Source organism: Pithys albifrons, chromosome 5, assembly GCF_047495875.1.
Source record: "Pithys albifrons albifrons isolate INPA30051 chromosome 5, PitAlb_v1, whole genome shotgun sequence".
NCBI lineage: Eukaryota > Metazoa > Chordata > Aves > Passeriformes > Thamnophilidae > Pithys > Pithys albifrons.
The window spans coordinates 65,630,985-65,703,073 of NC_092462.1; the positions used below are offsets into that span (position 1 = coordinate 65,630,985).

At 43.1% G+C, this 72,089-nt stretch overlaps 2 protein-coding genes across 2 annotated transcripts; both read right to left on the bottom strand.

The window, feature by feature from the left end:
* Nucleotides 1-31,862: 31,862 nt before the first annotated feature.
* On the bottom strand, nucleotides 31,863-33,166 carry LOC139671937 (homeobox protein HMX2-like). Its single transcript, XM_071555236.1, has 2 exons — nucleotides 32,944-33,166; nucleotides 31,863-32,440 (listed from the first exon to the last, which is right to left on the bottom strand). Exons 1-2 carry the CDS (start codon nucleotides 33,164-33,166, stop codon nucleotides 31,863-31,865), a joined length of 801 nt encoding a protein of 266 aa, XP_071411337.1.
* Nucleotides 33,167-41,372: 8,206 nt separating this feature from the next.
* On the bottom strand, nucleotides 41,373-43,984 carry HMX1 (H6 family homeobox 1). Its single transcript, XM_071555237.1, has 2 exons — nucleotides 43,616-43,984; nucleotides 41,373-41,947 (listed from the first exon to the last, which is right to left on the bottom strand). The coding sequence occupies exons 1-2, from the start codon at nucleotides 43,875-43,877 to the stop codon at nucleotides 41,373-41,375; spliced, it is 837 nt and encodes a 278-aa protein (XP_071411338.1). The 5' UTR covers nucleotides 43,878-43,984.
* Nucleotides 43,985-72,089: the final 28,105 nt, after the last annotated feature.

A 72,089-nucleotide genomic window follows, 5' to 3' on the forward strand; every position in this document is an offset into this window, starting at 1 on the left:
AACAACTTACTAACCAAAATTTCTGTTCTGGTGCCCAGATGTCCATCCCAGAGCATATCTAAATTTACTAACATTTACTATATAGAACAAAGACAAAGGACCACTAGCTTATAATTAATAGGTTTACTAATGTTAAGACCTACAGAATACTTCACAAGCATGATCCTCTGTTGTAGAGGGTCTGATGGAAGATTTTCCCCTTATTTATCTTATTAGGATAGAGACTTTAACTTCCCGAGTTCTTATTCTCGCAGGAAAATACTCATTGACTCTTTCATCAAATCTACTCATATTTTCATAAAACACATGCCCTGTACCTCAGAGATTCAGGAGGAGGGACTCACTGTCACCACAGGATGCAGCTGAGCTGAGCACTGCTGTGTCTCACAACAGCCTTATCCTGCAGTTATCCTGCAATGCCATGTTATCAATACTCATTGGTCATGATGGCCCTGTATAGACATCAGGGGAAGAAATTTCTACCTCCCCAGCTCTTATAGAGAAAAGTTTCCAAGAATATGCAAACATTTGAGGGCAGGCAAAAACCCATCAGCCTCCCAAGCTGATTTAGTTTGGGTCACTTTATATATTCTGGCACATAAGTTGTTGGTAACTATTAGCACTCCACATGCCAGTTCAGCCACAATCCCTTTTTCCTGATGTCATTTATCAGAAAAATTGTCAGTTATTACTTTTGTCAGTAATAACAACGTAAGACAGACAAGTCTTCAATAATACATAGCAATCATTCATAATTTAAATTAGGCCATCAACAAAACAATACTGCTAAGTCACAGCAAAACAAGTTAAAACAAACTAAACTGACAAAGGAAGAGACCATAGTAATTTATTACAAGTCTGTCAGGCACTGCTGGGAAAGCAACCACCATGAACATCCACTAACTTACCCAAAAAGCATGGTTGGCTGTAACCCATCCTTTTGTTTGAGAGGAGGAGAGTGGGTAGTACTCTAGAATAGCCTTCACACATTGGGAAAGCTATAAAGTTTCTTATATGCTCTATCATATACATGAAGTAGAATTTGCCTTACTAAGACTGCCTTAAAGTCTCAGCCAGTAAGAATAGACACATTTAAATCATCAGAGATCTAAGCTGAATGCTAAAAGCACACTGGTTTTATATTTGCGCTTGAAGAACACAAGTATCTTCAGTGTGCAAAATGAGACACAAGTGATCAAACGGACCACTGAGACCATTATGAAAGACCATGGAAAGAAATGGTCCCAGCATGTCAGTCACCTAATAAATGACAGGGTTTTTTCTTGCATACATCCTGAAAACAAGTTCTCTAGTAAAATTCGATATGGAGTACAGTAACTTGGCCATGTTTACAGAAGGACCCTTGAATTCCAAAGAAGTTCAATTTCAAGCGTGTTTGCCAACCAGTCCTCTGCCATCAGAGTTGCAAGAGGCTTTCAGGAAATTAGAAACGTATACCAGAGAAGAAAGGAAACTGGGATGGGGAAAGACTTTGGGGATGAGGACATGTCTTACAAATCATGAGCTCAGACTAAATGTCTTGGAGATCTTAACAGTGGGAATCTTAAAGAATTATGTTTCCATTAGAAAAGTATACAGCAGCTATAAGATATAACAAGACGTTTAGAAATGTAGAGTACCTATTCTGAGGAAAGGTATAAATGGGCTCTTCCTATGTTACTTCCCACTTACTCAGTACCCTGTAGAGGATTCATTTGGTAATAACATTCTTTAAAGTATTAGTTTCTGATTAAAGTCTTTCACACATTTTGCAGAAGAAAAAGAGTTATTTCTAATTCTGAAAGTATTTGAAGTATCTGAAGTTTTTTGTAAAGATGAAATAACAGCATTCTGCAAACAGCACATCACCTTTTGTGACTAATCAGCAAATTCAGCTGGCACATAAATTGACAAGAAATGTCATCAATGTAAATTAACTTTTTCAAGCCATAAGAAAAGAGCACCAGCTTCATGTTACAATTGAAAGAATGGCTCCATTTTGGAAAGTCATTCACTATCATGCTGTAGACAATGACCCCTGTCAAAAGATTTAACAAAGTTCACAGGTCAATGCAGTGGGAAGATCTCTGCTGTCCTGACTCTTAGTAATAGTCTAATCATGCAGAAAAAGTTTTAAGTGTTGATAATTTAGTGAATGAAATTCATGCCTTTTGACCCTGAATGAAGAGACAAGGAAGATTCATCTTGTCTTCAATTAAGTTTATTTTTAAACACCTTATCTGAGCCAAGCGTCACAGGATTCCACTATGGTTATGGCATTTTAAAGCTGTATCATAAATTAAATCTGCAGATATTGGCTGTTGGGAAAGCTTTTTCACACAACAGCCATGAAATCTTGATTCTGCTGAAGTCAATGGGAGTGCTGCCATTTCTTCAACAGAGTTTGGATTTCAGCCATATTGTTTAAAGTCTCTGAGTGCTGTCTTGGCTACGCTACCCACATGCTGTTCCCAATGGGTTCACTGGCAGAAAAAAAAGACAGTGCTATGTAAATGTTGAATATTGCCACTGAAGAAAGGACAAAAGCACAATCTGAAGAGCACGTCTGATTTCAGTTATGAAATTCCTAAGATGCAGAAACCATTTCATTAGTTAATCGATAAGTGGCATGCAATTCATCAGCACTGAAATCATTGTCAGCCACATGAGAGCTTGATAACACCCCAAATTTAAAGAGCCTCAGTGTGTTGGCATAGCAGAAAACTCATTCACACTGTGAACTGCATAGCTCAGAATCAGACCCAAAAACATCCACCCTAAAAATCTGTGATAAAGATAAGCTAAATCCAGAGAGTGGCTAACTCAAATTTCAGTCAAGACTATACAGTTAAAGTTGTCTATAAACACTCTTTTCTTTCCTTTTTGTGGTGAGATGAAGGGCTCATGCTGTATATATACAAAGCCATACCCAAGACTTTTGCAGACTTCAAGCTGCTTTGCTCTATGTGTCACAACTGCAAGGAGCAGCGCTATATCGTTGAAACACTGTAATCAAAGCCATAGAAAATTGGCAAGAGAAGTAGATAATGTGCCCATCTTGCAGCCTTTAAGTCTTCAAGTGAAAGCACACAACAATGGGGACCAGAATATGCAAGATTATGCTTGTAGGTTAGATAAACTTGTGCCGGCAAAAATTGCCATTGTGACTGAGCTTGTTTGGTTTTTAGGGGTGTTTTCACTCTACCAGCATTTTGATGCTAAATGCTTTGCTTCACCACAGCTGCATCATCAGAAAAGGAGCATTACCTGCCCACGATTTGTGTTCCTGTATAGCAAGGCATTCTTAGCACAGTCAGTGTCTTACTTGCTCATTTTAAACACCACCCCAGTTCAGTGGAACTATATATCTATGCAAAATTAAATACTTATGTCAAGTGTTTGCAGAACAGAGCCTAAAGGTAGAAGAAAATCTTGTACTGGAAATAGCTGTAGCATAAATTGTTTATCTTTTGCCTTTGGCTAAAGTAGTTCATCTCTATTATCATTACTTTTTCATTTTAACATTATACCACTGAAGACTTACGGTACCTCCATATTAATTACATTTGAAGACTTCGGGTAGCATACCTATTAATTATATTATTACACTCCTCTGTGTTTCTGACTATGGCCTGGGTTTGCCCTACTAGAAGTCACAGCCTTCCAGTCACCATCAACCTTGCAGCCATTACATACAGCACTCCAGAGGTCTGCCTGTCCTGCCCATCATCACCCTCTGTGTCACCATGCACAATGAAGCCTTCTGCTTCCAGGCATTGGAGAACGATGAGGTCTAGCTCATACTATTCCTTCTCCAAGACCAGCAAGCATCCCTGGGCCAAAGCCAGCCACATGTTAGCTCTTAGCTTGGGCTCCTTATAAATAACTTGTTAATAGCTGCACAGTTTTTCCTGGGCTAGGCATTCTACTTTCAGCTTTAATAAGAGCTTGTTTTTGTTTGGGGGCAGTTCCTCAAGTACATGTTGGGATCTACTGGCTGAGTCAAACTAAGTCAAGCCTGCAATGTGTGCATGTGTATGTGTGACTGTGAGCAGGCAGCAGCAGTTTAAAGCCCTAATCTGCCACACCCTGTTCAGATCATTTTCCCCTTGAAGTGTGCCTCCTCTTTGCATTCTGTCCTCTTTATGTCTTGTACAGAAAAAAAATTCCTGACTCAATTTCCTACAGGGGAAATTAATTAGGAATGGCTGTTGGCCCCCCCTGGAGAGCATGTAACACAAAGAAAACTCTGAATGTGACGTTAAAGACCAAACCAGCCAGAATTTTGAAGGTTTTTTGATGCCTCAGTTTTTAAGAGTACAATTTTCAAAACCATCTCCACCACAATCCTTTCTGAGAACACAGACATGCATCAGGTGACATCAAACCTGCATCAAACACCACATGAATTAGACCCTGAAAACCTATAGATGTGTAACTTTTCCACATCATCCTAAGGCAGTACACTTGCTTTTTGGGGCAGATGGCCATCTGTCCTGCTTTGGGAGGAGAGAATTTGCATACAGCCATTCTTCAGAGACTCAAGCAACCTGAGTTCCGGGATCTGCCAGCAGGAAACCATGAGCAGAATATCTCCTCTTGATGCTACCTGCAACACAATCTGGAGTCAGTGCTGCTGTGGAAATGTAGTTTTGGGGGGACTTTTGAGGGCTGACCAAGCCAAACAGAACACTGTGTATTATAGAGCAGTGAGAGCTCTCAGCTCATTAGGATTAAGATGCTTTAAGAGACAACGCCTGCTTCCCAACCCCTGTGGAAAGCATTCTGCCTTCCCCACAGCCCTTGGGCAGACCAACGTGCCCCATGCCCCAGACTGCTCTGTTTTTTCTTGCAGCCAGCCATGCCATGGTAGGGGCAGAAAGGCTGGCACCTCCAGGTCTAAAGGCACGTGGAGAGTCAAAGGGCTTGCCTGGGTACTGGCACCATTCAGAAATGAATCACCAACCAACCACTGCCAGCACTGGGGAGAACAGGAGCAGCACCCTCTACACCATTTCTTTGTCAAGAGTAACCTCCCTCTGGTGTGATGCTCCTCGTTCTTAACAGCCTACCTTAAGCAAAGAGCTCTTCAGCATAAGAACCAAACCCTGGCCTTTGGGCTCCTCCTTGGGCTTTGTCATTAGCCCATGAAAAGCAACTCATTAAGAAATATTCTGCATTTTTTCTGTAGGTTTCTGTCTTGGCACTTGTAAGATTACAGCATGTGTCAGAGCGGATGGGCGTTAGCCTTTTCAGCCTGACAGCTACACGTACAGATTGCTGCTTGAGCCACAGGGCATCTTCCCAAAGAAATCATCCTCACCGAGTGTGATAGATGGACAGAAACTTGAAACATCTGTGAAGGCTATAAAAACCCCATGTAAGGAGCCCATTCAGAGTGACGAAACACTGTGTCTGTGAGACAGTCATATACCGGGGCTGCCCTCTGCATGCTGCTCTGCCACAGTGAGTCGGGGTTCAGCTGTCCCTCTCCACACTTACTTGTTCCTTTTCATTAGTATGACTGAGACAAACTGGAAACTACAAGTAGAAGTTTAATCTGCCCTTTGCTGTAGCCCAGGCAAATTCAAAATGCCAACTGATTTCAAAGATTTTCCTTCTAGGGACTGGGCTTCCATATAGTATGTTTATTATTAAAATAAAAAAAAAAATTGGTCACATCTGTGGGAGCTTAATAGATGTCTGCCATGTAGATTTCTACTGCACTTCCATATTTTTAGTGCTTTAAAATATGTTTGCCATCTGTTCCTGCCACAGTATTAAAAACAATCACAGTGACTCTTTGCACAGAGGCCTTAGGATGGAAGTTGAATAGAGCCCACTAGATCACAAGTGACAAGATGCCAAGTACAGCAAACATAATGAGTGTGTGGCCAGATTTTTAAAGAGCGCTGTTTGTAACCCCCTTCCCTCCAGTGCTAAGGGTCATTTATATACATGTGTCAGTACAAAAATGTGCCTCTAAGAACCAGTCTCAGAATGCAATAGTTGAAGCAACTGGTGAAAAGGCCCGAAGTTCAATGCCATGTTTTATCCTGTTATACACATCTCAGTTTCTAACCAGTCAATAAGCAAAAAGATGGAAAACAGATCAGAAACAGAGGACTTGTATAATGGCAATGTAGAAATGAACTTGTATCCTGAAAGGAATTTTTTCTTCCCTCCAGCTCCACAGAGGATAGCAGCTGATAACTTGTTGGGTCTTTGCCAAATGCACTGCACTGAACTAATATTGATGAAGTGGCTTTTTGTCTCCACCAAGCTAAATACCACACTCCAGGCCAAAATATTTGCTATTGTTCAAAGACAAGGTTCTCAATTTCCTTTGATTTTTAATATACAGGCAATCATCTGCTTCCATTTTTTAATTGCTCTCATTTATCATTTTGTTGGAAAACTGGCTCTCAGCCGGATCCTTAAAGATTCCTCAAAGATTACAAACAAGGAACAGTGAAGTGGAAGCAGCTGACCTCTTTCCACTATCTAAACCATACTAGATGGTGAATGAATGCTATTCTCTTTGGTAGTTTCTTTGGGTTTTCCACTACTTGGTGCAATTACATTTGTAGGTGGGTCAACAACATTGACCCACATGTTTCAGGGATTTTTTCCCAAAGTTACATGTTGTTGTTTCCATCCATTTTATCTGCCAGTATTTTTAAATGTGCCACTCCTTCTTGTAGGCTGGATGAAGTAATCATGCTGTTCAGTTTTGGGCACACCACAAATAATTTCTTCCTAATTTGACATTAATATCAATGTAGAGCGATTATAATCATGGCACTGAAGTTTTATTCTGCAAACTAGATAAAGATGAATATCAGACCCAAAATCAAGGCATATAAAGCCAAAAGCTACTCTCCACAGTTGGTTTTGTTGTTTCAAGATGTGATAAACTCCTAAAAGTTCAGAGCATGTTGTGTTCTGTGCTGTCCCTCACACTGTCCACAAGCGTTATACACAAACACACAGAAACCCTGGGAAACAGACTTGCTGTTTATATGGCATATTTAAAACCTACTCACACACATCTCACACTGCAGAAAGATAGAAATACTGCATCCTACCATAACAATGTATCTTCCACAATAAATGAAGCACTGGTGACCCAATTCTACCTCTGTAAAAACCAATGTAAAATCCAGTAAAAAGAAGGTCATTAGGTTTTGCCACCAAGGACGAGGAGGTTCGGCCTTGATTCCAAAGCCAAGACCCTCAGCTGATAGTGACAGAATTAAAGAATATTATAGAATAGTTCTACAGTTTTTAACAGAGCTACATAATTTCCAGTCCTTGTTGTCTCAGGTGCTTTTTTGGGCCACATCTATTACAGTCATATAAGATATATATATATATATATATATATTTCATTCATTAATTATCTGACATTTTATCACACTGTAGAAAACACTCCCAAGGCCAGTTCCCCATGTCTGAAGCCTTACAAATGTTCATCCCACATTTGGAGGTGTCTTAAACATGGAACAGCATTTTAAATATCCCTTTCTGGGATAACTACTCTGACACTGCACTGGAATCATACAGACCAATGGATATCATTATTGAGGGCCTGTGGGATGCTTCTTGATGAGAAACTCTTGATCTCAATCATCTCTTTGGATCTGGGGTTTGTGGAATGAAAAAGTACTGAGCAAACTTGCTGCTTAAATCTGCGGATGAAGACATGCATTTGTCCTCCAAAATTCCCTGGCATGGTGCCACATTTCATCACTCCTGACCACAGACTGCACTCTGTGCTGTCACAGGGTCCTAATCACCCAGCAATGCATGCAGCTTATATCACAGATAACTTTCCCATGTAATGAGGAAAGTATTTTTTAAATTTTTCAAGTTGTTCACAAGCTATTTCTTAATTTGCATCTTAACAGTTAGAAAAAAAAAAAGGGGGGGGAAAAGTTTGGTCATCTTATTTTTCATGTTTGCCAGGAGTCACAAAGTTCTTTGGCAGGCAGCCTGATATTGTGGAAGTTGGCAGATGAGCACACATGCTTTGTTTTCCTGTCTCACTTGCAGCACTGAGGTTTCAGTTCTTACTCTTGCCCCACGTCATTGCCCAGGTCTTGCTTATCATAGATGAGCCCAGCAGTATACCCTTCATAGGATAAAACTAAGTGATTCTACTGGAATAAGTCACAGAATCACAAAACCATTAAGGGTTGGAAAATACCTCCAAGATCATCAAGTCCAGCCTTTGAGTGATCACCACTTTGTCAGTTATACCATAGCACTAAGTGTCACGCCCAGTCATTTCTTGAACACCTCCAGGGAGGATGATTCTAAATCAAAGACTTACCTTCAGCAAAACAGTGATAATTTTTGGTCTTTTATTTGTGTTTAGAAGATAACTTGCCCAACATTTTAATGTCCCTATTTATCTGAATGAACCTGCCCTAGACATGGGGCAGCCATTTATTTTTAGTGCTTTTTAGGTAGTCTTTTCCTGGTGTTCAACAGAGGGGAAGTGTGAGTCCAAGAGGTGAGTAATCATATCACTATTTCAGCACAGTTCCTGAATATGGGAACTGTGGTTGTGAAAGATTTTGTATGGACAAGAAAATTGTTGTAGCCATATGCTAGATAAGACACGTTTTGAGCCTTTGGTATAAATACCTACACTGATGGACAAGTTCTCTTCTCTGCGTCCTTGATTTGCCAATATAGACTCCCATTTGCAAGGGCATCCCAGTGTAAAGATTTTGTCTCCTATGCATTTACCATCAGTTTCTCCAGACTTTTTCCAGCAGTTTTACTGCTTATGCAAAGCATCATTTCATGGAAATGTGGACTACTCTATTCCAGAAAAGAGGGGAAAATAAATTAAAATAGAATTAGAGATTAGTTTCACAGCTGTCTATGATTTGTACAAATCCAGAAGGCGTTTGTCTGTAAAATACAACTACTGAATCCCTCAATAAAATATAAGTAGCCTGATTTAGTCTTTCAGTGTCATGAAACTTGTTGACTGCTATTTTAAGTTGAAGCTCAAATCTGGAGTCTCCTCTGTCCAGGAAGACATTTACAATTCTGCAATGGCTTAAGATTTGTTGGAATTAATTGCATTTAAATAGTTGCTTGATTGTCATTAGACATTCCTTGATAAATTTTATCTGTTTGAATAGTCTCTTGCAAATCTTTCCTATGCATTTTTATTCTCTGTGGAGTGATCCAGGACATTTATGAGGAAAATCAATCTTTTCATTGCTATTTGAAGATCTCTTTCCTGTTTTTGACATTATGGTATTAAAGTTTATTAAAATGCATACTGTTAACAATGACTTACTGCTATAAAGTCACCCTCCTACCTTGAAATCCCTTTAAAGAACAACAGTGAAAACAAAATCTGCCCTCTGTTATGCAGATAACAGCTTTTACCCAAACAACTCATCCAATTGAAGCATCTGATTGCTGCCTGCACTACATTTCATTTTACAGGTCTGGTGCCTGATAATTAATAAATCAAGTCTTCACTAAATCTTTCAGATGATTTTTCATCTTTTTCTGAAAATTAAGCTGTTTAAGCCTGAAGTTCATTCAAGCCATTAAAATGGAGAACTATTTTTATACTCCAGCAGGTTTTTGATCAGCCATGCATGACAGAGAGTGTTGGAAGCAGAGTATCTGCACAATGTCCACTATTTGTTTTTTGATGGGCTCTTCTGCAGATGCTCCAGAAGAGACTTCCCAGAGTTGCATTAGAGGCAGCAGATTTACAGGCATGGTTATTCTCTCACATCTGCCAAAGACATGGAGAGAACAAGCACCTTCCACCTCTGCTTTCACCCCAGATGAGAGCACAGCTCAAGAGGTAGATGAGAACAATGGGGAAAGGATTAAAACTAAAAGAGGAGAGATTTAGATTAGATGTTAGAAAGAAATTAATTACTCAGAGGGTGGTGAGGGATTGGAACAAGTTTGTCCAGAGAAATTGTGAGTGCTCTATCCCTGGAAGTGTTCAAGGCCGGGTTGGATGGGGCTTTGTACAACCTGTTCTAGAGAGTGGCAACCCTGTCTGTGATGAACTGAATGATCTTTAAGGTCCCTTTCAACCTCAGCCTTTCTATGGTTCTGTGATATGATTCAATGAATAAAAAGCTACTACCCCACAGGGTGTTCCTTTCACTGGGTTGGAAGGACAGGGTTGTTCATGTTCTGAAGTGCATTGAGGACATCCACTTATTCCTGTTCCTATTGGGAAATGCTTCTGTTTTCCTCTGGTTTTGTAAAGCAGCTCCCACAGTAACACCTTCCAAGTCTGCTGGTTCAGAAACTCTCACCCTCAGTGTCAATAATAGAAATCTGTCTATGATTACATGGATTCTGTCATTCTTAGCTTTCATGATAGATTTCTTATCTGGATATTTTGTAACTTTAAACAGGTTCTACTGTACCTGTTTTCTCTTGGTGCGGGTGATGGAAGATAAATACAATAAATACAAATCTAAACCTGAGTCACATTCTGATTAACTCTTGCAGAAGTTTCCACTAAAACGTAGCAGACAGCAACAATAAAATCAATCAATTTATTTTCATTAATATTACTTTTTTTTTAACTATCTCAAACAGAACCAGTAGACTTCATCTTCTTAGGCTTAAGTAGGAAAAGAGTTTAGATTTTTAGCTGGTATGTTGAAGTGAAAAATCCATGTTTGCTGGAAATACCCCATGTTTCAGTTATTCTTTACTTCTGACATGTATTTTCACAGTCAGAACTCATCTAAATACTTGTCAGTTACTCTGGCTTTGAGCACCTACTCATACCAAGATGCAAGTAGACAGGTCTGTAATCACGCTGCCAACTCTGAAGCAGCAGCTGAACACATGCAGAACAAAAACACAGTGCTTAACTAATAGAGATCTGCTTCATAAAAACACTCTCTAGTGATGCAAAATGTACAGCTTCTACTTACAATAACAATGAAGCACAGAGAGGTCCATGTGGAGACACGAATAAAATTATAGGTTTAAACACCTTTCTCCACTGCAGGGCTTGGGAAATTTACCAATATAACAACAGATGAAATTATGATAACTGTGATGTATAACGTGCAACATTATTTCTATAATTTTGAAGGAAAATTGTTCAAACCAAATCTTTGAAAGCTGCTGTGAAAGGAGGGGGATGGGAGGAAAGCACCTGGAGATTGCAGATGGGAAATCTGACGCTCAAGTTTAAAACTGAACCATGTCTGGTGACTATAATAGCTACAAATTAAGGCAATCAATACAATGTACAAAATACCACTGTAATGCTCTCTAGTCTTAGATATTGCTAAATGAATACAGATGGCATGAAGTACTTTGATCAGATGGAATATAACATAGATTTTTATCCCTAACAAAGCTCGACTCAAGACACAAAATAGAATGGGCCAGAAGGTCATGTTAACCTTGTGGTTTTATAGCAAAGTGCAGTGGGAGACAAAAATGGCCCAATGTTTAGAAGTTTTGCACATGGATAGAGCCAGAAAGTCTGGCTGCTCTGTTATCCTAGCATTAGCAGGCAAGGAAAGAAGCGTTAATGGGGGTTTAAGACAAAGATTGGTAACCTAATATTAGTGAACCAATATGTCTGTCACTTCTGTGTTCATTAGTTTGATCAAGCTGTCAAAACTTTAGGAGACTGAATGATGGAAATAGATCTAGCTATTCCCATTTAATAGCCAGCACTATTTCTATCTGTGTACAGTCTGCTTCAGCATTCTCCACTGGTGTGGGACCATAGCAGGGTATCAGATGCTGCAGCACTTCATATACAGGCCATGACAGGAAGTTGCATGCTTTGAAAACAGCAAGAAAAAGATTAATTATTAAGCTATGTGTTAGGTAGAGAAAATACTGAGAACTCAGGTCCATCTTCTGAAAACATCACTTAAGTTTTATAGAAGCATTTCTGTTTAATGCCAACTATACCAATAGCTTAGTTGCTTCAGTTTCATATAATTTTATAAACACCCTTGGATGCACTTTCCCAGCAGCCTTTTGGGATAAATCAGAGACATAATCATGGCTCTTTGGCAAACAGAAGCAGAAGGATTCATTTTGCCAAAGACAGCAACCTGCATTTGAGCTTATGGCACACCCCATTTTTGTACCAGTCTGACAGTGAAGTGCCTGACAAAGCGAGCTGTCTGCTTGCAGGCACAAAGTTGAGGCTCTGGAGACTCCTCAGATCTTAATGTTCATTTCCAAATCAGGATACTCTACAAAAGGAAATGATTCTTCCAAGAGAGAGGCCAGCCTCCACCAGAAAATATCTGTACCATCACCTATGGCCCTGATGCTCGGACTACTATGTATGTCAGACTCTATTCCTATCCCTAAGTGACATCAAGTAAGGGTTTTCTCTAGAAATATCATCATTATTCTCTTGTAAAAATTAATCCCTTGCCCTTCATACCTTGATGACCTTTGAAAATACTTTTTCCTTGTTTTGTGTGGAAATCCATAAGTGTCAAAAAGCATTGCTGCTTTCACAGAGTGTCATTTTCACTACTGTAATAAACAATCTTTATTGCCCCAAGCTAAATGTAATATTTCAATGTTAAAGAGCCCAAATCAATACTTTCATTATCTGCACTATAAATTATCCATTAATGGAAGCTCATTAAGGAACGTACCATCTTTTTCTCCCTTCTCCTCTGAGCATTGCTCTGGGCTCACAGCTGGCATTGCAGGCTGTGCAGCTTTATGGAGTGTTTTCCTTAGAAATTACCAGGAAACCTGCTGGTTCAAGTCTTCAGAAAGGGAGAAGGGAAGAAAGCAAGGGAACAAACAGAGCCCTTTTCTTCTTTTCTCTAGGCACAGTAGAAGATAAGAAATAGGTCATGGCAGAATACTTACCTGCTTTGCAAGCTTCAATCAGGAGTGAAGCTGATGGGAACAATTCTCCTTGAAAGGTGAAAGTGTGTCAGGAGCACATTCTTCCCTGTTGTCCAGTCTAGATTTACTTAACTCAGCTGCCTACAAGAAGCTTGAAATCTACAGTGTGGTTACCACAGCTAGATTAAAATACCAGAGGGTATTTAATTTTGCTGATTTCACTGAATCCTTTCACAGATCTCTGAGGTGCCCATCAAATCCACCAGAAAAGTAAATAATAGCCAAAGTTGGCAGATTTGAGTATCAGATGACTTTTTATGCACATTCAGCTAGTTAAGGGACAAGGGGAAGTAGATTACCTTAATCATCTGTTTTCCTAACATGAAGAACTCAAATAAATCTATAAGACCCTTTTTTTGTAAAGTTTACATTAAAATTCATTGGAATTAAGTTGTTTTATTTAGAATAGGAAGACAAATCCATAATACAGGAACATTAGTTCCAACCACACTATGGAAGGGAGCTGTTGCTTCCTGAAGCCCACTTTGCTGGTACACACTGGCACACTTTGAGAGTGCAAAGCCCCCATACCTCTGACACACAAGAAGATGAAACTAGTAGTATTATGTAATCTTATTATTGGATATTTTACATTGCCTCCACCTATGTTTGAACTCATCCTGCCTGACCATATACTAGCTAAACTGAAAAAAAAAAAAAAGTAAAACACATGTAAGACAGAAAAGTTGCAGATAACACAAAGCTGAGGAAGTGAGAGGAAACTTCACTTCAGCAAGTTATGTTGCCTTGCTAAGACTCAATGAGAAAATGTAGGAGCAAGTCTCCATTTTTTGCCACTCATGTGCTGACCACACAGCACAAGTTCATGTTCTGTAAAAGTGTTCCTACCAGTCATTTTTATTTATTTTGTGCTTTGCTTTTTTTTCCAATTTTGTCTACATGAATGCCTACTGAAGGAGAAACTGGAGAGGGTAGCTGCAATAGAGTATGAAATGCTTCTTTAGCCCCCAGAATGCCCCAAAAGACAGATTTCTAGGACTGTTGAAAGGAGCAGCATAGCAATGGGCATCCCTTTGGAGTGGAGGTCCTGGTCCCTTCTGTGCTTGTGCAGGATCCAGGGACAAGGTCATCTGAACTTCTAGGAAGTCACAAGCTTCAAAAGACTTGGAGAAGGACATCAAAGCTATTTATAACTGTTCAACATTTGAATGCAAGTCAGAGATGCAGCATATTTGCTTCAGCTGCTCTTCAGGGTGCAAAGCATGTGAAAGATGCTCCCACTGCCACATCCCATTGGACAGCTGCCCAAGGAGAGGCAGAACCGCAGCTACAAAAGTACCTATACTTTTTTTCTCCTTTATGCCAAAAATAATTGCTGAAGGATCAATTTTTTTCCTTATGATATTAGTAAAATGTTTTATTTTCTGAAACTCCTGCATCATCCAAAGTGACTCAGCCTTTTCAAAAGTCTCCTAATTCTCATAAAACCACTCAGTGCTAATCTGACTGTACCAAAAAGTAGATTTCCTATCGTTGACATGAAAAAATTCTTAATTTATTTTGTTTATATTGCCTTAGCACTTACAGTGATGTCCTTTGTGCCAAGCAAAGAAAGAAACACCAGTGCCACAGAAAACTTTAATTTGGAAGTGTAAAATAGAGCTGAGACACATTCAGAGTTTCCAAGACAACTATTTCTAGGTTTATGTAAGTGACACACCACACTTTTGATATCAATTTTTTATCCAGCTCTATGCTGTACATTTTGTACAAAAGGATCCTGTAAGAGACAGTATTGAAAGCTTTACTGAAATCCAAAAAGATTACATCAACTGACTTCCCATGACTATCTAGGCGGGTTATCTTGTCATAGAAGTGAATCATGTTTTATAAGCACGGCTGTCCTCTCATGAAGCCATGCTGGCTGTGATCAATGACTGTGTTGCCTTACAGGCATTTTTCAATACCTCCCAGAACAATACCATAAACTCAGTATTAATCACAATAAAATGGAATGTTATAAAAAGGAAAGCAACAATGACAGCTACAAGTTGCATCAACCTACAGACCTTGTCTATTTTATTCACCTTAGAGTGATAGAATAAGAAATATATATTTTATTCACTCTTGCTATTGTTATTACTATCAGCATTAGAGATAGTAGGTCTGTCATTGAGAGAAGTTGATGAAGGATGTAAAATATGTTTTGGCTGGCAAGCATAAGAAAAAGTAGCACCAGGAAAAGCTTCTAGGTGGATAAGAAAATGATAACAGGAGACATACACTATAACTACTGTTATGCATAAACTATCTCATGATTCCTCATGGTCTTCTCTGCTCCTTGACATGAAGTGTGACACAGTGAGAGGCCACAACAGTGTCACTGTTGAGAGGACACAACAGTGTCAGCTTGTCATGCAGGGCATGGACCCTCACAGCAATCATAAGGATGAAGATGGTCTGAGAATTAAGACACAGTTTGGTAGTCACTGGGCTTGTTTCAATTCTTAGTTTTGACAGAAATTTACTTTGTTTCCCACTTCCTTATAGATTAAGGAAAATGCATTATTTGTCTCACTTACTTAGATCAAGAGTGATAAACATTAAAATGTACTTTAAACTGTGAGCACAAATCCATACAATGGATCCCTTGGGCTGGCTAGTGCCTATAGATATGCTATAATAAAAGTCTATTGCTGTGCTTAAAAAAAATAAATCAGCAACAATATCTGTTGTCTGAACATCTTCCCAAAGAAATAGCAGTTCTGCAAATATTTTGCTGTTATTTTTTGCATTGTTTGTAAAAAGTGGGGGTTTTATATTGTACAAGCAAAATGCTGAGAAAGAAGTAGTGCCTGCCACTAAGCTATCACTTCATTGACATTGTCACAGAAGACAAATTAGCCAAACAAAACATTTTTATTGTGGTAGGTTGAGTTTTGAGTCAATTTTGCAGTTGAAACACTTGTATGGAAGCACCTACTGGCCTGTGTTGGAGCTCACAGTTCAACACACATGAGAGGAGGGTGAACTCAAGACAAGTCTAACAAGACTGCACTGAATAGTCTGAGAGCAAAACAGGGAAATCCTATAAACCACTCTCAGCATAGGCACACACAAGAACTTTTTCTAGGAAGCTCATTAGGGAGCATCTAATGGCTTTAAGACATAAGGATGAGCAGAGCAACACAAAACCAAGGATTTAGTGGATAAATGCATGAACCAGATCAGAAGAAAGAAAGAGAAGGGGAAATGAGCATCTAAGTCATAAAAAGATCTCTAGAGAGTCTAGGCAACCTTTGGAGCACCACAGATTTTCCAGATAGCTTATGAACTGAGATTTTAAGTATTTGTATCATTAGCTACCATCAAGTTGTGACCATGAAAATAAGGTCAGAAATGGTTCCAAGACTGTTGATGCTATACAGAGGACTATGGCAAAATAGCACAAAGGATGCTGATGACATGCAAAAATAAAGGAACTTCTAAAAATTATCTGAATGTAAGCTATTTAGCACTTGGGTTTTTAAGCTGTTTAAACCTTAATATTTTAAGGGGAAAGGAAAAATATGCATGTACTGTCTCTGATGTCTGTAATGAGGCATCAGGGTTCTAAGTGGTGAATGGACAACACTGATGTAGCATCATGATTCTCATTCAGCTTTAACATAAGACACATGCAAGTTATTTTTGTTTCTTTGGACTGGCAGATGCATCCTTTTGAAAAAATGTGCAATGGGAAGCTTGCTAGACAGTGACGCAACACAATGTGCACTGCCAAAGCAAACTTTGTGTCTGTTTCTTTTCACAAAGACATTAAATGAATTGGAAATAAATCCACTGATTTGACTGAAATTATGCTCATCTAGAAACCAAACTCAAGTGAGAGTCCCACATAGTGTCTTTGCACAAGCAGGGAAGCCAAGAGATCCTTGTTCTGCAGGTCTTCTTTTCCCCTACTCCATGAGGGGTTTTGGGCAACACTATGCCATTAAAACTAGTAAATTTATTATTCAAATGAGATTTCATCTCCTCTCTTCCCTTGAAACACCCCAAATTTCATAGGAAGATGATAGGATTTGTTACTGTCTTAGAATGATTTTGCTCAAAGCCATGTTCAGTAAAAAAATACAGAACACAGCCCACAAATTTTCCAAGTTCTATGCAGGAAGCCTAAAGAAATAAAGCATCTTTAGACTCCTTGATTTGTCTGAATCTTTGTCCCTTTAACTATTCCTAATTAGCAACTACCAACATCATGTGTACATGAAGAACCCTCCAGATGAAAGACAGAAAGACCTCACTGTTATGGGTTTATCGTAACTGTAAGTTACCCTAAAAAAGAGTCTCCATTAGCAAAAACTTCCTATCATCCCAGACCTGGCTTTGCTTACCTTCAGAAACAATGAGCCCTTTGCTTCCAACCTAGAGAGTTTCCCTTCCCTTGTCAGCACAGGTCTTCAAAATTTCCTAAAAAACCAACAGCAGTCTTTTTCCCTCTCTAAATCTTGGAATAAGTGTTTTTATTATATGGCTACTACAAATGCAACTCAGTTCCTGGAGAGGTATTTAAAGATTATGTAGAAATATAACTAATTTGAAGAGCTTTTCCTTTCTAGATGATATTTATCAATTATGGTAGCTGCTTCTTTCAGGAAGCTTGCCTACAGGATCTGTATGAAGCTTTATCTTGGGCAATTTGGGGCTTTTTTCTGCTATTGCCAGCCAGAGCACTAAGCCAGAGCTAAAAAAACCTGGTCAGAGCTGAGCATTTTTGTAGGATAATGGTTGCATCTGTCCATGCATGCTATGAAGCTCCTGGATGAATCCTTTTCTTCCAAATGAAGTTCATTTATAAAAATCTGTAAAAATATTACTACAGACTTTTCCAAGCAAATTTCAGGCTTTAAATCTAAAACCACTTATTAGTACATTTGACTTGATACACATGAGCAGTTCTATTGATTTCTCTTTACACTGAGTTCAGTGGAGCTACTCACATGTGTCAGGGTAAGCAAAAGCATAAGTGTTTGTGGGACAGTGATTTAATTGCTCTGCTCTCTCTCTCTCTCTCTCTTTTTTTTTTTTAGCTATTCCTCATGAAAGATTGATTGTTAGAGGAAAATACCATAAGGGATAGTAAATTTTCAATCTCTGGTACTTTTAAATTAGGTTTGCAAGCATCTTCTGAAAATATGCAACACCAGTCCAAGGTAACTTAACTGAGAGGTAACTAAGTGAAATATAACAGCCTGAAACAGGCAGAACATCTGAATAATGGAGTTTCCTATTTCATCTTAAACATAGTGATCCTCTGGAAAAAATCTTCAACACTAAACATTTGACTCTAGCATTCTTATCACTCTGTCTAATATCTTTATGTTTTTATACCTATACATATACATACATGTGGTAAATAGTGAAATATATGATGTGATAACACATATACGTATTTCTATGTAGTGTATGTATTTCTGTGTATGCATATAACACATTTTTTTATTAGGTACCTACAACAGGTATTTTCTTTGGACTGAAGGTCGGAGAATATTAAAGATACTATTGAATAACCTGGTAAATACTTATACCTTTGATTTTTCTTTTCTCTTTCAAAGCAATTACGTATTTGTTGTCCTGAAATATTGGTAATCCTGCACAAAGTTTGACCTTGTTCTCATTCCTTTTTAACATTTAAGACTACAGTTGGCTTTTCCTGTCCACCAGTTGCTGGAACATTAAGAGGAAAGACTGAACACTGAACCTATTTCTCAGTGTACACCAGCCTACCCTCGTGCTGACCATGTTCAAGAAACTGCACTAGGAATTTTCTTTTTCCTGCTGAGGAGAGGATGAAGGGCAAAAGAATGACCAATTATAAACTCTGTTGTCTTTAGATGAAAGAACCTTTTTGTGGTGTTCTTCAATCTCTTGTTTGGGCTGTCAACAGCAATTTGATAAAGAATGTTCCTATGTCTGACCTGTTTTTTCAAGATAGTAACCTATATTGTGTATCATCTAAAGCCAGGGGATAAGCATCCATTATACTCTGTACTGCTGTTCCTGCAAGCTGAGCATAGCCTTTAAAACCCAGATAAGTTGATTGATAGTTGTGTTGAGAAAGCTGCTACTAATGATATTTTATTTAAAGGGGGAAAAATTAAAGTTTCTTTAATCTGATTCTCCCCCACCCCCAACACCACACTTCAGAGGCCAAAGCTCATGATAACTGTTTTGTGGTGAATGGTCAATTGTTACAAAATTCTAATTGGTTCTGGGTCAGTCCCTTTGAAATGGCTGCTGTGCTCTAGTAATTTTTTCAATTAATTCTTAACAACTGACAAAACTTTGGATCTTGTCAAAAATCGTTCAGATTTTTATAGTAGGCAAGAACATGGAACAAGATTAGCCTGGATTAAGAAAGATTCCTACATACATTATCACCGAGGTTATAATTATAGTTTAGTTCTCTTTTTCCTTTGCTCTCAAATTAATGATTAACTAACTCAGCAGGGTTTTCTTCCTTGTAAGTACTTACTGAATATTTTTTTAAAGATAGGTTGTAGAAATGCATATATGGATTCCTTGGTTGATTTATTAATAAACTGGGAAATGCTATGTTCAGCTAGGAATCTTATCAGATATATTTTCATAGAATTAGATTTTTGGACATAAACAAGTACTGTACAGAACAGGACCTGTGTTAGTCAGTCTTATGTTCTCACTAAGTCAGAAAGTGACTAAGGACCAGTTCTCCAGCAGTGTTACTTAGAGAAGGCCAAGACTTTTTCTATTGAGTTCAGACTTCAAAGAGGTGGAACATGTTGAAGGACAAAGTGAGGCCACTTTGACTTTCACCAGAAGGTTCTCAGACAGACAAGAAATTACCTTTAAATTCTCTTTTCTACAGTAAAAAAATGTAGTTTTGAGTCTAGGGGTTGATCATATCAATTGCTTGCCTCTACGACAAGCACATAGATATGAGCAACTCCCTGAATTGTTTTTATTGGTCCTGTCTTCAGCAGGTATCTTAAACATGTTCAGCCAGGCATATCGGATCTCAAACAATATCAAATCAAGAGTTCATTAGTAAACCAGATGAGATTATAGACATTAAATTATCTATAATGTCACAAATTTTCTAAGATATTACTTATGTTTAATCATTTACATAGGATCTGTTGTTAGTTCATGAGGCCTGAAAAAATTAAGTTTGAGTCCTCTGCAATTCCAGACTCTGGTGCAAATCCTTCTACAATAAATCAGGAACAGACACACTGCTTAACTAAAGTTATCACAGCTTTATATCCTTGCACATGATCATAAATGGCCACCCACTACACTGAGAAGAGATGAACTTTAATGCATTTCAGACATTTTCAGCCAGTTTGACCTCCTCCACAATTTCTGTACAAACATCTGTTTTGATGGTAGTTTAAGGAATTCATGGCAATCACATTAGTTTTAAACCAGACTCTTACCATTGGTAATATCCAAAACATAGGTTATTAGGTAAATTAAACACATTTCAATCTAGCAGGAAATAAATGTCGCTGGTAGTTTTATAAAATGTTACAATGGTGACATTCACTGAATCCTTCTCCAAATGCTGTAACTATGTGCTGCTCCCTTCTCCTCCTTTGAATTCTCTTTCCTCTCTTACAGAGCCAATCAAAACTGTGGATTTCTTACTTCTCCTTCAAGACTCAATTATTTCTTTATTTCCTGGTGTAATAACTACTTTACTGTTAGTAGTAACTTTTTGTCCTGTTGGTCCTTCTTACTTTGCTTTATAGGCAAGTGAGGTGCCAAAACCTGAAGATTTTTCTCAGAGTTACTCCAACAGAAGTTTTTCGATCCAGAGAGTTTGCAGAATAGAGCCCTAAATTATCAAAGGAATATGGTTTCCAATGGTGTGTTTTTCTCTCTGGAATAACAAACTGAATTTTGATGACCCTAAATCTGACACCTATAGATTTCAAGAGATTTTGAAACAGGCTTCAGTCTCCTCTCCAGGAGTGTGAAAACCTCTGCTCTGTTCAGTTTCTGCATTCCATGTTCTCAATAGTTTACATTATCTCAACTATTCATAAAAAATAGGAGTGTGTGCTACTTCAATAGGGTTGCATAAGTCATGGAGAAAGGGCAGAATTTCTCACTCTTTTCAGGTAACAATAAACAAAGTATGGTGAAACACACATACTGTTAGCAGAGTTACAGTCACAATTTACACCTTTACTTCATGGTCCAGAGAGTGGCTGTGAAAGTCTTTCAAAGTGCACGAAGCTGGGTTGTGCAGAGCTAGTTCTTGCTGGTCATGGCAGACTCCATTTCTTACACTTGCATACAATGTCACGCTCCTCCTCAATGTTCTGTTTGTGAGCTAATCTATGGAGTACATCCAAAGCATAATTAAAATCAACATTGAGTTCATCATATTGTCATTGGAAATACTGCTTGAACAGTCTGCAGACTTGTGCAATAGAATGGAGCTATGGAGTCTGGATTTTGTGGGGTTTGAGATGTCTGGAGAACCCAAAGCACTGCATTGTGTTTGTCCCTAATGTGACAAAAATCCAGTCTTAAATCCAAGAACCAAACACAGCTTTCAATGGTGCAATTAGTGAAAAATCCTCAAAATGATCAGAATTTTGCTTTTTAATCCTTATCATTTTTTCTAATCTGTTAATGACATAATTTTACATGCCCACAAATATTTTGATTTTTAAAATGTTCCTATTCCAAATAAAGCCGTCAAAAAAGGAAAAATAATCACAAATATTTGAAAAAAGTTTCTCTTGTCAGTCAATACTTTGTTTCTACTTCAGACATTTTAAATTTTATTAAGTTGATTTGTAATTCTTTTTCCTCTTTTAGAAAAAAAACCACGCATTGTTTCAAATCACAAAGTTAGCACTTGTGATTTTGAAAATCTTTTATCTAAAAATTCTGATGACTATGCAGTGTTTCCAGAATACTCAGAAGCCAATTTCTTCAGCCAAATACTTCTTTTCCAATTATGAGTTTCAAATGAATCAACATTTATAATTAAAGATATATTTTGCTAAAACAATTCTTACCAGATCTACAGCCAGTATTCCTGTTTGAGGAGATATAATAAAATAGAAACATAAACTTTGATACTCTAGTTAAGATAGCTATTGAGATTGGCTTTCACCTATCAGGATACCAAATTTCTGCAGATGTGGGGTTTCATTCTCACCTGGTCACACATTTCCCATATTACCCTGAGCAGCTTATCTAGTTATCCCTCTTCGTTAATTATAGCCTTCTCATTTTTTCCCCTGGATAAATAGAACCTAATAAACCTATTGCAATGCAATCTATATTATTTAAGTCCAAGTTAACCAATACAGTGCTTACATCCTGGCAGGGACAATTAGGTCTGCTGGTCAGAAGCCACAGTGGTGGGAGGACACCAGCCCCATCTCTGAGCAGTGAACAGGTTATACACTTTACATTTGACAGCCCTTTTCTCCCACAGCAGTGATACAAGGAAAATGGCACAAATCTAAATCCACACTACACCTTTCCTAGAGATTAGCCAGCCCTAATGGTACATATGTTCCACTCACATCTATTGTCCACCTTCTGCCCTAAGGAATTTTGCTACTTTTTCAGTCATTCACACCTGTTCATGGGTAACAAAGATGCACAGGAGAAATGCTCATGTATGTATTACAGCAGATGTCATAGAGATTATGTATGTAATCACAAAAATCTTCATTGATAGAAGATGGTTCTGTTTTAAATATCTGTGTTTGATGAAGTCCAGGATCTCCCTAACTGGGCTTTGTTCTCCAGCACACACAGTGAAAAAGCTGGAGTAAATTTCAAGCTACGTCATGTTCCCTCAGCAGAGGATCTCTAACTACACCATCAGCATCATCCCTAATGTGTGATGCACTTCTATTTGGCAGCATTAAGATCATAGCCAAGATGGGTCCCAGTTTGCTATGCTAAATACATAATGAACTGTATTTCTTCTTTACCATTTTCCCTTGGACATAATATTTTGGGCGCTGGAGTCACTGGCATATGCTCTTGAGAGAAGTGATGCTTACTTGAAATTAAGTATGGGAGTCATACATCTGATTCTGTGAGCAAAATATGTGGTGTTATCAATATACTGTGGTGAGATTGCACAGCACAAATGAAAGTGACATAGATAGACTGACAGGTAGGCAATAGGTGGGAAGGTAAAAAGATTGGTGAATAAGTGGGCAGATAAAAAGATTAATTCTATAAATAAAACTAAACAACATATTAAAACACTGATCCTGAACAAAAATAATATGGAGAATTATGATTGTATTGCAGTGTACTGTGGCACTGGAATGTGAAGCAAAGGGGATATAGCAAACTTTTTTAAACTTTGATCGCACATCACCAGCTTAGGTACTACTTTGCTGTACAACAAACATTTCTATCTGTGAATTCGGGAAGACAACAAAGCAGAAAACACACAATAAATACTTCAGGAAGGGTAAAGAAATGACATATCAATGGTAGAATAATTGGACAGGATCCCAGTTCCTAAGCCTGAGGATGGAAGAAATTACACAAATCCTCATGACACTGTAAACCTTTTAAAAATGGAGGTTTCAAAGAATATGAAAGTGATCACACCAAAAAATACAGCCTAAAACTTCATGTTGTACAGTCCAAGCCATTCATTGTGGAGCAGGAGGGGATCATATCAGACAGAGAAGATAAGCACTGGGAGAGAGGTAATGGAGGTAATTGAGGCACCATCACCAGAACTATTCAATAATAGATTAGATAAGTAGGAGAAATAATGTAGTGGGATATCCTGTACGGCACAGGGAGTTGAACTAAATCACCCAGGAGGAGAATAATTGCAATTATAGATCTGTTCCACCACCACTAGAAAAGAGTGGTGCCAGGTGCAAGTATTAATTTTATTAAAAACAAAACTGGAATGTATATAATCTCAAACATAGCCAAAAAACATATATAATCTATTTAGGAATGAGACTCCACCCCATTTCACAGACTCATACATTATTGTGCTAATTTTATTTTTGGCAAAGCTGTTGCTGTATGACACAAGAAAAGGACTTGACCTACAAAAGTCTGCTGAAGATAAGTCCCTGCTCCTTCGTTTCAATCATGTTGGGAGAGTGCTATATTTGATTTGTGAATCTAACATTTTATTGTAGTTTTTTGCATGTTCATAAAAGAGGGCTTGGAATAATCTGGGTATATAAAACAGTCTGAGAATATAAACAGTATATTCCTCTGGGCCTTGCAGCAGAAAGCAAAAACAGCAGTGGAAAATTAGCACACACAGCCTTTCACAACATACAGGGGTGTCTCACCATTTTTATTGAGAGAGTGACACATATTCTCTCTCAGAAAAAAAAATTATCAAGATTCTTTCCAAGCCACTTGACTTACTTTGGTATCAATACCCCCATGAGTTTTCTAAATTAGTTATTCATACTCCAAGAAGATCTGTGAGGGTTAGAGTAAACTAATCCAGTCTGACAATAGCACTTCTCCAAAACACAGCTTCAGAGTGAAAAGCCACATCTTTAAAAATGCATTCCTTTCAGAAGTTCCCAGAGTGTCTCTCTAAATTGCTTCCACTTATAAAGTTTCTTAGTGTTTGCTTACAGCAATCCCTATCCAGATTTACAGTGGAAGGTGCTTTCAGTTCATCCTGCTTTCTGTCCCCTTCTGCTCCTGTCACCATCCCAAGGAACCCCCTTCATATATGAAGTCAGCAAATTCAACAAAAAACATGAGGATTCATTGATCCTGGCATCTGACCCAGGGCAAAAGATTTTTCAATAAAGGGACAAGTAGGCATATTAGGGACATTTATCCATTGATTTAGATCAGAGTCCAATGACATGGCAAAGGGGACTTACGTCTTAACCGTACCAGCCATCTGCTATTTCTGATAGCGATGCTTATAGTTTCTCTGTCTCTCTTGAGACATATGAATGACCAAGAGATTGAGTTTCTGTTATAGGGAAACTTCATTAAAGGTGATATTTGTCTTAATAATTGAGTTGCTAGCTTTAATACATATTTTCAAAATATTTTCCACTTATAAATCAGAATTTCCATCAAGAAAATCATAATTATTTTATGATAATATTCGTCTGGGAAAATAACACCATGGAAGTACTAAAAAACAGTTGTTGCTTGATAAGTTTTTAGTTCTGTGAGCTTCTTAATATGAAAATATAACTGCATTTCCCACACTTTTTTCACAGATTTTATGGTGCAGTCTGAAAATTCATGATGCTAGGCATACTTCCTTTTAATTTAGCTGTTATCTTTTTATCTATTTTTCCTGCATCATATTTATACAACTTTTACCACATGGTTATTAAAAGCTTGTTAACACAAGGATATACAAACTAGTGCTGTTCTCCTTACCCACCAAAAAAATCAGGTTTAGTTGTCTAGAGAAGCAGACACATATGTGAAGTAATTATTTAATAATGGAAATTGAATGCAGATATTTAGTTACAAATCCACAAACTGCAGGCTCTTTTAAAACACATGCACATCCTGCCACATAACATTTCCTACAGATTAATTAGGGTTCTTTGCATCTATAATTCCACATTAATGACTCTCTAAGCAAACATTGAAATTCCACAGTAATATGCCATAACAGCTCCAGGCTACTTCCCTCTTATTGTGAACTGGAAGAGAGTTTTGTCACTGTATGTGTCAGAGAAGTCATCAAACAATCCTACAAAATCCTACAAATTCTACAAAACATTAGACACTGCTAGAAAAAAAAAACTCTTTCGACCATGTAGCCTTTTGCAGTGTTCCATCATATGGTAAAACACATGCAAACATACCTGAAAATATATAAGCACCAGTTATTTATTCAGATGGTAATTAGAAACCAGTGCAAAGATATCATAAAAGTCTGCATGAAAGAACATGGGGATGCTCAGATCTTTATCTGTTCACACAAAGGATTTACTACTATTCAGTAAGATAGTGAAAGATTCAGTAGACATTGCAACCCTAAGGAAAGAGTGAAAGACATTTGTCCATGGATCTCAGCTATTTATTTTCAAAATAGATCTAAAATTGTGACTCATTAGAAATATGAGGAAAAGGGGATGTTTATGTTGTCAGTGGTAACTTAAGGAAGTGCAAATTCCATTACGAGTATAGTTTCTACACGTGGGTGTTGATATACATCTAGAGAACTGGAACTCAGGCAACATTATGGTTAACTTGCAATCAAATCTCCTTTCTGCTTTGAGCGTTGGTGTTACTTTACAAAGACATAATAATTGCATATAGGAGTTGTTTTTCAGTAAAATTGATGAACTCAATGCTCAGAAATAACTAGAGTTCACACCAATCTCCACAGCTGTTTTGGCTGTGTGTGTAACTGTGTTTCTCACTGGTGGTCACAAATAGAACATCAAATGTTCCTAAGTAAAATCTGTAGGCAGAACAGAGGTATTTGTAGCTGCCCTACAGCTGGCTGTTGAAAGAAATGGAGAGCTGGATCTGGCAGATTTGAGGAGAACAGCCAGAATTAAAGCTGACCAGATTCAATCAAGTGCTGATCTTCATTGATTATTAGATGATATCCCCACTTGAGAAGATCTATGCTGGTTCAATAACCCAGCCCTTCCCTTCCCTTCCCTTCCCTTCCCTTCCCTTCCCTTCCCTTCCCTTCCCTTCCCTTCCCTTCCCTTCCCTTCCCTAATGTCAATTACATTGGTGCTGCGCTTTATATAAAATCCAGTGGAGACCAGAAAACATAACCAGACATTCTAAGAAAAAAAAACTAAAGGAATGTCCAGTGTGAAACAGCACAATGCTCCCAGCTGTATCATCAAAATCAAGTTCACAGTAAGCAATTGAGAATATACAAGCAGAGAAAGTATGCAAGACAGAAAATCTGCAGCAAGCTAGAAGGAGCAGGAGAGGAGGACACGGACATGAGTGAAGGGGGCTCTAAGGAGAGCAAAAGCACAACAGCAGGGAAGAGATTTTCATGAAAAGTTTTGTACCCAACTGTAAATCTTTTAGGTCCTAGTGGGCAATGGAGTCTGCTTTTACAGGCAGCTGCCTGGTCAGAGTATCAGGAGTCATATCTGGAGTCAGCAACACAATGTACTTGATACAAATCATGAGTCTACCAGGACAGTTGGGTGTTGTGTCAGACCAGAACAGATGAGTGAGTTTGAGAGCAAAGGTAGTGGTAGAGCATTGTGTAAAGACCTCATTATACAGACCCACATTTGCATTTTGGTTCTCCACAGTTGATTGTGTCCTTTGGGACAGTGATGTCTGAGCAGTTCTGGTTGGAGCAGAAGACACCTTAACCTGCTCAAATATTTTTGTCAGTTCTTTGGGATTTTTTACACAGGGAAGAGTGACAATTTATTAAAGAACAGATCTTTTTCCACAGTTTTTTTTTTCACTACTTTCACACTTTGATTTACACTTATCAGAAGCATGACCTTTATAAAGGGTGTATCACAGGAGAGATCAGCTAGGGAAGTTTTTCTTCATGGCCATCTTCTATCATGGATTAGAGTTATTGAACCAGCATAGCTGTTAAGGACTCAATCTGGTGAATTCTGCTCTAAGTCAGTCATATTTTAGAGGTCTCATCTTTGCCTTTTCCCCTGTGTTTGTAAAGAAAAGCAGAATCAGTCCTAGTTCAAGTTAAACCTGCAAAATTAACCTACTGCATTTATTCACATGAACAGGCAAAGGAAAGCCATGCAGTACAGAGAATGCACAGAGAGCATTTTTACTGTATCTATCTCCAAAACGATTTCTTCTTGATCACGATGACTTTGCATTATCCATGTTGTTTCTTTTCTGAGATTCTACGATGAATTCTTATCTTCATGAAGTTTTATTAATCTTGCCTAGATTCAAAGAAGTATTCCCTGGGACATAAGACAATGACTCTTCTTTCTCCATCTGATTCCCTTAGTGTTAAACTTTGGTGGCTTCCTTGCAGAATGTGAAAGATTACTAACATTTTAGGATAACAATGCAAGCTTTCCTCTAGAGAGGTGAAGCCCTTCTTTTGCTGATGAACATATATAATATAGTAAGTTCGATCCTTTCCCTAAAAAAGGGAAGAAAGGACAAGCTACCATTTCAGGTTAACAAAATTAAAAAAAAAATACAGGGAAGAGTGAGTGTTTACATATTTTAGATCAACTCTGGCAAGGTCAAAGAGCTATGGCGAGTTACTCTTCTCTCTCTAGTCTGTAGCATACCTTCCCTCACCTTGTGGAGGTGAGCCCCAGCCAGGTTAGGACCAGAGGACTAAACAGCAGAGGAGTTGAAAAGGAGGGCCAGCACAATGTTCTTGTACTAGTCCATAAAGGTGTTTATATACATGATGATTAGAAAACAGAAAAGCAAAACACAACAAAATGATAGCAAGTGCCTTGTCCAGCCTCTTGATTAAGAGGCTCCAGTGAGAAAACTGTACTGCGGCAGTTTTGCAAAACCTTCCAGCAGAGCAGACAAGTGAGAGGGCTTACTCTCCAGCAAAAATAATTGAATTTTCTAATTCTCTGAATACACTTGAACAAAAAATGTTGCCACGAGCAGCAACATGATGGATCATCCTAATCCTGGAGAACTTTACAACATAATATGTGATATGAAAATCAAGTTTTCTGAAGCTGCTGCACTAAAAGTCAGCCTTGTGAGGCTTTTAGGAAGAGATGGAGGAGAGGGAGACTGAGTGGCTTTTTTAAGCCACTGTTTCAATGACCAATGTATTTTTGTAGTATCCAATGCATTTATGTATGTATCTAACTGCTATTCAAATATATTTTCCTGTTGACAAGGGTTGTGTTTAATTACCATATTTCTTTTAGCGGGTTCACGGGCCAGGTCTTAATCATATCTTTTTTTACTATTCAGTTTATAGAGTATTTCAGGGCAGCCTGTTATATATGTGCCCTGGGAACTCCCAGCACAGGCAGGACTTCTAGCTATTCTTCCAATGATAAAGTTTTTAAAGAAACCAAAGTCATTCACTTTAAAAAAATTGGTTTGGTGTTTGGCTTGATTTTTTTTTGTTTGTTTTTATTCTTTACTCATTTTTTTCAAGGTCTCACAGAGCCTTTGGGGCATTAAGGGTTTGGGGACTATTTTTCTTTGGGGGGTGGGGGCGGGATTTAGGGTTTTTTGTTGATTGATTGGTTCGTTGGTTGGTTGGTTGATTTCGGAAGTTGTTTTGGATTGTTTTTTTCCTTCATTTGTTTAGTACTATTGCAGTCTGTTTCTTGTTTTTAGTGTCCCATCAACAGGTTAGCCCGTACTAATGTCCTGCTCATCTGGTGGCTTGCAGCAATCTCTTGCAATAAGGAGCAATTTTTAATTGCAAAAGCAATTGTTTTGAGCTCTAAAAGAAATGTCAGTAATATTCAGTGCCATCAGCACAGACTGCTTGGCTGGAAATCCTGACACCTCGTGAAGTTGGTTTTCTTCAGAAAAAGCCCTCTTGTCACCGGCGGTGTTACCTTGTGTAGCAACAGTTTGGCCAATGATCTCAGAAACAGCACTAATATATGGACGGAAAACGAATATTTCTGGATAGTTGTTTACTTCGTCTAGCTACACGAGTGTTTCAGACGTTCGTTTTTCAGTAACTCCTAACGATCGTAGCTTTGTGGTCGGTCAACAGCAAATTGTGAAATCTGACAGTGTGCTAACTACAGCATGCAGAACTACTATTTCCGTTGGTTTTACTGTTTAAACACACACACACACACACACACACACACACACAAAATCCACCAAAACAAAACACTCCTTCTGTTTTTGTGGGTTCGTATTTTCCTTCAATTGCTTCAATAACTCCAGCAATTTGGAGAGCAAAACGATCAGAGATAAGACTGAACATTGTTTGATAAATATGGTGAAAAGTAGATTAATTGCCAAATAACGATTTCTTACATAGTTATTTTTCACCACAGAGACATCCGAGACTGCAGTTATGTGTGAAAGTAGTTTCTTTAAATTTTAGTTCCATGTTAAAGAACTGAAGAAAAGGACCTTATAGTGTATAGCTGTTGCATCTGATCGAAGTTCCATTGATTGAAATTTAGGAAAAAACGGATTTGCCTCTATTGGTATTGATTAATCTCGTGGCAATAACCAAGTCAGGGTGTATTGACATGGGAAATATTAGAACTAACAACCAAAGGAAGGTTCTGATAAAGATCATCAGTAATGAAAAATAAGCAAACACAAACCACATATCATCACCATGGACATCATCACTTGTATGTGTCTCCAAGTGTATTTTATCCATGTAGTAACTAGTGGTCTCAAAGCCTTTTAATTTCTTTAACTATCATTATAAATTCAGATCAGAAAAGAAGGGTAGGTCGTGTGAGCCAGACGTCAACTTGCCCCCCGCATCTTCCGGGGAGCTGCAGTTTGGGGAAACCTGAACTGTGAAGTGTACCCGGCAGGTGCCCTTAAGCGTATCCAGTTGTTTGCACCTTCCTTGCCATAGCCTAGATTATTTTATCTTTTTCCCAGAGCGAGGGCACTCTGTGAGAGTCCTCTTGCTATTTGACGCTACTTCGAAGCTGTTTAAAAAAGCTAAAGGAGACGTCAAACAACGTTCCTAGATCATCGCAACGTCAAGAAAACTTCACAAAGCCGCGGAAGCCGCTTTCCCGAGGTCGGCTGGCGCTGGGACCGCCGCGGCACCGGCACCCGGCCGCAGGACATCCGTGGCAGCCCCGGCAGCGGCACCTCCCCAGCAGAGACCGAATCCCAATAGTGGCCCTGAGCCGCGGGGTTCTGCCTGCGCCGGAGTCCCCTCGCTGGGTTAGGGGATCTTTGTGCATCTGTATCAATTGCCCACGGCAAAACAAATGAAGGAAGAGTGGGAAAAAGAAAGCAAGCCGCTTCTTATCTAACACAGCTTTTTTCCCACTGGAAAGTTGCCCATTCTCGCACGCACAGGTGAATTTCGTAATGGCAAGGTTGTGCTTTTTATATCTTTATTTTTAAAGTTAAAACTATCGAAGCACTCTAGGAAATACCTTTCTTTTGATACTGCGTAGTAGTGACTGTATTGAAAAGGCAGGCGATTCAGGCTTCTGAAATGGTTTATTTCCAACCTTGGGATATAAAGCATGTGAACTTAGAAACTAAAGGACGACAAAAGTGTTTGCAAATATATATAAAAAAATTAAAACATGTCATTAGTCTAGGATAGCAGATAAAATCGTCCCACGAGATTTCAGAGGGCGGGATTAGCACGAGAGAGGGGTTGTCTTGTTCTGTAAAAACATCACACAAGCCCCAGTTTGAGAACCAGTTAGCATAAAAAGTGTAAGAGAGCGCCTGGGGTGGTTTTTTTGGTTGTTTGTTTTTTTTTTTAAGGGGCAAAAAAGCAGGACCGTCACAGTTTAAGAGCCATATCTGAGGAAAGGTGTCTACATTTTGATAATGTCAAAGATGGGGAGAAGGTACTCTGAGGGATACTAGAGGTGGACAGTTTGAGGCAGAGGAACACACCGAGGCCTTCACCATTACCAATCTGTATTAAAACTGACTCGGCTCACAGTAGAGCGAACACTCCGATGCTTGGGGCAGACACGGGGACATAGTCCCCGTGGGCTGAGGCAGAGCATCGGCTTCCTTGTAATAAGGGAAGGGGATAATTTGGAAGGGATGCAGGCAGAGCACGTCCCAGTCTCTTTGGTGATTCCGTGCTATCTCCTCCATCCTGACCGCACAAAAAGCGTTACAAGAGCGAGGGTGGGCTGGCAGCTCCCTTCCGAGTTTTATCAACGTGTCGGTAGCCCACGGACACGCGTGGAGGGAGCCCGGGTGGTCCTTACGTCGGCTGTGGCAAAGACGGACACCCTAGCGGCACGGTGGGGTCATAAATAACATTGGGTGGCCCCCGGCAAGGGGAAGGTCGGGGGCCGAGGGAAAGGTTATACGTCACCGTCCACCAGGCTGAAGTGTTTGCCCGGCCCAGGGAGACAGAGGTAGGGGATGGCGGTGCCCGGGCAGAGCAGGGGGAAAGGCAGTGGCAGCAAGCAACGACTGATCAGGGGGCTGTCTTTGTAGAGGGTCGGGAAGGAGAGAGAAGTGGCGGCGGAGGGGGGTGGCTGGTCCCCGGGGGTCTCCGCCGGACCCGGACCCTCCGCGTCGGAGGACATTTGTCTCTTGAGCTTGTTGCGGCGGTTCTGGAACCAGATCTTCACCTGGGTCTCAGTGAGATGCAGCGCGGCGGCCAGCCCGGCCCGCTCCGAGCTGCTCAGGTAGCGCTTCACGTCAAAGGTGGACTCCAGCTGGAACACCTGGCTCTTGGAGAAGATGGTCCGCGTCTTCTTCCTGCCACTCGCTGCCGGCGATCTGCCGTTCTCCGCGCCGCAGCCCCTCGCCTCTCGTGGGAGTGGTTTCCCGGGGACGCATAGCCCCTCTGTAGGGAGCGGGGACCCCTCATCCCAGGCCTCGGAGTGGATACTATGGCTCTTCGCTTCTGCTCGGAGCCGGCGAGACTCGCTGCCTACAAAGGCAAAGCACAACATCAGTCCCCGCCGCCGCCCGCGCCCCCGCCCCGCATGCACGCGCGGCCCGGCGGAGCGCAGGGAAGGGTGGGGGATAGGGTGAGGAGGGGGCTGCCGAGGGCTGGCCACGGTCCCACACCCTCCAGAGGGGAGAAGAACGGTGAGACGCGTCCATAAGAATCTAAGGAAAACCCTCTTCCTGTATGACAGGAAAGTCAGGGGCTCTTGAAGAAGGGACAGACAGCCCGGGAGGGGCGCACAGCACCCTGGAAGCAGGTTGGTACTTGTGCGGTGGCATCTCCCCGCGCCCGCCCGCGGAGCCTCCGTTCCTCCTCCGGCTGCGGGAGCGCCGCGACTGCGTGTGCGTGTCTGTGTCTGTGTCTGCGTGTCCGTGTGCGCGGGCCGGGCACAGAGCCGCTGAGGGTGCCCGGGGTACCAGTTAGGTGGGGGCCGGGCTGCGACCCGACGTGCGAGACAGCCTGAGGCGCTGCTGGCTCCGTACCCGAGTCGCTGGAGCCTTTACTGGGATCTTTCTCCGCAGGCCCCTCTCCCTTCTCCTCCTCCTCCTCCTCCTCCTTCTCTTCCTCCGGCAGCGCGCAGCGGGCTCTGCTCTGCTCCCGGGCCGGGCGGCAGGGGCCGGGCTGAAGGATGCTGTCGATGCTGAAGGCCGGTGGCGCGGCCGGGGCCGGCGGTGGGGCTCGGTGGCCCCCCTCGAGCTGCACCATAGCACGGTGAGCCGAGCCGAGCCGAGCCGAGCCGAGCCGAAACGCGGCGAGCCGAGCTTCAGGACTGGCGGCGGCTGCGGGAGGGCGTCTGCGGCAGCCGGGGCGGAGGGAAGGATGGGTCGGGGGAGGAGGAGGAGGGGTCGGGGCGGCGGAGGGAGGGGATGGAGCTAGAGGGAGCCAAAGGACTGAGGACGGGGGAAGCGGTGCAGTGGAGAGAGAGAGAGAGAGGGGAGACGACAGAGAAGAAAAAGGACCAGGGTCTAGAGGAAAGCGGGGAGAAAGGGAGAGGCGGAGAGCACGCCGAGATGCCCCGAAAGGGTGCCCTGGACAGCGGGGCGGGGCAGGGCTGACTGCCCTCCTGGCCAGACCCTTCACTGTAACTGGGCAGAGGGAAAAAAGAGCCAGACCCAAGAGTGCCCATGGGAAAGGCAAAGAGGAGATGGGATGGCAGGACTAATATCTCTGGATTGAAGGAGAAGGGTGGAGGGAAAAGACTGAAAATGAGAACGGGGGAATGAGGCGGAGCGTGACGAGGAAAAGCAGTGATGACAGTGAGAGAGGTCAGGAGGGAAAGGGGAAGCTGGGTGCTGCGAATGCCTCCCTGTGTTTGTACGGCACCTGGCACGACCTCAGGCAGTGTGATGAGGGCATTTGCTGCAGATTGTCCATGCTGCTGAACGGGAATTGGGTAGATTTGTGGAAGAGTGATTCATACAGCCAGAGTCACTTCCCCGTGATGCTTTCATGTGCAGTCGCCCAGACTGAGTACGGCCACCCCTAAATCCACAAACCCCACACACACTGCCCTCCACCACACCATACCGCCAGTGTCCTCCCTCCCTGAGAGTCAGCAGAGCTCTTCTGTAGTTTTCAAAAGAGAATGTGCTGGCCAAGTGCGTGGGTGTGTGTGAGTACTCCAAGGTGTGCCTTTTGGGGGATAGAGAAGAGTTCCCCTGAGCTGTGGAACTTAATTTTTGCTCCCCACTGCCTCCCAGCACTTCATCGTTTTAAAACCCGTTTGCAGTATTAGAGGCAGAAAGTCCAACGACTTTAGAGCCGCCATCAGCTGTGGATCGGTGGAAACCCTTTCCCTCCCTACACTCCTGTGTAAAGCCAGGGCAACGCTTCCAACCGGCTTTTAAGAGGGCTTTTAGTTAGAATCTCGAGGTTTCCACCAGGAAAACTGCTGAGGGCAAGCGAGAAGCCCTTGAAAAAGAGTTGACAATAGAAGTGTTGACAGGCTTTTAAATATTGCGATGCTAGAAATTCCATGAGCTAAAATCAGGGCATCCTAAGGCTTTGGACTGCTTTAATCTTTAACGCTCTGGTACTTGAGAGAGCGGGTTTCAGCTCTTTTTCATGAAATTTGTTTCACTTTATAAGTGCACTCAGACTTTAATGCAGCCGTCTTCTGGGGAGCTCTACATTTTTCACCAGGAAAAAATATATCCGTCTTCCATCAACACGATTATTGGCCAAATGCCCAAACTTGTTGCATTTCTCTTGGTCTCCTGTACAAACTGGTGGTTATAACTGATCAAAATATCTGTTTAAGAAAGCGAGATATGCCAAAGAAAGGGCCGGGGTTGAGAGATACAAAAGATGAAGGAGCAGTTGAAAATATAATTTAAGAAATTGTGTATGATATGGTAAAACTAGGAGCATGGGAGACTTGGATACCAGGTCGGGTTGCTCTTTGCTTCGGGGCTTCTATCTTAGCCTCCTTTCCCGCTGTCTGTGAGTGAGACACGTCCCAGGTGCTCACATCTGTTCTTGCTGCAAACTATTTCCCTTTTAGTCCCCCGCCCCCCCTCCCCCCCCCAAAAAAAAAAAACAAAAAACCAACGACCCAAACCGTCTTAAAAAGCCAATGCCTTGACTCAGTGTGTTTTCCTACAAGACTTTTTCTTGGAAGAAAAGGAAAACTTGAAGAAGACAGAAAATAAGAATGAAATTGAAGAAGGATGCATAAGTTTTATTACTTTTTTTTCCCACTGCAGCCCCCTCCACTCTCTGAGCAACTCCAAGTCCATCTCTGGAAGACCCGGCCCGGTGACACCCCGCCGGGAAAGGTCTGTCATGCTTTCCCAGACCCATTTGGCCAGATTTCGAAACCTATTTTTTTTTCCCCCGGCAAACTCCGTGCAGTGAGGGAGCACGCTATAATGCCGGATCTCCTTAGTCGCTGGGACAAGTTGGAATCAATTCACTGGCCACAAGTGGTTGGGTGGGAGGGAGGGGGAGGGGAGGGCCACCGGAGTGCCCCCTGCAGCGAGTCCTACAAGCCAGATCCACACCGAGCTCCTTATGCCTTCTGCTAGGGTCACCCTTTCCTTCAGGGAGAAGTAAGACCAACAGGTAGAGCGTATCCTGCAAAACCCAGACTACCACCTGCAAAGTGCCCTCCTACGGACAGAGCAGGGCTGCCTCGAGGGAGAGCAGGGGAGCCCCGTGGGCTCACTCTAGGCCCCCATCATCCCACTCCGTGCCCCGCCCGCCCGTATTTGACCCATTTGAGCTGATGTGGGGCGCTGTGTCTGAGAGGGAGGCCAGGGAAGAATCCTTGCCTAAATTCAGGGACTTCTTCCAGTACATGGTTCCCGGGACGCGTGAAGCAGCCCCGGGAAGAGATTCGGCTGCGAGCAGCAGTGGGCAAGAGCGGATTTGGCCTTAGCCTCCGCCTTGTGCGAGGATTAGCTGCCAGGGTTGAGCCAGCAAAGGGGATCTGATCCCTCGTGGTTCATCCTCCGCACCATCGCGATTCACTCGCAAGGGTCCGAAAGACTGTCGGTCACAAGCAACAATTTTTCTTAAAACAGGTTGAGTTTTTCGGACACTGGTACTTGTTAAGCCCGTGCTTCATTTGTACTTTATTTGTGAGTAATCTCGTTGCCTGGGACGTGTGAGAACACATGGAGGCCAGTACCGCATAGCTGCATGGCAGGAAGAGCGAACTTTTCCCTTTGAATAACGTAATCCTGTATTAGAAGTGAACATCGTGCTAAGTGGAAACCTTTTACCTGTGAAAGCTTTTACCAGAAATCACTCGATACACATATCTATATTTCCATTTTAGTTCAGAGCACAAAAAGTCTCATACTCTAAACCTGATCGAAATGAAATCTGATTAGATGCTACAGAAACGCCAAAGAGCCTGGTTTTTCTTGGTTTACTGAGTCGGGCTCGTTTTATCCCCCGATGTACTCGAGAGTAAAACAGGCCCTTTTCTGGATTTCACATCCCCTTTCAAATAAGGCCCTGGCAATTGGAAGCATAGCGGCACTTCGCAGCGGTCTTTAAGCCTGGGCAAGTGGGTCCAGAACAGAAGCGCTGTCTGAAAAGTTCATTAAAATCACTAGACGGGGTTGGGTACCTTGGCAGTGCTGGTTCCTAAATAAAACTGGCTTTGACAGTTCAGCAGTGGCTGGATATGAATCTCCGGTTGCTGTTGCGGTCTCTCGCCTCCCCGTCGGGACCCCGACGCCGCCCTCCCCCCCCCCCCCCCCCCCCCCCCCGCCCAGAGCAGACAGTGGTTCCGAGCAGCGGGGCTGTCCCTTGCCTGCGCCGGACATTCCGGGGAGGGAGCGGAGGAGAGAAGGGAGAGAAAACGGTTTCACTAGCTGGAAAGCAACTCTCTCTGGAAGGCAACTACAAGCGTCACACAGAAACAGACTTTTTGGAGAAGCTGGGCGTGCTCAGCTGACCGCTCCAACCCAAGAGGTGTCGGCACATAGGCGAATCGGGCCAGGCTGTGACCTCGGGACAGAGCATCCCTTCTCGAAACTCTTTGTTTGCCTCTGAGGTCATTTTAGAGCACTCAGATAAATCGCCTTCCTCCAGACGCTGCGCTTGATACGAGAGGAGTTAGGAAAAATCCTGGAGGTGATTTCTGAATAAAGCTACTCAGTAGACTGGAATTGCTAAAGAGGCGAGAGCAGGCAAGGAAAGGTAAGGTGAAGAGGAGAAAGAGGAGAAAGAGGAGAGGAGAGGAGAGGAGAGGAGAGGAGAGGAGAGGAGAGGAGAGGAGAGGAGAGGAGAGGAGAGGAAAAAGAAAAGAAAAGAAAAGAAAAGAAAAGAAAAGAAAAGAAAAGAAAAGAAAAGAAAAGAAAAGAAAAGAAAAGAAAAGAAAAGAAAAGAAAAGAAAAGAAAAGAAAAGAAAGAAAAGAAAAGAAAAGAAAAGAAAAGAAAAGAAAAGAAAAGAAAAGAAAAGAAAAGAAAAGAAAAGAAAAGAAAAGAAAAGAAAAGAAAAGAAAAGAAAAAAGAAAAGAAAGAAAAGAAAAGACCCTTTGAGTTTTAGGTGGACGTCTAAATTTTCATTTATATCTTTTTGAATAGACATTCTTTTTTCTCACTAGATAGAAATTTAATTGTAGAATCCATAAGCTGAGTTGAGAAACTCAAGACAGTTAAATGAAGCATTAAGACACCCATCATAAAGTTACATCCATTTGGAATTGGAAGAGAAATGTAAGAATATTACATGGATCTAATTTGAGGCTGAAAGCACTAAACACTGCGAGTACACTGGAGTCTGGACTGAGTCTCCGATCGATGGTGAGCATGGGGCACGCCCTCCGCCCGGCGGGCACGTAGGCAGGGGACACAGGCAGACTATTCCAAGATAATGCAGTGGAAAAGAAAAAAAAACATCGATCCAAATACACTGTTGAACACTGGAGCCAGCACACACCTATGAGATTTATCAAGTATTGATTTGCATGAATATTTTAGACCCACGCCTACCAGAAAAGTTATGGGCCATCTTAAGCCGGTGAGCAATGTACCATTTGCAAAGTAGCCATTAAACAAGGTGCTTTCCAGCATATCGATCATTTCATTTAAAGTGTAATTAATAATAATGTCTTACTTCGGCTAAACCAGGAATTTATTTCATAAGGGCAGTTCAGACCCTATTTTGATTGTCATTTGCTTTGCTTACAAAAAAAAAAAAAAGAAAAATTCTTTTCTCTCACTATATTTATTAGCGCCCAATAAACACAAGTCGTCTTTGTGAGTAATCTGGCAAGGTTTTCCTTTGCCTCGCCTCTGGAGTGCCATCTAGCTAAGCTTTTGTAGCAACATTCATTAAATAAATGTCAACAGACAAGGATTTATGCTGCATAATAATATTACAGCTGCAGTATAACTGGATTTATTTTAAAGCTATTCTGAGGTTGCTTTGATCTATAAAGCAGCAACGTATGTCTCTATATGTTGCAAGCAGCCTTTGCGAAAGCACTTTGAGCTGTACTGTCCGTCAACATTTTTCTTACAGTATTCTGTTTGCAGAAGCAGCACAAAGCGTGTGACTCTTGCCTTTTTGACTTTTTCAATAAAAAATATGCACAAGGAAGAAAACTGCAAGGAATCTGCTGTCCTGATTCGAAGGTTGGGCTTGGGGGGTTGGGTTTGGTTATTTTGTCTGTTTTGAAATTATCAACGCACATACATCTTTCGCTAGCTGTTCCTCTGCCTCCTGGAGAAATTTCTTGTCATCAGGTACAAGGAAATCCATCACTAAAAAAGCTACGAGGTAAAGAAACCTGAGATGTATATGTTCCTACTTTCAGCACGTGCTTTTAATAAGACGCCATAAATCACTCTTTGTACAGAATAAGGCATAAGAACCTTTTCTTAGATGATTTCACGTCTTGCACCTTTTAATATTTTACTATGATCATAAGTTACAAACACAGTGTATGAAAAAAATCTGTTTATTGATATAATCAGCACATCTTTAAAAAACAAACTAATGTCAAAACATAGTTTAAAAATCCGATTGATCATTTAACCCTGCCAGTTCCATAACTTCAAGAAAAGTATATTTAGTAGAATCAGAAGTATAATAATCTCATATGTTACTCCAAAGAAAAGGCATGTGGAGAGTGGCAGGCGTGTTAAATTTCTCGCTGGATTACAATCTACTCTGATATGACCGTAGTGAGTCAGGATTTTACTCCAGTTGATAACACAGGGAGGTCTGGGGAGCTGGATATGACGGGGGAAACGCTCTGGCCGCTTTCTTCCAGGGGCAGCCAGGCTTTGAACGGTATCAAATCAAGTGCTTGTGCCTCGAGGAAGATACATTCCCCCAAGTCATCTCCTCTGGCACGAAAAGGCTGAAGTCCAGCCCAGCGCTTTGCCCGCGGCCAGCGGGTCCCGTCCGGAGTATCGACACTCCCCAGCTCCGCCGCTTCCCGGTCCTTCTTACACCGCTCGCGGACCAAGCTTTATAAGTTTTCTCCCCAAATTCTGGTATTTGATAGATATGCAAAGAAAACGGCTGACAAAGATCTCCGGATATTTCAGAGGGAGATCAGCAGCAGTTGAAAATAAAATAAAATAATAATTAAAAAAGCGCCAACAGCTTCAAGAAACGGGGCTTTAGTCGAAACGAGCATCTTGTCAAGTTAGCAGCTTTCCCAGGAGCCTAACTATGTTACTATATATGTGTGTGTACATATATATATATATACACACATACATACATATATATATACATACATACATATATACATAGACACACACATATATATAATTCTCAAGTGATTTTGAGGCTTTCAGCATCCTGACTTAAACTGCGCAGGCTGATGCTCAGAGCCACGTTTCAGGCCGAAGCAAGAAAAAAAAGAGAGAAAAAGAAAAATAAGGGGGGAAAGCGCAACGCGGTGTCGAGGTGATAATCCGCCCCTGACCTTTCTTCTCAGGTTTCGTATCAAAGATGAAGTTCCGCCACATCCCGCCAATAGATTTCATAACCAGAAAAAAACCTGAGATTACTCCAAATACAGTGTACAGTGTACGAAATAGTAATAATCAGATCTCTTTTCCTTCACTGGAGACGGGTCCGCATGCACATTCCCCAATAGATCCAGGACCCGGCCCTCCCTGCGGGGACAGAGTGCTCCGAGCCGGTCCTTCAATTGCAGCTGATTATGCCCTAAAATGTACGATCAAAACTTGACTTTCCACCAAGGCTGAGTTTCATAAGGTAATTTCCCCCTTAATATTCGCAAAAAGAAATTTAAACCTTTAGAAACAATGATAGTCCCGAAATTCATTTTAGCAGTTGGGCAAAGACAGGGGAATCAAAACAGTTATTAAAGGAAAACAATAACTTGGCATGCATAATACTTCATATAATATCACGTTACAGGTTCGCTTGCACAACCAGCCTTATAGCTTCCCAGTCTGTTCCCATCTGATTATTTTTCTTTCCTTCCTTTTTAATTGCCAGTGAATTATTAATCGATTACGCAAACCGATCCTGTAAGAGACGGACAAGTCGAGGTGCGCTTTCCCACAGCCTTCTCAGGAGACTGAAAAAAGTGGCAAACCCACTTGTAAAAGACAGTATGTAGAATTACATGTATATATATAAATCCGTGTACTTTAGCCAATAATTTGCCAGGAAAATAAAACGAATACAAAGAAACCATATTCTCACAGCTCGGATTTCAGCGGGACGAATTCTTTCCTACAATTTGCCTTCAAGTTGGTTCAAATCAAAACTCCTGCATGGAGAAGGACCAGAGGGCATCAGCACATGCTTGGGTATCGATTGTATGGAAATGAGAGTAACACTGGGAGGGGGATCTGTACGAATTAAGTAGCTAAAACAAAGGGCCCTGGAGAAACTGCTGGAGGCGTGGATCAGCTGGGTCCTCCACTCCCCGGCAGGAGCGCTGGCCCGGGGCACCAGAGGTCCCGGGGAAGGTCTCTTGGCCGCGGTGGGAGCCCCGGGGTTTGTCCGACCGTGGGCGAGGGCGGCACGGCCGGACAGCGCCAGCTGTTCCGTACATTCGTATCACGCTCGCAGCTCTGCGTGTTGGGGGAGGAAGGGTCTAGGGGAGGCCTGTTGCCCCCTGGAAAACGCCGCTCTGTGTCACCCCGGGGCCGGGGCAGCGGTGAGCACTTTGTCACTGCCACGGGGCTGCATTTTCTTTGGATACGCGCCGGTGAGAGCCCCACCGACCTGATCCCGGCGCATGCCTGGAGTCTTCGCAGTCCTTTCGGCTCCCTCCGCCTGCCGCACGTCGCTCCGAGTTAACCTCAAAAGTTTATTGCACGTTTAAAAAAAAAAAGTCAAAAAGCAGGAAATCAAGAAATGTGTAAGTTGAAAATAAAAAGTCCGTGGAGGAAGGGGGGTGGAGCTGGAAGCCGAGGGAGGGGGCGAGGAGGCCGTGGTCCCGGCAGAGGTGGACGCTCAGACGAGTCCTGTCATCTGCGACCGTAGGAAAGGGAGGGAGGCTGCGGGGAAGGTGCCCAGGGGGTAGCTGACGCTGCTGGAGAAGCCCACCAAGGGGGGCGACATGTGGGGCAGAGTGAAGCCCAAGGCGCTCGCCGGCGAGTTCTCGTGGTACAAAATGGGGACCCGCACTATCCTTTGGGCGGCGTGGGAGAGGTTGGCCGCTTCCAGGTCTGCGGCCAGCTGCCGCTTCCACTTATTGCGGCGGTTCTGGAACCAGATCTTCACCTGGGTCTCGGTAAGGTGCAGCGAGGCGGCCAGCCCGGCCCGCTCCGAGCTGCTCAGGTAGCGCTTCACGTCGAAGGTGGACTCCAGCTGGAACACCTGGCTGCGGCTGAACACCGTGCGCGTTTTCTTCTTGCGGCCGGCGGCGCGTTGCTCCGGCTCTCCCGGCTCCTCACTGCGCTCCTCCTCCTCCTCGCGGCTGCCGGGTCCCGGCCGCCCGCCTGCCGGGCCCCGCGCCGCCGCCCGCCCGCCGCCGCCCGCCCGCTCCGTCGGCTCCTCGGGCAGCTCCGGAGAGTCCCGGTCGCTGGCTGCGGAAAGACCAGAGAGCTGCTGCGGGGATCGAGGGAAGAGAGGCATCGCACACCGCCTGCCATGCCCTGCTCACCGGGAAGGGAAATAACGCGGCTGCGGGGAGGGCAAGGCCGAGAAGAGAGGAGCAAGGAGCCCAGGCAAAGGCTTCTGCCACTGATCTGGGTCCCGCGATAAATTCCCAAATATTTGTGAGTGTATACACACACGCGCATCTATGCTTATGTGGAAACACAGAAACTGTATTTCATGTGCATATAAATATACTAATCTACGAACATACACATATATCTGTGTATGTGTACACTCATCTAAGTGTACGCATGTACCCAAACACACTTATATGTATGCATATAACACACACATACTGTTTTCAACAATAAAATGTACACGTAGATGTATACACATACACGTATATGAAGTATATATATATACTTTTTATATAGGTATGTACACATATGAAAACACGAGAACTCTTCTTCATATGCACATGTATATATTTACACACATAGGTACACATATATACCTACAAATGCATTTGTAAGTATATTGATGTGTGTAAGAGGGGTAAGCATAGTAGTGCGTGTGTTTGTGTGTGTATATAAAGAGGTAAGACAGAAATAATTCATTTTACATTATTCTAAACTTGGTTTGGATCGGGACAATTATTTTAATATGGGGATATATTTCAGTGGAGTCTTCAACACTGTGCATTCCATTTGCAATTTTAAAGGGGAAAAATATTTCCTGCTCTTTATAGAACTGAGGAAGAACAGAAAATTAAAAAAAATAACAGCCAGAAAAAAGCAGTTGTTTCTGGAGTAGTTTTCTGTTTCTAGATGTACTTTTGGGAATTCTTACAAATAATAATCCTTTACTGTAAAAAGATTTGGAATACAAATCACGCCTCTTCCTTACGGAGCAATCGTGAGATCTCTGTAGGCTCGTATGGGATCACAGAGATGAGCATAGAGACAGTATTTTTTGTATTAGTAGACAGAAAATAACCACTGGTGGCAGCCCATGAACTTTTTCACATGTTAATTTCCGTCCCCGAACCCAGGCTTCTCCTCGAGCACCCTCTCCATTGGAATCCCCGCAGCGAGAGGCCGTGCTGCGGGCAGAGGGCACCGGGGCCGGCTCTGCCTGAAAAGTCAGCCAGGGAGAAGGGACCCTAGCCCAGCTGCTTTCCCGACTTCCCAAACTCTCCACTGCGCTGCTGGAGGACAGTGGTCCCAGCTTTCCTGCTTGTTGGAAAGCCAAAGGAAAAAACAACAACAACAACAAAAAGACAGACCTGCATCTTAAAAAAAAAAAGGGGGGGGAGGGGAAGGAGAAAGAAAAAGAGGTGGGGGGGAATGGAGAGAAAAATAATCCCCGAGCAAGCCAAGAATCCCTGTTTACACTTTGGGCAGCGGGGTGGAGGATCCAGGTGCCTGACACACAGGGAGCATTTCCGGGAATTTTCCCGGAGCGGCCGAAATCGGAGAGACAGGGCGAGGGCTGCGGGGGCACTCCGCACATCCCCCCACCGGCCTGCTCCGGGGGCCCACGGCGGGCCCCCTGTCCCGGAGGGAGCAGGAACAATCCCACCCTCCCGCCCAGCCCCTGCTCTAGCCCCATCCCCGGCCGGGCCCGGCCATTAAGGGTAGGGAAAGGCAACTTACTGTCGGGGCTGGGGCAGCCCAGGAAGGCGGCGTGCGCCCGGCGGTACCAGCCGACGGCGGCGTCGCGGAGGGGGCAGCCCGGGGCGCCGATGCGCAGCGAGGAATGCGGCCCGCAGCGCGGACCCCCGCGCCCGCCGCCGCCCACCGCCGCCCGCCGCACCCCGCCGCCCGCCGTGCCCTCAGTGCCCAGCAGGTCCTCGATGAAGAAGGACGAGACGCGGGCGGAGGTAGAGCCGGAGCTTTCCGTGGCTTCGTCCGGCATCGTCGGAGAGAACTGCGGGAGGGGGTCCCGGCTCCGCCGGCAGCTGGCTCCTCGGCTCCCCGCTGCCCCTCGGCCGCCTCTCGCCTCTGCCTAGCCCCGTGGATGCTCTCCTGGTATAAAAGGGCTTTTTTCCGGAGTAATCATTTCAGATCGCGGTTTGCCATCATTTCCTGCAAGCTAGGAGGGGAGGGGGGAGGGGGAGGAGGGGAAGGGAACGGGGAAGGAAAAAAAAGAAAAAGCAGCCCGACAACCCATCGGAGGCGCCAGATTCTGCGCGAAAACGCTAATAACGAAATAAAAATGTCATGCGAGTTAAACGGCGGGTAGGAGCGGGGGATCCTGCGGTGGGCGGAGCGCAGCGCCGAGTGGGATCTGCGCGAGGGAAGCGGCGGGCGCCGGCGCTGCCGGGCGTGTGTGCGTGTCTCTGTGCGTGCGTGTGCGTGTGGTGTGTGTGCTGTGCGTGTCTGTGTGTGTGTGTGTGTCTGTGTGTGCGCACCGCCCTGGGGCCGCCGCTCACGAGCTCCTTATTTAGGTCAATTAGGGAGCAAATCCCGGCGCGGGGGGGGGAGGGGGTGGGGGGCAGCGGCGCCGGGCCCGGCACACGGGGGGGCTTGGCCGCTCCACGTCCCGGCCGTCGCATTGGCTGCTGTGAGCTCAGCGGGCAGCCCAGCCAGCCAATGGGCGCCGCCGACACCGCGGTTATATTAACATCATTAATAATAATCACCCCCTCGCGCCCCCCGCCGAGCGCTTTCATGTCGCGGCGGCGGTGGACGGAGGAGATGCGCCCTCCGCCGCCCGGAGAGCTGGCACTGGCCCCGCGGGCCCGGTCGCCGCTGCAGCGGGCTCTCGGCGAAGCGGTGAGGTTGTCCTCAGCGCGGAGCTCCCCCGGTTGAGGCATTTGAGTCGGTTTTAGGGGGAGTGACGGAGGCACGACTGCCCTCTGTGAGCAGGCAGTGTCCTGTCGGTGAAGGGGAGGGTACCCTGTAGGGAAGGGAGGACTCTCCTGTAAAGGGTCTCCAGAGGCCCGTCTGGTTTACCTTTATGTATGTCTATATACATATATAGGCATATTTTTATATATGTACTTATGATATCTGTATAGTTTATTTAGAAGGACAGCCAGCCCCGCTTATGGTAGAAGGGCTGGTCCAGGATGCCCAGCCACGCGCCACCCCGGGCGGGGAGGCAGCGGCGATACCCCTTCGCAGCCCGTTTTATTATTATTATTGCTGTAAACTCATTTCGTGGGAAGCCTTAAAGGCATCGTCCCCTTGTCCCCTTTTTCCGACCCTCTGGAGCCCGCCTCGAGACCGGGACTTCTAACAACACCAATGAAGTCCCGTTCACTTCAGTGCTCCGCTGCAATAGGGTTATCCTCTGCCTTTTCCCTTGGGATCAGGCGGGCTAGGTTAGTAGAGAGACGAGTCCGTACAGAGTTCATGTCGAAGACCCGTGGAGGTTTGGGTGAGTACACAGATACCCCTGCAGTGTTCATCTGCAGGTCCACCCTCTCCTCTTGCTCCGCTCTCCTCTGCCGGAGGATCCCTCCTTGTTCCCTTCTGCGGTACTGCTGGACAAGTACCCTTTTCCCAAGCCCCGCCTCCCCCTCTCTCTGTGGAACGGAGGTACCGGTAGTTTCCCAGCAGGAGTGTCCGGCGGGGCTGGGAAGCAGTCGGGAGCGAAGCCAGCCTCCCCGGCACATAGCGGTCTCGCTCCTTTTCCTGAGTGGCAGTGGGGCCCTTTGAGGTCAGGGCCTATTTTTGAGAGAACAAAAAAATAAGAAGAACGAAAATAAGGGAGTCATTCCACTTCGAAAGACTGCAGAAAGATGTAAAGAGCTGGAGTTCTGAAAGAGGCTCTGGAAAAGCAGGAATATACGGCAGCACGTTCAGCTTTCGGTCTTACCTGGGCAGAGACCGAGGACAGTCTAATGAATTTAAACCAAGCGATAGAGGATTTGTCACTTGTTGCACAAGAATGACGTTAGGAAACATGACTTTTATTCTCTGCGCATCTTGATGCTTGTTCCTGGATCGGAAATATGAGTTTGACAGATAGTTCTTATGCATCCATAATCCGTCAGCTCTGTTTGACTGACAGACTCAGAAAATATCTGGAATAAAGACAAAAATGTGGACCTTTATTACTTCTATACATTCTGTATATAATATGCACATCTGTAAAAGATATGCTTGTATCTCTTACCCATATTTTATAGTGTCCCAACAGTGTGATTATATAATTTAGGTAATATTATTTGCTTTCCACTTAGAAATACTTCAATGAAATTAGTAAGACTAAATTTGTTCTTCCTTCCCTCCCTCCCCGCCCCCCCTTCCGTATTTCAGTAGGATAAGGTATAACTGTTTGATGTGCAATAATGCTGAACTGTGTTTGTGAAAATCGAGACATATTCCGGAAACACAAAATCAGGCTGAGTGTAGTTTTATACCTACAAATACAACACTTGTACATACATGTCCATGTGTATGGCTGACTTTTTAAAGTTCGTAGTTATGTTTACACACTTTTTGCATTGCTATAGTGACATTATCAACATTTCGTGCTTAATATTCTATATCAGTGTATATTATGATGATAAAAAAGGAACGTGTGCTTCCTGGGAGTCTCCTTCAGCTATCCTTCAGGGCTCTGTGTACGGAGCAGAAAAAGGACCCAGTGACGGTAATCTCGTAATTTAATGTGAGAAAGACCTCCTGGGTGCCTAGCCTAACGCTTTTCTGTGTCACTTGTCCGGGGGTAACGGGTGCGGGGGACATCCCCTGTGCCAAGGACATTGCCGTTACCCCCGGCTAGCTCTACCCCATCTCCGCTGAGGCTCAGCGTGGAACCTCTCCTTCCTCTACTACCTTTTCTCCCAAGCCCGACTCTTTGCGGCACGGTAAATATTTGGGCTTTTGCAGGCAAGGGAGTGGAGAAGCTTTCCCTGGGCAGCTCCTGATGTCTCCCGTGGGTCAGTAAGAATTTCATTGTGTTTTTCCAGAGATGGCTTTGAGACCCAGTTTAGACTACAGATGGCGGGGCTACTTATTTTTTCCAGCTTTTGCTCTGTTTCTTTCCCAGATACATCTTTTTCTCCGAGGCTTTGGAGACCTCCAGGCTCGGCGCAGCTCCACAAGGTGCGGGAGGTCTGCGGCCTGTGGCTCCAGCCCCACTGCCGGTGAGGTCTCTTCGGCTGAACAGTCCGTGCCCATCACTGGCGTGGGATGCCCGTTGGCGTGGGATGCCCGTGAGATATTCCCGCGTCACAATGTCCGACGGATCCTGAGCCTCTAGTAGGGTTGGTCCACGGCCGACTGTCGCGCACAGGGGAGAAAACAGTGAGGCTTTGGGGCCGGGCTCCCTAGGGAATTAGCAGGCGGGGAGCTATATTTGGGGCTGAAAAAGTGTATGTGAGTGTGACAAGAGCCTCCGGTGAGTCACGGTGCTGGCGGGCCGACCACTCCCGCCGCTGCCCTTGCACCTCCCGCATGGAGCGGAGTGAGCTGTCTGCAATGTGAATGCAATTACCCTGCTGGTGTTTGATGTCTCCCCTTGCTCTCCCTTTACTAGTACTGCCTCGGATATGTCGTAAAGTAGAAGCGGAATGAAAGACAGGCTTTATCTCTCGCACCCTCACCTCTGCTCCTCTCTGCTTTTAAGGGCCGCGGAGCTTGCGGAGCCCGGATCTTTGCGGGAAACTATTGACCCCCAGCGCTGCGGGCAGAGGTGGCTTTGGGGAGGTGCATCATGCTCTTTTTTGTGTGCCAAAAAAGCGGCGCTTAACAGATCGCTCAGTTCCTGTGCCCTTACTAAGAGATCAGACAGTAGCGCTAGGGGTAAGGGAATTTTTTGCCAATATCTGCCTCTGCTTGATGTAGAGATATGCATATATAATTTTTATTTATTTAGGTTTTATATATATTATGTATATTTTGTTTATAAGTATACACATACGCACATATATACACATATATGCGTGTATGTGTGTACTTATAAACAAAATACTGTTTCAGCCAGGTTCTATTTAAGTATAAAAATACAACAAAAACCATATTATCATCTTCACTAAATAGTCGGGAGCCACCAAAACACAGAATACAAAAGCACTTCCTAGAAAGTAGCATTGTTTTTTCCAGTCCAAAGCTCCTTTAGTGGGGCAGAGATGGTGGTGGTATGGTTTGGATACCTACTTTTAAAAAAGCTCAACTAAACAATAAAACAACAAAACAAACAGCAAAATAACAAACAAACATACAAGTCCCACAAAATAAAGATCAACCTTCTAAAACTCTGTATAACATCTTCCTTTCCGTCTGCCTCCTTCTTGCGGAAGGCGAGGGTCCGCTCAGCTCCCTGGGGAAGCCGCTCGAAGTCTCCCACCAGGTCATCTCTGTACCTGTGGAGTTCGCCAGGTCTCTACTCTGGCTCTGCCGCCCTCAAAAAGTGGCGGGGGCGGAGCAGGACCCGGGGAGAGGGAATTATGCCCCGCTAAGGCTCAGAGGGACAAGCGGAGCAGGCATTTCAAAGGAGTCTGCCCTGCAGCCCCCGCGGTCTGGGTAAAGGTCCTGTGAGCACCTCACGGAGTTACTCCATTTCGGGAATGGAGTACAAAGGGCAAGGACAATACGGCAGTGGGAAAACCTTTTTCTTGCAGGTAGAGAACTCCAAAGCCATTTAAACTTGAGTTAAAGAGCACTTAAGTGCAGCAACACTTTGTGGACTTCTTTCTGAATTTGCAGCAAATTTTAAGGGGTCCCTGAAGACGGGGAAACAGAGAAACTTCTATTTTGTTTTGTTTTTTTTTTTCTCGGTGTATTACTTTTAATAAACCAAATCCAACCAAATTCTTCACGATCAGTGACACTGGAAGAGAACTTTTCCTCTTTCAAGAAGGCTGCACAACTCATGCTGTGTCCCATGAATGTATTCATTATTCACAGACAGTCACTAAGTGCTTTGGATTGAAACTTCCAGCCCGTGGCATGTCCTGTCTATCCGCGATGCCTATTTATTGCTCGTTAGAGATGCCATACAACTGGGAGCATGAATCGCATCGCTTATGAGCTGCTTTCTTGCTAAGTGAGGGCTTTTTAACCGGTGATAAATGATCAAACTGGGAAATATCCTTGGGTATGTGAATATATTAACTAAGAAAACAGCTCTAGAATTATTTTGGGGATTATCTATTCCCATTTGCTAAAATTCAAGGGCCGTTGCAGGAATATTTAGTTGTTTGACTGGGGATGGATAGAGAGGGGGAAAATGAATCATCAGCAAATTACTAGATATCTTAAAAAAAAAGTCCCTACTGAAATGAGCTAACAATTAGAATGCAATCCAGTTTTAAAGTGACTTTTTCAGAAAGGTCTTTGGCATTGATTTCCTTGCAGAACTCATTTTGTTTTTTTTTTTTTTATGTACAATGAGAGAATGCATGGTTTTATTGGTACTGGTTAGGGTCAGCCACAGGAGAATTATGGGGGTCATGTGAAATAGGTGCCAATAAAGCTTTTATTATTGTTATACAGACAAAAGAGCATTATGGAAAGAGATTCTTACCAGACCTAACCATGGATATTTTGTTCTGTTAACAATCATGTTGGAAAATACAGAGACATTGTAAAAAAATTGACTTTTCAAAGCTTTTCAGAATATTAACCTATTATCTGTAAGACTTTTGGAATTATTTTCCCCTAGAAAACTAAGGTTTCCTGAAATGAAGCACTGCACTCAGCTCATTATTTTGCCTAAATCAAAAGACCTAGGGAACCAAAACCAAAATATATAACTGTTTTAATTTTTAAATAACATGTAACATTTGATATTTTTTCTTATGCAACAGAAGAAAGTCAAACTAATTTCTGATTAACAAGGTAGTCTTTAGTTTGCATGTATCTAAAGTTTGAATCTGAAGATTTTCTGCCAGAACTTGGGGATTCTTAAGTAAAAATTATTTAAAATGCTGTTCTCCTTCTCTCATCCAATCTTGAATGATTTTAGTGGACCTCTAAATGTTGTTAAGAACTAGAACGAACTTCTCCATGTGTTGATACATTGGATTCTTAGATCAAACTTCAAAAACTGTTGCACCTCAGTGAATTTAGTAAAAACTCATACCTTCTTAAATCTGATTGACTCATGAGTTTTAGATTAATTCCAGGATGGAGCCAAATTCAATCAAAGAAAGTATTAAGAACTTACAGTACAAAACATCCTTTGTACTTTTACAGTTGTATAAAAGGAAAATTGATGTATGGATCAAAGTTGACCCCCAAATAACATTAACATTGGAATAAAAATCATACTAGTTTTTACACTTTGATAACTCAAACTGTGTATTCAAAGGGAAATATCCAAGAAAACTTGTGAAATTACATTCAACTTTATTCCATTAAAAATCACATTTATTTATGAGTTATATTAATAAGACAAAAGTGTGCTCTGCATAGATAGAAAACAGAAAGCATCTCCTTTCCACTGACTTTTCAGTCATTCATCATAAAAAGAGGACAACATATCAACCTTTAAAACTGTTATTAGATCAAGGAAAGTGTTTTCCATTGTTATGTGAAAATTATACTTCTGCAAATCATATTTGAGTAAGGCACACAGATCCCTTGCACTCATCCCCCAGAAAAGTCTTTCACCAATGATATATATGCAAATGTAAACCCATGAATTTTTGAGTCAGTCGAGAAATCAACTTGGTAGAAATCCATGAGTAGTTAGAGTTTATGTGACATTAAAATCTGTGGATAAATGTAATTTTCAAAAGGTTCTGTAATAGATTATAAATGTTTTTGCAATGCTCCAGCATATGGGGAGATACATATCTGGAGATATATACAGTTACATACATATGAATATATTTATTATGGTATACAAAAAATTACATTTTCACATAATATGAAAGTAGTGTTGAAATGCCTTTAGAAAGGACTGGACCTAGTCAAAATTAATATTGTAATCAACTCAGATCCTAATGTAAATCCATGCAAACCCCAAATGCATTCACTTTCTTGTTCTGAATTATTTTGTTATCAAGTCTGATTAGTCCTAGAAAACCCTGAAGCAGTAGGAAGGCTGGGTCAAGCACTGAGTGAACTCAGTGGTAAAGCTCTGTTTGCTTTCTCTCGGCAAGCAGCACTGAGAAGTAGTATCTTCCCCAGGATCTCAGTGGGGCTCAGCAGGAAACCCAACCATATCAACTCTTTCTCATAAGATTCCCCTTTGACTTCACAAACTCCTTCAGTTGTGTTAGGACAGCTCAAGCCAGTTCCCACAGTAATTCGTCATGAAACCTGAACACCACAGCTCACATTCTGCCCTGTGAGGACATGAGAAGTCAACCCAGAAATTTACACAAGCCTCTGGCTATGAATAATGAAATCTGCACTGCAGTTATCTGAAATTGGAGCAATAAGCGGACTTGCTGCAGGAATATTTCCGTATTAGACTTTGTAAATCCATGTCTTGCTCAGAGAAATCTAAAGTCTTGATTTAAATGAAGACTGTACTGGAGAGATGGGTGAGGAGAGCTTAAGGTGCACCTTATTTGTACGTCATAGAGATATGTCCTACCAACTATAGAGGAAGATGTGCCAATGCCCTTTTTATGTCCTTCTCTCATGCAAAATTTTCCTCACATATTTACTGGAGGGAACTAATCAAACTAAGTGGAGATCTCTATGTTTAACCTTTTCATCCTAAATTCCTCTTAAAGATAATCTAGCCAACATTGTCCACACATTCAGGGAGTGGCTGTCACAGAGGAAAAGTCAGGTGAATCACTTTGCTTGGCTCCTTCCAGCTGCCTGATGATGGGGAAACTTTCTTGCTGCTTCATGAGAATACATACCATGGTGCAGAGGGATGAAGGGCCCCTGCAGAGAAGATGCAGTTGACTGAATTTGGGGGGGAAAGGCACTCAGCTGGAGATAGGACTAGTCTCTTTAGCAGGCACACTCTAGTGGTGTGGTCTTTCTGCTCCAGGTCACAGACAACTTGATCTTCCCTCGTCCTGCTCAAATGCTTCATACAACTTGTCTTTCTTGTCTGAGTGTGCATAGGCAAGTTAAAAACGATCACAACACAGGCTTAGGAAAATGCTTGTTCATAATCTTCACTGTAAACCTGGCAGCTTTTGGCCCATCAGTCCCCTTCCAGTCCATGTCAGGACATCTCTAGAATAATAAAGTACATAGACTGCTGAAATGGTAGATATCAGACCATCCTGTTTTGGAGTGGAAGAGTCAAGCCGTGTCACGTCATTTGCACTTAGGACTAGAGGATGGGGCCAGCATGGATCCAGTCTGAAGAATCCAAACCCCTGTTGTTCATTTGGCAAGGGACCACAGTTTCCTTAGATAGCAGGAAGATAAGGTGCCCTGTCATCATGGTGTGCAGTTATGGTCGTCTGAGTAGGTGATGTGTATTTTGCAAAGGAGAGTACCTCTTGCCTACACTTCCCTCCTCTCCCTAGCCAGCATCTTTGCAAAAGCCTGGCAAACACCAGCCCTTCAACAGTATTTATAGCTGTATCTCTGTCAGATGAGCGACTCTAAAAGTAGGTTAACTCAAAACATACCACTTTGCTTCTTGGAAATGCAGATGTGAAGGGATATCTGGTTCTAATATACAGATCACCTTATGGTGTGGCAGGTTTCAGTTTCCACAATAGAGAGTGCATTTGTGCTAGGAGTGATTTAAGCCATTTGGGACCTTCAAAAGCAGAAACCCTTCATGAACCTTATTGGAAATGACTACACTTGGTGAAAAAAAAAAAGTAAGGGAAACGAGAGGGGTGATCCAAGATCACACACATCCAAAGAGTGGAAAGGAAACCCTTTCAAAATGTTCTTTCTCACAGAAAATACTTAAGATAAGTGTGAGAAGTATGTCCATTCTTTTGGTCAGCTATGAAGTCCTGCTAATGCTGATGGAATTATCATCTCATTGCAAAAAGCCACTAGGTTTAGTAAAGAACAGTCAGTTTATTAAATATTAGTAATATCAATCATCATATTTTCAATTGCATTTTTCTTTTTACATTTCTCCTTTTCTGAGGGAGGTAATGAGGAGAACAACGAAGCAGATTTTTCCTTTTAGATACAACTGGTGAATTTGAGCTTTGATATTTCTCTTTCCCTCACCACACTGAAATCCCTTAGGAAGAGCAAAATATCAGCATAAAGATCATCTGTGCAGATTGGAAAGAAGGATTTTGCCCTTGGGTCCAAAAGCTGGAGTGTTTTCTGCCAATCATAGACTCCATAAAACATATGTACTTAATAAATAAGCAAACAAGCTTGTGCTTAAGTGAGGCTTCCTTGCAGTAAAGGGAACAACATTTGGCAAGTTGGGGTTGGAGGGTTGACACATACATCTCTTGTACCCCAGAGCCACTTTATTTTAAATACTTACTTTTCACCTTCATATCAACTGTACTTTTGAGGTGCACAAGTGGAATTTTTCAGAAGCTTATTTCAGGTGATCTGAAACAGTACTTCCTCACAGATCTGAACAACCCCACAGAGAAAATGCATGGAATATGTCTACCTTGTCCAAGAAGGAAACCAAATGAGCTAAGAAGTCTCTCCCTCATTCACATCTATTGTCTCACTGCCTGTACAGGTCAGCAGAGAAACAGCAGAAGAGAAGCAGCTGGAACGATGCCAGCACTTCGGGCTTTTGGCCCTGCTCTGCAGCAGGAACTTGGAGTTTTTTTGCATCACTCTTCTGCAGAGCTGTCAGCAGGTAAAACACTCTGCCATATTTCTCAGAGCTGCTGAAACATGATGTGCTCTGTCTCCACCTTTGGTAGAGCTCACCTGACCCTGCCTTGCTCCTTGCTTAGGGTGAGGTGGATGCAATCCCCTTGGCAGCCCCAACGGGTCATTCAGGCTTGGTCAGGCCTAAGAAGCTGTCCTCTTACATTTAGCAAGAGAGAAACATGCCCACCATCTGCTTGTGATTGCTAAGACACTGAGCACAGCTTCTGCTTTCACATGTCTCCTGAACATTTGACAATCATGATAGTCAGACTTAGAAAGATCTTATCAGTACTCTTAGGTTGTTAGGCCTGAACACCACTGGATCTCCATAGGGTTTGCAGGGATGGAGGATGCATCTGTTAAACAAGGCAAGCTGGCAGGGAAGACGACCAGCTTGGTTGAACAGGGAGATTCAGAAGAAAATCAAGGAAAAAAGGAGAGCTTACCAACTGCTGAAGAAAGGGCTGGTTACTCATGAAGAGTTTAGGGACTTAGGTCTTGTAGGACTAACATTAGAGAAACAAAAGCGCAATTTGAAATCACTTGGGCTACTTCTGTTAGGGACAACAAAAAGTGCTTCTATAAATACATCAATAACAAAAGGAGGGGCAAGGAAAACCTTCATTCTTTGCTGGACTGGAGGGGGAAAATAGTTAATCAGGATGAGGAGAAGGCTGAGGTACTTAACACCTACTTTGCCTCAGTTTTCACCAGACAGACAGATGGCCCTCAGGACAACTGGCCTTTGGAGCTGATAGACAATGATAGGAAGCTGAAACCCCCCCCTAAATTCTAGGAGGCTACAGTTAGTGATTTACTAAAACACTTGGATCCTCAGAAGTCTATGGGACCAGATGGGATCCATCCCAGTGTGATGAGGAAGCCGGTGGAAGAGCTTGCCAAGCCACTCTCCATCATCTACCAACAGTCCTGGCTCTCTGGGGAGGTCCTAGATGATTGTAAGTTGTCAAATGTCATGCCAATCCACAAAAAAGGGCTGCAAGGAGGACCCAGGCAACTACAGACCTGCCAGCCTGACCTTGGTGCCTGGCAAGGTTATGGAGCAGGTAATCCTGAGTGCGATCACACAGCACCTTCAGGATGGGCAAGGGCTCAGACCCAGCCAGCATGGATTTAGGAAGGGCAGGTCCTGTCTGACCAACCTGATCCCTTTTATGATCAGGTGACCTGCCTGGTGGATGAGGGAAAGGCTGTGGATGTGGTCTATCTGGACCACAAAGCCTTTGACACTGTCTCCCAAAGCATACTGCTGGAAAAGCTGGCAGCTCGTGGCTTGGACAGGGGCACTCTGGGCTGGGTTAAGAGCTGGCTGGATGGCTGGACCCAGAGAGTGCTGGTGAATGGGGCTGTGTCCAGCTGGCAGCCAGTCAACAGTGGCGTGCCCCAGGGATCAGTGTTGGACCCAGCTTTGTTTAACATCTTTATTGATGATTTAGATGAGGGGATGGAGTCCATCATTAGCAAGTTTGCAGATGATACCAAGTTGGGAGGGAGTGCTGACCTACTGGAAGGAAGGAGGGCTCTGCAGAGGGCCCTTGATAGGCTGGAGTGATGGGCTGATTCCAATGGGATGAGGTTTAAGAAGCCCAGGTGCCGGGTCCTGCACTTTGGCCACAATAACCCCATGCAGCGCCACAGGCTGGCCACAGAATGGCTGGAGAACAGCCAGACGGAAAGGGACCTGGGGGTTTGGATTGACAGGAGACTGAACATGAGCCAGCAATGTGTCCAGATGGCCAAGAAGGCCAATGGGATCCTGGCCTGTATCAAGAATAGTGTGGCCAGAAGGACGAGGGAAATGATATATTGAGTATATCATTGAGTATTTTGTTCAGTTCTGGAACCCTCAGCTCAGGAAAGATATTGAGGTACTGGAACGGGTCCAGAGAAGAGCAACAAGGCTATGAGGAAAGGCTGAGGGACCCGGGGTTGTTTACCCTGGAGAAGAGGAAGCTCAGGAGAGACCTTATCACTCTCTACAACTACCTGAAAAGATGTTGTAGCCAGGTGGGGATTTGTCTCTTCTCTCAGGCAACCAACAACAGGACAAGAGGGCATGGGCTTAAGCTCTGCCAGGGGAGGTTTAGGTTGGATATCAGGAAGAAGTTCTTTACAGAGAGATTGGCCAGGCATTGGAATGGCCTGCCCAGGGAGGTGGTGGATTCTCCAGCCCTGGAGGTTTTTAAGGTGAGACTGGACGTGGCACTTAGTGCCATGATCTAGTAATCAAAGTGAAGTTGGACTTGATCTCGGAGGTCTCTTCCAACCCAACTGATTCTATGACTCTATGATTCTATGATTCTATGGCTCTCCAGAGCAGTAAGCACATATTTCCAGTGCCCCATGAGTCCCACTTGGGTCAGGGGTGAGACAGAAGTCCAGATGTCAATCCAAGAGATTTATCCTGACTTCTACTGTGCAGAGGATCAAGAGGGCCACCTGCAGAGGGTAATCCATCTCTTCCTATGCACCCCTACTTGGCAGGAATGATCACAAGTACTACCAAAGTCACTGTAGAGGACATTAGACCTGGTTAGCTGGTTGACACTGGTTGAAATGAAGCCTACTTTATTTCTTCATTTTCTGGTTTACTTTGTCTTGTTTGGCTGGGATAACCCTTTCCCTTTCCTCCACCTGTGCCTTTTAGTGTGAAGAACAGCAAAAACAGAATAAGGACCTGACTCATCACTCCATGTTTTGCTTATCCCTAAAAATGTTTGCACATAGTCTCAAAACTGTGTCATACAAAGTTGTATGGCAGCCTATCTCTTACATAAAAAGCAAGTTTTGTGTGATTTTGACCAAATTATTACATGGTAGAGTGAAGTCAAAGTCAGGTTCAGTTGAGGATAAAAACCACAGTAGACGAAATTTGCTTAGATTTGTTCTTTTAGTCCACATGAATAAAAAACACTTTCCAGTATAATTTAAATTGTTTTATTAAGAACAACAATTAATATTAAGAACAACAATTATATCTAATTAACTATATTTGGTTATGTGTATCTTAATCTCACATTAAAATCACAAAAAATATTAATGAAATGACAATGAATTATTTCTTTGGACTTTGTGTTGATCAGTGAAGTGTTGTGGGAACCTACCTCTGAGATCAACTGTGAATTAAAACGAGATCATGATTCAGAGTCAAAAAGAGCAAACATCTTTTTGTCTGATGTTAGGTCTTTGTTTTCTGTCCTGTGCTGAAATTCCAAGGCTTCCTACACACTGATTTTCCCTTTTCATATATCTACTAGGGCCAGTTTAAAAAAACAAACCAAAACCCCCAAACACACATACACTGCACCCCCCCGCCAAAATACCCAAACCAACAACCAACACCCCCAAATCCACTGAGATCTGAGTTGAAAAAAAGACATCTTAGCCATACAAGGTACAAATTTAAGTCTGGTTTATTCTTGAGAAATCTGAGTCTGAGGAGTCTGAACCACTTCTTTCCATAAGGGCCAAATCTACAGTTTGCATGATGCATGAGAAGGATTAATGAGGATTTAAGCAGTACTTGCATCTTGCTGATCCTAAGTACTTGAATCTAAGCAGTACTTGCATCTTGCTGATCCCTCAGTGTTATTTAGAGAGCTTTGGGAGCCTTTTTGACACCTAATGAGGACTTACAGATTCTTTAGGTTCAATTTAAATTTGGATTAATATTCCAGATTAGTTTGCTACTATGAGTTTTTCAAACACTAGTAAATTCTAAAAGCTATATCTCTACCTATTCAGAAATTAGTCAGGATATGTAGACACAGTTTATTTAAAATACTATCATAATCAGTATGATTAAGAAAATAATTATAAAAATCTTAAGGTTGTCTTTCACAGTCTGAATTTGGGGAAATTATTAACTGGTATGTAAATATATATGGTTGCCATTTAACAAGAATAATTTGGATCTGGATGAAATCTGAGGAAAGTATAAAATGGTGTCTTTCCTTGAACTGGGAATCTTCTGGATCTGACCCATTCAAAGATAGTTATTTTGACCATAGGCCACATAGTCTTTGTATTGAACTTATTTCTATTCTGCAATCTGATCTGATGTTTCTTCCATGTGCACATTTAGCCAGACTTCATTGGTATGAGATAATACACTTGTGAGGCAATACATGGGAAAATATTTTTGCTAGCAGGAGTCAGCATTTTGCATCTTTTCCTTGTGTAAATTAAATCAATAAGAAAAGTGTCTGGTGACTCTGCACTCATTTTAAAGGAGATTAAAATATTTCTCTCCTCCCTGCTTTAGTTTCCTCTTTTAGTCTTCTTTCAAAATGTGTGTCTGTATTTACTTGCATTAAAGAAAATGAAATCAATGTAAGCAAAACATGCATGAAAATAAGATGACATATAAGATCATGTTCGCTAACCTTTGACCACAAATATGACATGTAGATACCTTTTAATTGCTTAAACACCAGGGCAGAAGTCAGTGTAATTGAAGACCAAATGGCCCTTTTCACAGTGCCATCTCGAGGCCACATGGCTCCCCTGACCAAGTACACACCTGTGCAAAATACTCTCAGCACTGACCGAGGGATATGTTTTTCTCATTTCCCTTACTAAAAGTTTAGTCAAAGTGAAGTACAGGTGAGGTCTGTGGTGAAAAACAGCTCCAAAACGGTTCTGGTGCTGCAGAACCCATAAGGATCCTTCCAGGTGTCAGAGAGTAGTGCATGTAACCCATCTCAGAAAAAAATGACTGCTGAGGTCTAGGTGTATTAAGATTTTCTTCTGGCAGTTCTGTATTGCACAATCCAAATGTACACTAAACTTAGATCTGTAATTTTGCCAAGTTGCAATTCATAAATAAAAGGGTTCAGAGCAAGCCAATTTTCCGACTTAGTTTTAATGGCTAATACTCTGAAAACCTCAAGGCTAATTAAACTGTTCATCGTCCTGCTGCATTTAATTATTCAGATATTGATCTAACGTCTTAACACACAAGACAAAATACTGACACATTTTATATTTGGAAATGGAAAAAATAGGAAGCAGACCTGCTTTAAAATGATTTAGCAGTTAATAACTGAACTCAAAAGCAGTGTTTCCAAGTCTTGATTTTTTTCATTAGCCACACAGCCTTTCTGTCTACTTGAAAGAAAAAGAAGCAAAAAAACCCAAACATCTCCCTCCCTTCAACAATAAATTCCCAAACAAACAAACAAAACCCTACAGAAGTCTCCATAAAGCCTGCCAGAAATTTCATATCTAGCTGAAAAAAAGTCCTACAAATCATTTGTGAAATCAGACCAGTGCAGGGCAATCCTGTGTTCAAATTCTGACCCTACCTAAAATGACCTTGGACAAATAAATATTTAGCTTGTCTTATTCTGGCACTGCCTGAAAACTGAGCCTCATGTTTTCCTCTTTTACTGTTGTCTTAATTTTAGTTCACCATCTTCCTGATATGGGACTTGGTCTTGTGGCTTGGGACAGAAATAGAATCCCCACCACAACACAGAATAAGCTGCTCTATATGGACAACCCTGTAAAGGTTTTTCTTTTGCAATAATAAGTTTATGTTCCCCCTTAGCTTTTTCTTAGCCCCTCCCTGCCATTTTAATGCCTTGGAAACATAATTACATTCTTAGGAAGCATTCTCATGACTTCTTTGGAAAAGCTATTTTCTCCTTCCCAACCAGAATCTGTGAGGGTTTTGGAGAATGAGAAACACAGATGTTCTGGGTTTGCCAGCATCACTTCCATTTTTATTACTACATAAAGCAGAAAGAGAGAACTTGGATTATTCAGAGTGGATATCATCCATAATTTAGCCATTTAGAGCTAGTTTAAACATCCTAATGTGCACAAAACTTATGAACATAGAACACAGTCTGTCTCATCCACAGAACACCTTTGTCAGAGGCACTGTGCCCTAAAAGTGCCTAACACCCTTCACTAACTGTGGGGAGAGTTCATGGTGACTGGCTAAGATACACATGTCCAGAACATAGTTAGGTTGCTTAAACTTTGCTACTTAGTGTGCTTTGATATTCTCAAAGGCATCCAAGGTATTTACATAGGACTTCAAGTATGACCCAGGACCTTTGGGAGACTCACATGATCATGGAACAGAAGTTTTTAATCCTACATGGCTCAAGCAACATGGCTCTGGCAACTGATTCCTTCCTGCAAAAACAGTGAGACAAATGACATCATTAATGTCTAGTTTGTGGTGGTTTTTTTTTTACTTTTTATTTTTTTATTTGTTTGGTTTTAGTTGTTTTTTTGTTTGCTTTGATGCCGAAAGGTTTTTTTTAACTTTTCAATTTTCATATTTTGTAGATTTTAGAGACACAGTAGATGCAATGCTGTAGATTTTAGTGAATTAATATTTAGCAGCTTGTGGCACAAAGTCCTTCTATCTCTACCCCTGCTCCAGAACAGGCAGCTGAGATCTGCCAGCTGTTTAGTCTCTTCCTCAAGGTACCTGATTAAAGCATATCAGAAGAGAACATAAACATGGAGCAGTGTGACCCAAAGCCCTGGAGAGCGTCCAAGAGACCTTTGTGTACTGAAGAAGAGGAGGTGGATGAAGACAGAGGGTCCCAACGACCCCAGCCCCAATTCAACGGGGGTGGGAACTGGGAGGGGACAGAGGTGGAACTGGACATGTGGACAGTAGTGATTGGATAGGTTATATTATAAAAGCTATAGAACTTAGAGCTTGCGGGCGCGCGCGTCGATGTATTCCTGGATGAGCGGGGTTGCTCATTAAAGTGCCTGCCCATTATCTTATCTCCTACAAAACTTGGCTCGGAGTCTTTTTTACAGACTTCTACGGCAACAGTTTGGCTGCACGAAAGGTGGAAGCAGGACCTGATTCACTTCAAATTCCTGGTCCGGACCACGGAGGTGAGATAACGGGCAGTTACTTTGGGTTTCTGTGGCATTTGGCTACGGAAAGGGGGGTTTTTGCCCCTGGTAGGAATACGGAAGGGCCGGGAGGGAGAACTGGCCTTAGGCCTAGCCAGTTTCCTGGCCTGGGAGGGCGAGGGTTTCGCCTGGGAGGGACGGGGTTGTCCCTTGAGCCTCGGGAAGGGCAGACCACGCAGCATTTGCAGGAGGGTAGCAGGCTGGGAGGCCGGCTGCAAGGGGGACGCCTCTTGTGAACTCCGGAGTCAAAGCTGTTTGGTTTAGCCTGAGGCACTGGTGGTGGTGTTGCTAAAGAATCACTATGGGCTGTGTCCAAAGTTCAGAGGACGAGATACCAAAAGATTCCCCTTTAGGCTTGGTTTTAGATCACTGGAGTCCTCTTACTGGTTCTGAAACATCTTTGAAGAAACAGGAACTGTGTAGGCTCTGTCTTAATATGTGGCCACTTCATTGTAAGCGTGGGGGAAAGGTTTGGCCCGAAACTGGGTCTTTTGTGTTAGAGGATGTGTTACAGCTAATTTCGATCTTGCATACAGAAGAGAGATGGAACGAAGTGAAGTATGCTGAGTTGTTTTTGGCCTTTTTGTCCCATCCAGAATGGATGAGAGGGTATGAGAAGGGTATTTCTAAGGCTGGCTCCCCTGCTGGGGACTCGAGAGAGCCTGTGTTTGTTCTGGGAAAGGCAAAGGGGAAACGGCATGGAAAAACCAAGAAGGAGGATATTAGCCAGGTTTATATTCCTAAGGAAGAGGATTGGGACCTCTTAATTGCTCCAAACTTGAGGGCTGGAGCAGCCGGAGGGGCTGCTGGATCCGGTCCCGGAGCGGGGGCAGCGGTGGCTGCTGGATCTGGTCCTAGAGTGGGGGCAGGGGCTGCTGGAGTAGCAGTTCCCAGCCCAGGGCTGCCGGCGGGACCTGGTGGAGCAGCAGCGGGGGTGGCTGCTGGAGACGGGGAGTTGCTTGTCCCCTTACCGAGGCTGGAGCTGGCAGCACAGAGCGTGCAGGCTGGTGGAAGCGGGGCTGACGCTCTGCAAGCGATTGATGGGGCTGCGGCTTTGCAGCCAGGCACGGCAGGGAAAGCCGGGGCGTTCGATCAGCGAGGCGCGGTTACCATAGCAACAGGGGCCATAGGAGCGGCTGGAGCCGGGGCAGGGGCTCAGGTTGGAACGGATCTCACGGCTAGAACAGATCAGCCCGTGGGAAGGGGAGATCATGGACCTGGAGGGGCTGTGCTCGACCCCTCAGGGACGGCAAAGCCGGCAGGACCAGCTGATCTTATAGATTTCAGTGCGAGCGATAGTGTGGTGGCAGGAGCCGCAGGAGGGGTTGAGGTGGTACCCAAAATGGAGAGACCTTCTCCATACAACCTGGGAGCTTTCGATCCTGCCTTCGAAGGCAGGGCCAGGCATGCCTCCTTCCCCTTAACACCTCCCGTTCCTTACCCGTATGGATTATATCTGTACCCAGGGGGGTACGGTGGAGGCGGGGTTGTCCCCACTGCTCCGCCTTGGCATACAGAGCCGCGGAGCAGAGGCGGGGGGGCAGCGGGGGAATTTCCTGCTTCGAGCTCACAGCAACAGGGAGCAAGGGAACAGAGGAGGGGAAGCCTCCCCCCACTTTTGTTGCCCAGGAATAAGGAATCAGACGTGGAGCCTTCAGGTGATGAATCGGATAGCTCAGAGGAGGAGGAAGCTCCTGTGGTAAAGCCAAAAGTGAAAGCTTCTGCGGCGCCCACTAGGAAAGTAGGGAAGAGATTGCTGACTGCCTTATCAGATCCTGATCCCATAGCTAGGAGAACAAGAAAAGGGAAGGAAAAGCTTGTGCTAGAAGCTCCTTTAAGGCAGGCTATGGGAAACCAAGGTCCTATGTATATAAAGACTCCTTTTTCACTGGTAGAGCTGCAGCAGTGGAAGGCTTCAGTGGGGTCATATAGAGACAATCCCGATAAAGTTGCTAACTATGTAGAAAGGGCAATAAAGACTCAAGATTCTGATTGGTTTGACTTGGAAGTGCTGATGGACACCCTATTGGACAGCACAGAGAAAGAAATGGTTAAGAGAGCAGCAAAAGCTGGAATTCAGCTGCTGAGGGCAGCTGGGCAGATTTCGGGGGAAGTTCTGCAGATATTTCCCCCAATGGATCCAAAATGGGATCCTAATGTGCCAGCACAGAGGGAAGCACTGACACGATACCAGGAGTATGTGGTTTATGGGTTCAGACATGCTATCCCAAAAGCAGTGAATTGGGCTAAGATGTATGAGGTAAAACAGGACAAAAATGAATCTCCTACTGATTTCCTAAATAAGCTGAAAGATGTCATAAGAAAATACACAGACATAGATACAGAATCAGACACAGGGAAAAAGCATTTGGTTAATTTGTTCATAGGCCAGTCTGCAGATGACATAAGGAGGAAACTGCAGAAGGCAGGGGACAAAAAGGATATTAGTGAGTTGCTGGATATAGCTTGGGTGGTATACCGGAATAGAGAACAAAAGGGCAAAACAAAGGTGTTGGAACTGGAAGAAGATGATGGTCATGGACACTGTAACTGCCAGGAGCGTCGTAAACACAATACCCAGAATAAGGGGTGTAAGCATCATTACCAATATGATAGGTGTTCCTACTGTAAAAAGAAGGGGCACTGGAGAAAGGATTGCCCGGACCTGAGAAAGGATGAAAACCCTCCTCTTCCCCCTCCAGTCCCCCAGCTGACTGTGAGTCAGAATGCATGAAGCAGACCGGAGGTTACTACCCCAGCAGAACCTCTGGTTATAGCTAAGCTGGGGGAAGAAGAAGTTGAATTCTTGGTTGATACAGGTGCAGCTTATTCTGTGTTAAACACCTTGGAAGGGAAACTGAGTCATGATTCTATAACTGTAGTTGGTGCTACCGGGGTAAGTGAAACCAGGCCTTTCTTTAAGCCTCTGAAGTTTAAATTAGGTAAGCACTGGGTAACTCATCAATTTCTTTATATGCCAAACTCTCCCAAGCCTTTACTAGGCAGAGATTTGTTAGAGAAGTTGGAGGCTGAAATTAAATTCTGCAAAGGGGGGAAAATAAAAGTCATAATTCCTGATACTAAATATATCGAAGCAGCTACCTTTTTTATACAGGAAAGCCACGAGGAGATCCCAGCAGAGGTAGAGGATGCTGTCATCCCCTTAGTATGGGCCAGTGATTACCCTGGAAGATCCAGGCAAGCAGAACCAGTAAGCATCACTCTCAAGCCAGGAGCAACACCGGTAAGACAAAAACAATACCCTTTGAGCCTAGAGAGCTTGAAAGGATTAGCACCCCTAATTGAAAAGTTTCTCAAATTCAAGCTATTGGTAGAATGTGAATCCAAATATAATACCCCTATCCTGCCTGTGAAAAAGGCCGATGGCAAGAGCTATCGTTTAGTGCAGGATCTAAGGGCAATTAACAGAATAACAGAAGACATACACCCTGTAGTGGCTAATCCATATACCCTGCTCACCACATTAACTGATGATTTAGAGTGGTTTACTGTGCTTGATCTCAAGGATGCCTTCTTCTGTATTCCTGTGCATAAAGACAGCCAAGAGCTCTTTGCTTTTGAATGGCAGAACCCTGAAACAGGAAGAAAGACCCAACTCACCTGGACAGTTCTACCCCAAGGCTATAAGAACAGCCCAACGCTATTCGGGAACCAACTAGCTAAAGAGCTGGAGGAATGGAGAAGGCAGGAGCCAGAGGGAATCCTCCTACAGTATGTCGATGATCTGATGCTCGGCACGAGAAGCCGGGATGAATGCATCAGACTCACTGTAAGTCTTTTAAATTTTTTGGGTTTAAATGGATATAAAGTCTCAAAAGGGAAAGCACAAATTGCAAAGGAACTAGTCATCTACCTGGGGCTGGAAATATACAAGGGACATCGACGGCTCAGTGCAGACAGGAAAGAAGCCATCTGCCGTCTCCCAGAGCCCCACACCGTCAGAGAGATGCAGGCTTTCCTGGGCATGGCAGGATGGTGCAGACTTTGGGTGGCTAATTATGGACTACTAGTCAAACCCTTATATGGAGCACTGAAAGCGGCCCAGGGAGGAGTCGTGGAATAGACTGATGAAACTAGAGCTGCATTTAAACAGCTGAAACAATCCTTGATGTCAGCTCCAGCACTAGGACTGCCAGACTTAACCAAACCTTTTGAACTGTTCACACACGAACAACAAGGTGTTGCCCTGGGGGTACTGTCACAGACCCTAGGATGCCAGCGCAGGGCTGTGGCTTACTTCTCCAAACAGCTAGACAATGTCAGCCAGGGGTGGCCGGGATGTTTGCGAGCTGTGGCTGCGACTGTTATCCTAATCCAAGAAGCTCGGAAACTCACCCTGGGGCAGTGCATTGTCGTGTATGTACCCCATGCAGTTCAGGCAGTGCTTGAGCGAAAGGGGGGTCACTGGTTGTCCCCTAGCAGAATGCTCAAGTACCAAGCTGTGTTGTTGGAACAGGATGATGTTACCCTGAAAACAACATCCAATGTAAATCCTGCCATGTTTCTGTCCTCGACACTAACTGACAGCGTGCCCGAGCATGATTGCTTACAGACACTAGAGGAGATCTACACCAGCAGACCAGACCTGAAGGACACACCCCTTGAGGATCCAGACTGGGAGCTGTACACAGATGGGAGCAGCTTCATGCAGGATGGTAAGCGTTTGACAGGATATGCCGTCACAACGAAAGATGAGGTGATTGAAGCAAAAGCCTTACCAGCAGATGTATCATCCCAGAAAGCAGAACTAATTGCATTAACGAGAGCCCTGGAACTAAGCGAAGGAAAGAAGGTAAATATCTGGACAGATTCTAAATATGCTTTCAGCGTGGTTCATGCCCATGGAGCAATCTGGAAGGAGAGAGGCCTGTTAACTGCTCAGGGCAGTGGAATCAAACACGCAGACCAAATTAATGCACTTCTGCAAAGCATTTGGAAACCAGAAAAGGTGTCTATCATTCATTGCAGAGCTCACCAGAAGGGGAAAACAGCCCCTGAATTGGGAAATCATTTTGCTGATCAGGCAGCAAAAAGGGCTGCAGAAAAAGGCATCCTGCCAGTAATACCACAAAAAGAAATTGACTTGACAGGATTCACCCCAAAATACCATGAAAAAGACCAGCAGTTAATTAAGTCCCTTAACGCAGAAATTAAAGAAAGTGGATGGGCAGTTACACCCACAGGACAGGTCGTAGTTACAGCCCCAATCCTTAGAGAAATAGCTCTGCAGGAACATGAAGCTACACACTGGGGAAGTGAAAACCTTCTAAAGCACCTAAAAAAGGTAATCATAGGGACAGGCATGACCGAGGTCGTGCAATCCACTGTTAGCAAATGTGAAATTTGCAGGCAAAATAATCCTGACACAACCAAGAGAGTGGTGCTAGGGGTAACAAAGGCTGGAGACTTTCCTGGAGATTACTGGCAAATAGATTTTGCTGAGTTACCACCCAGAGAAGGGTATAAGTACATACTGGTACTAGTTGACACATTCAGTGGATGGCCTGAGGCATACCCCTGTCGCACCAACACAGCAAGGGAAGTGGTAAAAGCTCTACTTAACCACATAATTCCAAGATTTGGAGTTCCTCTGGGAATGTCATCAGACAGAGGGACACATTTCATTGCAACCATAGTTAAGGAGGTGTGTCGTACCCTCGGAATTGTTTGGGACTTGCATACCCCCTACAGGCCTCAGGCGAGTGGCAAAGTTGAACGCATGAATGGTACCCTCAAAATGCAAATCAGTAAAATTTGTCAAGAAACATCCATGTCATGGGTTCAAGCTCTGCCTCTGGCTCTCCTGAGAATTCGTATTCAACCAAGGCGGAGGGATAACTTAAGCCCTTATGAAATACTGTATGGAAGACCATACCAAGCTCCGCACCTCCCGGGGGACATTCACATAAAAGGGAAAGTTGATTTACAAAAGTATTTAATGGCTTTAAGCTCTACTTTACAGAAACTCCAGAAATTTGTTGAGCTATCCAGACCGATCGGACTAGACACACCTGCTCATCAGTTCCAGCTCGGAGACTGGGTCTACGTCAAGTGGTGGAACAACGATCCGCTGCGAGCTAAGTGGAAAGGACCCTTCCAAGTCCTGCTGACTTCTTTTACTGCAGTTAAAGTTGCTGGGAAAGGACCCTCGTTCCATTACTCCAGAGTGAAGAAAGCATCAATTCCTGGGACAATTGACAAAGCAGAACCGGACACTGATGACGATGATGCGGCTTAGACTGCTTCTTCTGTTCATGTGGTCTGTACAGTCGGTAACTATGATGCGAGTGTAGAATCAAAATTTACATGTGACCCTGGTGCAAAATGTGTCTAAAATCCTTCACAAAACTGACTGCTGGATTTGTACACAAACACCAGCAATTGATGATAATGAGAGTGATTGGCCCCTGATTGGTATTCTAATGAACGAGACAAACTTTGGTGAGACTTTCGGAGTCCCGGGGACATAGAAACTAGTTGAGAGAGCCTATTATTCAATACCCCTGAGCAATGTAATTCTTGGTCAAGACGATCAAACTGTTCCCTGTCTGTATATTAATGTAACAGGAAATGTCACCCTTCCTACCTATTGTGACACCAGCACAGCTACCAAGGGGTTAACCCCAAAGATGGTGATAAAAATGGCAGCACGACCCTGGAGAATAGTCCCTAAACAGGGCTCAGGGTGGTACTGGATCTGTGAAAATGAAGCCTGGAAAGTTTTACCCCTCAATAAAGACAAGGTCTGCACTCTAGGAGCTGTGATACCAAACATAACAATCTTTGACCGAATTGATGAACAAGATGGGTGGGGAGGAATCTATCCCAGAAGGGTAAAGAGAACCAATAATCCCCTTATAGATCGTCCCACACTTTTCCACAGCATAGTCAGAGCTGCAATTCCATCCTTGGGAGTAAGTGAATTAGAAAAAGCAGTTGTCAATATCTCAGCTATCCTCGAAAACCTCCAAGATAAAACCACAGATGCTATTACAGCTTTGAAAGAAGAGGTCCACAGTTTGTCTCGTGTGGTTCTGCAAAATAGAATGGCCCTGAATTTGATACTAGCCTCACAGGGAGGTGTGTGTAAAGTCATTAACACTAGTTGTTGTTCCTACATAGACCAAAGTGGAAGAATTGAGAAAGATCTGGCTGCAATTCGGAAGCAAACCAAAATTCTGCATCAGGTAACCCTTGATAATGTCTCATTAGGCCTGGATGATGTTTTCCACAAGCTCACGTCATGGTTGCCGAACTGGACCTGGATGAAACAGCTGTTTTTGGTAGTGATATATATAATTAGTGTTTGCATAATTGCTTATTGCATGATCAAATGTTGCAAATGCTGTTCATCCCTTTAGTACAATTTCAAGTATGGAAAGTAGAAGCGAACAAAATTTTGAGTTTTGTCCGTTTCTAAAAGGGGGGACATGATGCCGAAAGGTTTTTTTTAACTTTTCAATTTTCATATTTTGTAGATTTTAGAGACACAGTAGATGCAATGCTGTAGATTTTAGTGAATTAATATTTAGCAGCTTGTGGCACAAAGTCCTTCTATCTCTACCCCTGCTCCAGAACAGGCAGCTAAGATCTGCCAGCTGTTTAGTCTCTTCCTCAAGGTACCTGATTAAAGCATATCAGAAGAGAACATAAACATGGAGCAGTGTGACCCAAAGCCCTGGAGAGCGTCCAAGAGACCTTTGTGTACTGAAGAAGAGGAGGTGGATGAAGACAGAGGGTCCCAACGACCCCAGCCCCAATTCAACGGGGGTGGGAACTGGGAGGGGACAGAAGTGGAACTGGACATGTGGACAGTAGTGATTGGATAGGTTATATTATAAAAGCTATAGAACTTAGAGCTTGCGGGCGCGCGCGTCGATGTATTCCTGGATGAGCGGGGTTGCTCATTAAAGTGCCTGCCCATTATCTTATCTCCTACAAAACTTGGCTCGGAGTCTTTTTTACAGACTTCTACGGCAACAGCTTTTCCCCAGAAGACACACTAAAAACAAAGTGATTCATCAAACCATAGGCAACTATTCACTCTGGATCTGAGTGTTTAATTCTGCCTGCTGGATGTAAGCCCTATGGCAAGAAGCTCCCTTGAATGAGGGCTCAAGGACTCATTCTCCTGCTATGGACAAAGAAAGAAAACAAGTATCATAGAACAATTCAATTGCAATACCTGCCCCTCCAGTGACACTTAGTCCACCTTCAACCTGGTTCTGGTGTAAAAGTAAGAAAGATAATGAAATTAGCAGAAGACAATGAGGTGCTCTTGAAGTGGAGACTTCACTGCAAGAGTAATGTAGACTGCTGACCCACCTCTGAGGACTTCTTCATGAAGGGCAGCACAGACTAGTCACTCTAATGGGGGAAGCAAAGCTAAAGCTGCTACAGTGAAGAGCACAGGAGAAAGCAACAGACTGCAAGAAGGGCTTCCTAAACCTTAATCCATGCCAAAGTTGCACTTCCACTCAAGACTTTGATCCTACAAGCTGTTAAGGTCCTATGGCTGGTCATTAGTTCTGGAATACTATTTCTTTTCGAAAGAAGTAAATTTGAAGTTTTAAAATGCAACATGTATTACAGTACAATGGCTCAGCCAGGGATTGAATTAAAGCCTGACATTTGGGAGACATTGCTTTATGAAAAATGCAGTGTCCTTTGCTTTCTATCAGAAGCAAACATGGCTTTCTCCTTAACTGGATCTAGCACCAGTTATAGGTAGACTATATATATACAAGAATAGCATATGGCATCTGGTCATTATTGCACAATTCACTGGCTGGTAACTCCTATGCTGTGTCTCCAATTTACAGTAACTGACACCAGATAATACAGTTGGGATTGATCCAGACCTTATGAAGTTTCAAAAACTTGGAGTTAATTATTATGCTTAAGATTTCCAGATTGGCATATGGTGTTAAAAAATGTTGTGCAATTTAAGGGAAAGCACAAATTCTGCAAGAGAGGTATTTTGCCAGAAAGCTAGCTTTCCCCTCAGATTATTTATTGTTAATTGCAGAGAAGTGTCTTACACATGTCAGTGCATTTCTTTTTGAATATACTAGTCCAGTTCCTAGTGCCCTTTTAAAAATTACCCTATAAAACCCACCAGAAAATAACTTCTTTTACAGTCTGGCCAAGAGACTAGAGTTCACTGTCATAAACTACAGTAGATCACTTTGCATTCACATTAAAACCAAGTTTAATAACATTAAAGCTTGCACATAGTGGGAAATTCCACTTTAAATTCCTTCACCATCTGTTGAATAAAAATCAGGCAGGAGTAATTATCTTCAACTTCTCTTTTACTTAGAACACTTGATGCACAGATGAAAGACTTTAGAGGCTGTACCCAGGGTGGGGTGTCAGGAGGATGACCAGAAGCACCTTGGCCATGCTGGAGTAGGAAAGTGAGATCTTCTGACAGGTATCAAGGCCTGAAATTTCTCCTTACCAGAAACTATTTTATCACAGTGAAATTATTCAACAGCTAAGTTGCTTGTTAAGCCTTTTTTCAATGCATCTCCCCTATTTAGATTTTGGAATTGTTGCTGGAGTAATGTGCTTGACACTTGCAGAACTTTGGGTGAACAATTTTTTTTTTTCATAATATATAGTTTACTGCAGCTGTCTAAGCCCTTCCTTCTGCCATCTAAACAGCACCATCTTCAGGCATATCTAGAACCTATCCATTACCTACCAGTAACCTAGCAGTTCCTCACACTGGAATTGCATTTTTTCTGGTGCTGAAACTGCAGTTCTTCTCTTGTTTGTTTGTTTGTTTTTCCCTCTAGATATTGCTTTCAAGTCTTGAGATTGTCAAAGTTACTCTATCACCCCAAGGTGAGACTACCAACCCAGTATCAGCTGCACCCTTTTTGTCTGCTTAATAATTTTATTCTCAGATGAACACTTAAATTTTCTTTAAAGGGTTTCACTATTACACCTGTTTTATATTGTTCATTGCTATCATTTACTGAGATTTATTTTTCAATCTCCTTGATAGAAAGACTGACTTTATTTTCTTTGGTAGGTTCAAGTGATGTATTTTAATTACATGGTTTTGTGAAAGAGACAAAAAGATTTCCAGATCAATTCTATTTCATTATCTATGTGACTTGAATGTGCATTTTTAACACAAGCAAAATCTAGTAAAGAAAAAAAAATCAAACCAAACCATGAGTTATTAGGCTCTAGCACTTGCCTCTCTTTCATATGTAAACAAGTCTCGGCTTGCTGAGTGTTAAAATCACAGGAAAATGCAATAAGAAAAACTCACTACATTTATGTCATCATAACCACCTACTGTAATTTCCCCTAACGAAATGTCATTTGTATGGTTTGTTTATTCCTTGATTTATTTTTTTTTCTGTAGTCCAAAGGCAAATAAACAGAAATTACCTAAGCAGCAGGTCTGTGTTCAGTCACTGCAGTTTTCTGAAGCTACTGGAAGATGGAAACAGGCAGAGCCTTATCCCTTCAACCCCACTGCCCACTCTGTGCAAGGTGGATTGTAAAGTTACCCTTAAGTTCCTCATGGCAGTGTTTGGTCTCTAAGAAACACAGTAACTGTTTCTGCCAGTTAATAAATGAAGATGCAGTTCCTCCTTTCTGCCCTCTTGTTGCAAAGAGAACCATAATACTTAACTTTAAAGAGGGTGGCTACATCCAGTGCTACCTCCAGAGTTTCCCACGAATCTACGGGATCCCTCCAGCTGTGGGTGCTGTGTCTTACAGCACTGATGGGAAAGCACACGTTCTCCTGCCTTTGCTTCATTACATAGACCAACAACGTGGTGACACTTGAGGTTTTTGTTAATCTTTATTTGGGAAAGAAAAATTCTTCAGTACTAAAACTGCTGGATTTGCCGATTTCCAATACACGCGGAATTACACCGAGAAGATAATTTTGACAAAGACTTCTAGTGGTACTTATGGTTAACCTCTGCGAGGCGTCTGTAGGAAATGTTGCAGCAGGCAGCATTTAGCAGGTTTCAGCGTGTGTTGCCAAATGAAAGAGAAAACAGATACGCTGGGGGGCCTGTCGGGGTCCCTGCGTCCTGACCGGGACCCCCCGGGGTGTTGGCGGCGGTGTGTGTGTGATCCAGAGGTGTGGCTCTTCCGACACTGCATTTCTCTCGAGGAATAGGGGTTATTCCTCATCCCTGCTTGGCCTCCTTCTGTCTTCAGACCCACCCCCGGGAACGAGAGCCGGGACGGGGCGCACGGGGCCCGGGTGGGGGGCGCCGCTTTTGCCCGGGGAAATGAGGTGAGATGGGAACGAGTCTCGGCCCCGGGGGAGTCGATGCCGTGGGGATGTCCAAGGCTGGGAAACTATCCTCTGGAAGGCAGAGTAAACTATCCCCTGGAAGGCAGGGTACCGCCATGTCTCTCCCCCTTGACCCCTGGGTCCGAGGTTGGGGAGAAAGAGCTGCGCACGGGAATAAAGCTTGGCGCCATGGCCGGGTGGCGAGGCTGCCCCCTCTGC

Coding starts and splice junctions, on each gene's coding strand:
- HMX1 (XM_071555237.1), bottom strand. CDS start 43,877: ATGCCGGACGAAGCCACGGAAAGCTCCGGCTCTACCTCCGCCCGCGTC. Junction 41,948..43,615: donor GGGCTGCCCCAGCCCCGACA/GTAAGTTGCCTT, acceptor GTCTTTCCGCAG/CCAGCGACCGGGACTCTCCG.
- LOC139671937 (XM_071555236.1), bottom strand. CDS start 33,166: ATGGTGCAGCTCGAGGGGGGCCACCGAGCCCCACCGCCGGCCCCGGCC. Junction 32,441..32,943: donor TAAAGGCTCCAGCGACTCGG/GTACGGAGCCAG, acceptor TTGCCTTTGTAG/GCAGCGAGTCTCGCCGGCTC.